This window comes from Canis lupus, chromosome 28, assembly GCF_003254725.2.
Source record: "Canis lupus dingo isolate Sandy chromosome 28, ASM325472v2, whole genome shotgun sequence".
Taxonomy (NCBI): Eukaryota; Metazoa; Chordata; class Mammalia; order Carnivora; family Canidae; genus Canis; species Canis lupus.
Window position 1 is genome coordinate 1271252 of NC_064270.1, and position 72089 is coordinate 1343340.

General features: G+C 48.0%; 1 protein-coding gene across 5 annotated transcripts; it reads left to right on the top strand.

Moving 5' to 3' along the window:
* The first annotated feature begins 17408 nt into the window (after positions 1 to 17408).
* C28H10orf71 (chromosome 28 C10orf71 homolog) lies at positions 17409 to 47505 on the top strand. 5 transcript variants are annotated; one of them, XM_025466340.3, is made up of 5 exons: positions 17658 to 17756; positions 17989 to 18093; positions 36328 to 36430; positions 36671 to 36835; positions 41238 to 47505. In XM_025466340.3, exon 5 carries the CDS (start codon positions 41377 to 41379, stop codon positions 45646 to 45648), a length of 4272 nt encoding a protein of 1423 aa, XP_025322125.3. In that variant the 5' UTR covers positions 17658 to 17756; positions 17989 to 18093; positions 36328 to 36430; positions 36671 to 36835; positions 41238 to 41376; the 3' UTR covers positions 45649 to 47505. The 5 variants fall into 5 exon arrangements, with proteins under 5 accessions (XP_048959107.1, XP_025322125.3, XP_025322121.3 ...); XM_049103150.1 differs by lacking the exon at positions 17989 to 18093 and having other exon boundaries at positions 17409 to 17756; XM_025466336.3 differs by lacking the exons at positions 17658 to 17756; positions 17989 to 18093 and adding an exon at positions 19817 to 20174.
* Positions 47506 to 72089: the final 24584 nt, after the last annotated feature.

Genomic DNA, 72089 nt, shown 5'->3' on the forward strand with positions numbered 1-72089 from the left:
CCAGGCTATTTAGCAGGATGGATCCAAATCCCAGATTGCAATGCTCTCCCTCCTAAAATTTTTGAAAAGATCAAATGAAATAGAACATGAAAAGTATACAACACAGCAAACGGTGTGACTTTCTCCCCCTTTCCCTCTCCTACTGGGCCATTGTACAGATGAAGAAACAGAACAGAATACTCCAAGACGGTGATTTGCCTGAGGTCTCAGCCAGGGTCTCAGCAGTATCTGTGTTGCAGACACATCAATATTTCTCATCTCTGGGTTTGACCTGTGTTAAATGGTCCAAGAAAATCGAGGTTGGGGCGGAGGTGGTGGTGCTAATTTCCCAGAAGCAATCTTACCTCTGCTCTTTGAAGTGTCACGAAATTGGCTGGAGACTGCTCCCATCAGCAGCACGGCACGAGGCTGCTGAAAACACTTTTAGCACCTGATTAAAAAGGAGCCTTCCCTTCCTGAGCAATTACCAGCCTGCATCTCCCGATTTCATCCCAAAGACAAGGAAGATGAAAGGCTGGCCTCCAGATGCTCACCCTGCAAAATACTGAATGCCCTGACCATGCCCGCCGTGAGGTATGCCAGGCCCAGCTTGGGCAGAGGTGGTTGGAGCTGCTGGACAGCAAGCAGGGCTTGCCATGGCGGTCACTTGTGTCCTTTCAAGCTCTGACACGGGCCCCCCACCTGGGCTGTAGCTGCTGTGGTCTCAGTCATAACCAAGGACATTTCTGTGAGTGGTACGCTCCATTTCCTACAGCTCATAGTAGCAAAAAGCCATAAAAAGGAAATACTCAATGTTGCCAGAGATGTGGTCAAACAGGCAGGCTTCCCATTGCTGGTGACAGCAGAAAACCATTTGGCAAGACGTGTGCAAAAATCTTTGCTCCAGTAATTACACATCTACAAATATATCTTAAAACAAGTCTAAATAAGATTAAGTCTTACCTAAAGACATCTTTACTGTGGCATTTTCCAAGGAGCCAAATACACTGAAATCCTAGAGTATGGAATATTAAGCCATTAAAAATAATGTTTCTGAAGAAACCAGAGTAACACAGAAATCTTTTTATTATAATGCTCAATGGCAAAAGAGCATTATGAAATTGTCCTGGTGAAATTGGCCACAACTATATAAAAAAATTAGTGACCTCAACTGTATAAAAAAATTAGGGGGGCACCTGGATGGCTCAGTCAGCTAAGCATCTGACTCTTGGTTTCGGCTCAGGTGATGATCTCATGGGTCATGAGATCAAGCCCCACGTCAGACTCCGGGCTCAGCGAGGAGTCCGCTTGAAAGATTCTTACTCCCTGCCCTCCTCATTCTCTCCCTCTCCCTCTCTCTGTCTCTCTCAAAATCAATAAATATTCAAAAAAAATTAGAGAACTTATGAGTGGAGGTTTCTATAATTAACAGACTTTCTTTTCTTTTTTTTTTTTTCAGACTTTATTTTCTGTAGCAGTTTTAGGTCCACAGCAAAATTGAAAAGAAGTATAGGCTCCCTATACTCCCTACAAGCATAGACTCCCCCACTGTCAACATCCTGGATGGGGTTTCTCTTCCTACTTTTTCCTACTCTTCCCAAAATTGTCTATTATGAGAAAACTACATTTTGTTAAGAAGGAAGTAGGAAAGAAGGGAGGGAGGAAGGGAAGGAAGAAAAGCAAGAAAAGGAACACCTCATACCAAATGAAGAACGCAGACAAGGTTATGGCTTTTCACTTTCCAACACTCTTTATTTCACCAGCCATTAGAATTCCTCACCATTAAAAAAAAAAAAAAAGAAAAAAAGAATTCCTCACCATTTTGACTTGTGACCTCATTCCCCCAGTCCACATGCTTCTTCCCAGGGAGGGGAGACCATGTTAATAAGGCTTTATCAGCAATGCAGCCCTCCTGAAAACTCCAAATTTCAGCAGGCCTCTAAGGGAAGCTTCCTGAGCTCACTCTCCCACTCTCTACACCTTAGGCTGTACACACATGCACACACACACATGCACACGCACCAAGGCCAAAGGGAGAACATAGCAGCAATGTCCACAATAGCCAAACTGTGGAAGGAGCCTCGGTGTCCATCGAAAGATGAATGGATAAAGAAGCTGTGTTCTATGTATACAATGGAATATTACTCAGCCATTAGAAACGACAAATACCCACCATTTGCTTCAACGTGGATGGAACTGGAGGGTATTATGCTGAGTGAAGTAAGTCAATCGGAGAAGGACAAACATTACATGATCTCATTCATTTGGGGAATATAAATCATAGTGAAAGGGAATAAAGGGGAAAAGAGAGAAAATGAGTGGGAAATATCAGAGAGGAGACAGAACATGAGAGACTCCCAACTCTGGGAAACGAACAAGGGGTGGTAGAAAGGGAGGTGGGTGGGAGGTGGAGGTGACTGGGTGACGGGCACTGAGGGGGCATTTGATGGGATGAGCACCGGGTGTTATGCTATATGCTGTTGGCAAATTGAACTCCAATAAAAACAAAACAAAACAGAACAAAACAAAACAAAACAAAACGGAGAACATGACCTGCAATGTCAGCGGCCCGCCAGCAGGGGCCGAGCGCTCCAGCTGGGTGGGGGCCAGGGCCGTGTCTGTATCTGAGCCTCCAGTACCCAGAACCAGGGACACAGGAATCTTAAATGAATGAGTGGATGCATCAACAGGCCCATTTCTGGCCCTCTCTTTGCAGCGTTAACTTGGGAAATGGGATGTTCTGGGCAGTGACGGTGGAATTTACATATATTAGATCCTGCCACAGGAAGAACATTTAATACCTGGCCCACTTTAATCTCTGATAGGTCATTCTAAGAGCCAATTCCCTCCAATTCTGTGCCACAGAAGAGAGAAGCCAGGACTGAGGTTTACCACCCACACACCACATAACCTTGGAGCCCATTCCTTCTCTCTCAGGGCCTGGCTCTCCCCAGATGTAGAATGAGGAGGTAGGATGACCTCTTTCCAAGATGCTATGATCCCATTAAAGATCACCTGAATATATGATGAATTCTCAGCATGGAAGCACTTACAAAATATGACACATTTTATTTCTTGTTTCATACATAATGATATGTACAAAGAATTCAGGGTAAGTTCCTTAGGAGATTTTCTAATTAGAAAATAAGATCCTTAGAAAGCCATGAGAGCTAAGAAGTGAGCTAACAGTGGAAATCCACTTCTTGTTATTTTTTTTGGTAAGATAATAGTGCAAATTCTGACCCCCAGGTGTGCCTGTGCCACACACATACACACACGCACACACTGTCGCACACTCACACATATGCCCATAGGCATTTCCCTTCACCACTCCCACTGCCCCCCTCAAATGACTGTATTGTAAGTGCACATGGAAAATGTTTAGGAATGAGGCCACCCAGTAGAATCTAAAAAGGGAAAGATGAAACATGGGTCTCAATGAGGAGAAACGATACCTGGGAAGTGGAGGCAACCAGCTCCTTGTGGGATTTAAAATAGATCAAACACTGGGCTGTTTTCGTCTTTCTGGGGAGGAAAGCATTCAGGGGTGACCTGCTGACTTTTTGCCCAGAACATGTACTAAGGGCAAAGAGGCATCCTGGCACTGCTTTCTGTTGCCTAAACAGGTGGCCCCAACCAGGCAGGGTCTGTCCAAAGAAGCTTCTTGCTTCAAAGACCACAAGTAACATACCACTCTCCTAATCTGAGCTGCTTCGCACGGAATGCCCATCTCAGGTTGAGCATGGAACAAAAGACCGAATACACATCGCTTATTTAACCTGTATCAAAACTGCCAGATCAATATTATTATGCCCATTTTATAGATCAGACCACTGAGGCAGAGAGTGGATTAACAATGTGCCAGTATGGTCAGTAAGAGGCCAAGCTGGACTATGTAGTCTGGTACCAGACCCTTTCTCTTGTCTGACTGCTTTGCAATCCCCTTTTATCTGGAAAGGTTGGGAGGGGCATGGAGAGGTGGCCAACATTTCTCAGGGGAAGTGGAGAACATTCCCTGAGGTCACAGCTCTGCCTTTTAAGTCTTGCTCTTCTTTCATCCCTTCCGTTCTTGCATCTCCACATCTCTGGCAATGGAGTTAGACCTGAGATAAGAAGCTGCTGAATACTCAAGCTCCACACCCATCTTCACAGACCCTCATGTCTGGGGAAAAAGTTCATGGGAGTTCTTGGGTCCAGAGTCAGGAACCATGGCTCTGAGTTCCAGCTCTGTGCCCCCTCTAGTGTCTGACTCTGGATGAGTCATGCTGCTCTCTGGGTCTTGGTTTCCCACCTATGAAACCTAAGGGATGGAAGAGGTCATGTGTGAAAATGCTTTGTTAAGGCCAGCAGTTGCAGGAGAATCTCCTGGAGGGCTTCAAAAACAGAACTCTCTGAGACAACCCACAGAGTCTGAACCAGTGGAGCCTGAAAAATCTTCATTTCTAACAAGCTTCAAGATACTGCTGCTGCCATTCCAGGGTCCGGCAAACATCCAGATAAGAGTGAAGGGACACGCGGTGAGAGGTGTGTTATGGAGCTGGAGGGCAGGGTCTACATCAAAGGGAAGTTGTTCCCCTTGCCACCACCCCTCACTTTAGGGCAGTGTTTCCTAATTCCACATAAAGATCATCTGTGGTGCTTATAACAAAACAAGACAGATTCTTCGACCCTGACCCAGATTTACCAAATCAGAAGCCCCAGGGAGAGGCCTGGTAATCAATATTGGAACAAGCTTCCTGGTCAGTCTTATCATCAAGGTGGTTGGGAAACACTGTAGCTTAACCACTAGTTCCAGATGGCAAAGATTTCCTGTGAAAGCAAATGGTCCATGTCCCTCCCCTCCAAGTGGGGACATGGTAATAAGTGACAGCCTCTTTTCCGCAAGGAAGAGGTATCCTCCCGCCTCCTAGTGAATACCTTATAAGTCCTGCAGGGCAGACTTCAGGGGTTTCAGCATTAGGACAAGTGTCAAAGAAGGAAGGGGACCTTAGTGGACTTCAGTGTGGCCCTCATCATCAGCACCAGGAGAAATCTAACCGGAGCAATGTAGTCATTCACTTGTATGTAGGCAGCTGTGTCCCATCTCTGGTCCCAAAAGATCCCCACACCAAGGAACCAACAGCACAGCTTGAAGCAATAGTTCCCATCCTGGCTGCACATCAGATTTGCCCTCCCCTGTATGTGTGGCTGAATGTGGCCCCAGACCGATTCTTTTTTAAAGATTTTATTTATTTATTCATGAGACACACACAGAGATAGAGAGAGAGGCAGAAGGAGAAGCAGGCTCCATGCAGGCAGCCCAATATGGGACCCAATCCCTGGACCCCAGGATCACGCCCTGAGCCAAAGGCAGACGCACAACCACTGAGCCAGCCTGGTGTCCCAGCCCCAGCAAAATTAAATCAGACACATGAGGGGAGCCAGCATCACAATATAATGCCCCACAGGTGATCACCATCTGTAGCTGGGCCTGCATTAAAGGGAAGAGGTGACACCCCAGCAGCTGCACACCTTCCCAGGCTCTCACCCTTGATCACCCATCAAGTGGTCAGCCCATCAAAAGTCAGTTACAAACCATATGGCATGTTCAATATAAAGACTCTAATTTAAAATAAAACCTCAAGGGACGCCTTGGGTGGCTTAGCGGTTAAGCCCCTGCCTTCGGCTCAGGGCGCGATCCTGGAATCCCAGGATGGAGTCCCACATCGGGCTCCCTGCAGGGAGCCTGCTTCCCCCTTTGCCTGTGTCTCTGCCTCTCTTCTCTCTGTGTCTCTCATGAAGAAATAAATAAAATCTTTAAAAAGATAGAATAAAACTTCATTAAGTGATGTTTACTTGCTTCTTTAAAAACGGATATTTTTGAAAAGATGCTCAACATCACTAACCCTTAGAGAAATGCAAATAAAAACCATCTCATACCCATTAGGATGGCCACTCTAAAACTGTTTTAAAAAGAAAGAAAAGAACACGTGTTGGTGAGGATATGGGGAAATGGGAGCCCTTGTACCCTGTTGGTCCCACCAACACTAAGCCACTAAGAAAAACCACATGGCAACTCCTCCAAAAGCTATAATTAGAATTACCCATAGGATCCAGCAATCCCATTTCTGGGTATATACCCAAAAGAAATGGAAACAAGATCTAGAACAGATATCTGTACACCCATGTTCATAGCAGCACTATTCATAATGGCCAAACCCTGGAAACAAACCAAGTATCCATGAATGGATGAGTGGATACACAAAATGTGGTCTATACACACAATGGAATATTATTCAGCCTTAAAAAGGAAGGAAATTCTGACACATGCTGCAACATGGATGAACCTTGAGGACATTATGTTAAGTGCAATAAGCCAGTCACAAAGAGACAAATACTGCATGGCTCCACTTATATGAGGTACTAGTGCAGTCACATTCATAGAGACAGAAAGTAGAATGGTGGTTTCCATGGGCCAGGGGAGGGAGGATGGGCAGTTAGTGTTTAGTGGGGACAGAGTCCCAGTTTGGGATGCTGAAATAGTTCTGGAGATAGATAGTGGTGATGGTTGCCCAACAGTATGGACATTCGTACTGCCAAAGAATTATACACTTAAAAATGCTTAAGATGATAAATCTTATGTCAAACGTATTTAGCCATGGTTTGTGTTTTTAATTTTAAAAAGCTTGATATTTTGTGGAATTGCCTGGGGTCTGCTCCATGATAAGGTGGATTTTATTTGAATCAAGTGCCTAAATCAGGACTAATGCTAAGGGAAGCGTGGCATGCATGTGTCAGTGTTCAAAACACCTTCTATCAAAGGCACAAGAGAACCCAGCCTCTTGCCAAACACAGAAACAATCCACCAGAGAAAAACTGTAAGGGAATAAAAGTTGGTCTCAGAGGGTCGGCCCGTATCAATGCCGGGCACGTGTTTACCAGTATGTTCTGTTCACTGACCCTTTCATGCTTTCATTCATTTATTTACTCTTTTGCTGTACAAACAATCGCCAGGCCCTGGGGCAGGAAGGAGCAAGAGGAGCCCAGAGTATAGGCTCTATGTCGGTGAGCTCACAGCCCAGCAGGTCCTTCTGGGGAGAAGTGGCCTAGTGTAGAGGAAGAAGGAAAATGACAAGTGAGGGAGAAACAGAGAGAGGAGAGGCCGTGGAATCTCTCACAGGCTGCTTTGGAGCAGTTGGAGGGGAACAGATAGAAGTTCCCTGTGGGGCTTTGTCCGGGAACAAGGTTTCCAGGAGGCCCAAGGCAGAAGGTCTGGTACCTTCTGCAAACCCTGGCACACAGGAGGGACCCAGCAAATGTTGGCTTGTGACATGTCAGAGCAAGGCCCATCGTATGAGAAGTACAAAAGTGCCACCCAATCTGGGCCTGGGAATGAGTTTCAAATGCAGACCAAGCTGCCCGTGCCTCTTGGCCTGGGTGGGCAGGTGAGGGAAAGAGAAATGGGGGAGGCTCTGACTCTGCCCACGGGTGCGTGCTAGGAGGCCTCGCTACTCATCAGAGATATTTTGGAGGGACAGCTCTTCTGCACGCCTATCTCTTTTCTAAGCCAGGGATGGATTGTTTTCATTTCATTCAGAATGAACAGCAACGCGAAACTGGATCCAATTTCTGATCAGTGTCATTTCTCAGGCTTGCTCAGAGAAGACAAAATCCATTAAACTACCCCCCCTGTTCCCCTATGAGAGGCACTGAGCTCCCCATAGCAGCAAGATGGGAGCTCTTGAGGGTAAAGACTCATTTTATGTGGATCAGTGACTGGCTTATTGTAGGTGCTTAATAAATATTCAATCATAACAATCTTAATTACTGGATTACATCATGTCTGTCTTAGGGTGGGATATAAATAAATAATGCCATAATAATAATGAGGCTCTAACGGAGGGCTGCTCAGTTTGAGCTCCTACTACTTCGCAGGCGGTTTTAATAAATTTGGGTGGATTTCATATTTCATAAAGACATATCTGCTCACAGCAGGTAAATGCTTCTGGAGATAAGCCTTATATAGTATTAATGCCTGCAGAACACGTCCTGGTTTATGTCCTGTTCAAGGTTTAATTCAACACAACATAGCTCCCAGTTCTCCAAGCGATTGATGGTATCCAGTGGTGAGGAGGGTGGCGGGGCTGGGCATTCAGGGCTCTGGCCCCACTGCTGGCTTTAGGGAAGACGTTGAGACAGGCCAGCTTTATTGTGTGAGCTACCAGTCTCCAACACTCTCTAGACCACTCCCTGCTTAGAAAGCAATTGAAAACACCAAAGTCTTCTCCTGACAGGTTCCGTAAATGAATGAAGTTATCTAAGGGCTAGCTGGAGGGTGCATGCCCGGCCCCTCCAAGGGGCAGCCCTAGCCCCTCCTCCCATGCATGAATGCCATCCAGTGGTGCCTAATCTTCCATTAAAAAGAGCCAAACAGGCCGCTACCCACAAAATCTCCTGGTCTTTAAATGCTGCTAACCAATCCAAATTATTTTAAAGCAAAACCCTCCTGCAGCCTTCTGGGCCACACCTGGCTTTATGAGAATCTGGGGTTTGAAGCTGAGAGCCAGGGATGTGTAAGCCATGGTATGTGCTGGTCCCTCCATGAAGGCCAGGAAAGAGCCCAAATCCCCTTCCTAATTGTTGGGCATCTGAGGTATGCACTAGCTTTGTTGTCTGCTGGACACACCGTGTGACTCCCATGAAATCCCCAATACCCTGCCCTCTCTGCTGGAAAGTGTGACAAGGTTGTTGAGACTTCCTCAGAGGACTGCACTAAGAACCAATGTTTCATAAAGTGATGGCGAGCCCTCTGTAGACCAGACGGCACCATCTGTGCCAAGAGAAGAGTGACTCATGGATGCCCAGGATATTGTGTGAAACCTCCCTGAAGTCCAGCCTCTGGAAACTTCTGGAAGCAGAGCTAGTCTTGGGGTAAGTGGAGATCTGAATGTCCCAGGTAAGGGAAATGGTGACCTGCAAAACTACTCATCCACGAGTGTAGACTGGTTCTGTCCTCACCTTGCAGGTTGCTTGAGCCAGCCCCTGTCCCACTGTGCGTGTCCGCTAACTACTCTGTGCCCTAAAACAGGACAGGAGAATGCAAATGAACCTCCCCCGGTGGAGCTGAGGTGCCTGGAGTAGGTCTTGGCATCCTCTATTCCCCAACAGGAAACTAAATTAAAGGTACATGAGCTGGGCGGCCCATCTGTGATTGGGAGCACCTTCCACTTCCCTCCTGGGACCCTCTGCAGCAGAGGCAATGCCTTAGGGACTTTGGGATATGCAAGGATCTGAGAAGCAGTATTTGCCCTAGACACGGTCATCACAGCACTGGCCACAGGGGCGTGACCTCCCCAGCCCTTGGGAGAAAGTAGACAGCTACGGACTTTCTAGAGAAACTCCTGCCCTGGGGTATTTTTAGTACCACCATCCCATATAGCCATTCCAGGGGTGTTAACATCATGGGTGAAATTAGCCACTCACCTTTGCCAGGGGAAGGTGGCTCCAGCAGGGCGAGCAGGTGGGGGAACTGAAAGTGCCCCACTAAAACGCTGCACTCAGGTTTCCTCAAGCTGGTGCAACTATGATCTCTTATCAAAAGTAGGAACAGGTTTTCTTCACCCTGCTACAAATCATCTCAATGAAAAATGCATTATCATTTTTTTAAAAAAGGAAAAAACACACACATTCTGTTTATAAAACAATATCTGTTAGTTGTATCCTTTTACCTCATGCTTAGTGATATGTTACTAGAGAACATCTCTTGATGTGACTACAGTTTTATAGGGTTTTTTTTTCTTTCCATGAATATGCACATTTTTGCTTGATTACTTAATCAACCACCATAAATATTTTCTTCTATTTTAAGTTTTTAATTTTTAAGCATAGCCTTACCCAACCAAACTCTAAAATTGGACATTAATTGTTTCTGGTGTTTTGTATAGCAGCCAGCATTTGTAGAGATGATGGCCTTCTTGAAGCCACTTAATATCAAATAACCCTAAGTGAGGTTACCAGACAGACTGGAGTCTACGGGTTGGGCCAGGCAGCCCCAGGTGCCATCTCCTTTGCCACGTGGCCTGAGGGACAGTCTCAGATCTCACCCTGGATCCCGCGGAGCCACCTGACCACAGTGTTCTCAGACTCCCTGCTGTGTCTCTCTCCTTCCCCAGAGCTTCCATCTCCCCCTCAGCTCACTCTGGCCCTCTTTCTCTCCTCCCTGCCCTAGGGAATTTTTTTAAATTATAGAACTTTTCAAATGTCTACAAAAGTTCAGAAGATAGTAAAGCAAATGCCCAAGGCCAAAAAATCATGGTTCATGTGCTCTAACCCATGTCCCCATACTGCATGACTTAGAAGTAAGTCCTAGACATAATTTCATCCCATTCATAAATATGAGTGTAGGTCTTGCTAGATAATAAAGCTTCTTTCTTTAACATAGTATTACCACGCCTAAAAATATGAGCCATGACCCCTGAACATTATCAAATACCCAGGCAGCACTCAGATTTTTCAAGTTGTCTTAGGTTTCCTATGTTTGTTGGAATCAGGATCCAAAAAGAGTGTATACGTGGCATTTCACTACTGTGTCTCTTTAGGGAAGCCTGGATGGCTCAGTGGTTGAGCACCGGCCTTTGGTTCAGGGTGTGATCCTGGGGCACCAGGATCGAGTCCCGCATGGGGCTTCTTGCATGGAGACTGCTTCTCCCTCTGCCTCTGCTTCCCCCCTCTCTCTCTCCCTGCCTCCCTCTCTGTGGGTGTGTGTGTGTCTCGTGAATAAATAAATAATATCTTTAAAAAAAATAATGTGTCTCTTCAGTGTCTTTTAATCAAGTGATCCCACCTACCTCAATTTCAATGGTTTATGTGCAAAAGAAATTGACCACTTGTCCTGTAGAGTTTTCCATACCCCGATTTTGCTCCTTGCTTCCTCACAGGGTCATTTAGAGATTTTCTCGGTCCCTGTTAATCCTTTAATCTGGTAGTTAAATCCAGGGTTAGGAACTTGTTATGATTCAGGCTTGATTTTTTTTTTGGCAAGAATACTTCATGGGCAATATGTATTTTCATAGGGGCCCCATGATGGTTGTCATTTTAACCCACCGTTTTGTCGGGGGGTTTGAAACTGATAATATTCCAATTCTATCCTTCCTTCTTTATTAGATAGACTGTTCTTCATCCATCATCCATAGCTCCTTGGACTATTCTATATGGTTCCTTCGGGGAAGTCAGGCAAGGTACTCAACACTATTCCACTTTTCAAAAGAAAGAAGCTGCTCCGTATATCTGCCCAGGGGGCCACGGAGGGTGGCTTGAGTTGTTATTTTTTTCAGTATTGTTATGAACTCGTGGGCTCAAGCAAATTCAACGTGTTTCAGTCCATATGGTGTTTTCTTACACTGTTCTACTTTCGCTGGTGGGAACCTCTTCATGTTGGCACCTTGTTTTTTTGGTATCCTCTCAGGGGGTTTTCTTAGCCTGTCTGCCTTACAATGTGACAAGGGGTTCCAGACTCTTTCTTATACATTTTCTGCTCAGGGAACTTTTGTTCTTTTTAATGAGAGATCATGTTTAGAGACAAAAATCTTGATCCGAAGGAGATTCATTGCTATTATGTTAGTTGTGCCTTTTTATTAAGCAAAGCTGTTCTTTTTTAAAAGAAAGTAGGGGATCCCTGGGTGGCGCAGAGGTTTGGCGCCTGCCTTTGGCCCAGGGCGCGATCCTGGAGACCCGGGATCGAATCCCATGTCGGGCTCCCGGTGCATGGAGCCTGCTTCTCCTTCTGCCTGGGCCTCTGCCTCTCTCACTCTCTCTCTCTCTCTGTGACTATCATAAATAAATAAAAATTAAAAAAAAAAGAAAGTATATTTTGATTTTACGCTTGATTTTTTTATGTTTGATTTTATATACTCTCTTTACTCTATATTGATATTCAATATAAATATAGCAGTACTGGGTTTTACTTACCATTTTGACTTTAATTTTTTTTTTAATTTATTTATTTATTTATTTATTTATGATAGTCACAGAGAGAGAGGCAGAGACACAGGCAGAGGGAGAAGCAGGCTCCATGCACGGGAGCCCGACGTGGGATTCGATCCCGGGTCTCCAGGATCGTGCCCTGGGCCAAAGGCAGGCGCCAAACCGCTGCACCACCCAGGGATCCCCACCATTTTGACTTTATATCTGCATCTGTTTTCTCTAACACTAAAAAACAAAAACAAAAACCTTGCTTTATAATGTCATTAACATACTTAATAATTTGTTTTATCTCTTTCCATCTATATTTCTGAGAACAGTTCAAAATTTTACGTAACAGTTAATTTTGTGTTAGGCTATGTCCTGATTATGGATGTTAAGTCAAATTAATGTATTCCCAAATAATTCTAAATCATTCCCCTCTGTGAAATTAGGCCACCTACACACTAAATTCATTTGTTTCATTTTACTCTAATTTTTAGGGATTGCCTTTTTTAAAGTTTTGGTTTAATCTAGCTTTATAATCTGGCAGGTACCTACATGGTTCCACATCAAATCCACCAAACACGGGACTCAGAGAAGCTCAGCTCCTATTCCCATTGTCGCACACACCTTTGCCTTCCCTTCCCTACAGGTAACCATTTATGGGTTTTTATTTATTCTATCGTTTTTCTATAATATAAGCAAAAATATATAAATACTCACAGATTTATATCCTCTTCTTTTTAAGTAAATGGCAGCATAGGGTCCTGAGAGTCTCCCTCTAGCCCTGGGAGCAATGGAGAAATGCTCCTCATTGCTTTCTACAGCTGTGCAGTGCTCTACCCTGTGGTGGAGCCCCACTCATGGTCCTCCATTCATCAGCTCCTCACCAAGCTCCCAGGTTTCTCAATCACTGCAAACTGGCTGTCACTCTCCTACCCAACTGAGATCCAGCTCAGGTGCTCAGAATTCCATCACAAGAGAGCCTTCATCAGCATGTCGCACTGTGAGTAGCTACCTGGGTCAACCATTTGCATCCTCTTGTTTACCATTAGCAATAGTCATGTGAAGGAATTATCAAACTGAAGTTTGGAGAAGCCAAATCACATGCCGGAGATGACACAGCTCTTGTTGGTAGGTCTGGGAATGGAATCTGTACATCTCTAAGGTCAAAATCTACAATCTTAGCCACTCAGCTATGCTCTCCTGGCCATGCCTCCCAAAGTTCTGCCAAGTTCTGCCAAGTATCATGAAGATTACAAGTGGAAATAGGTGGCTGGATCTACCTGGCACCTATGACCCACATCCAAAGGCTTCCAGGAGGCGAGACCACAGAGAGGCAGCAGGACAAGTGGGAGCCTACTGATGCTCAGTGCCGAACTCCTGAATTCAGGCCCCAGCCTCATCTTCTCCTATTTATTTAACTCATGTCCTCAGACCTCTTACCTATAAATTGACCTCAGAGATTCAGTGAGGATAAAGCTTCACCCCTGAGTGGGAAGCCATTCTGGAGCAGTAACTCCTGGAAAATCACCTGTCACAATAGTGGAGTTGGCTGTGCTTGCTTAGGAGCAGCTCCTTCTTCTCCAGGGGTAGGTAGTTCCTGGGCTAGCAGGGTGAGCCCCACCTGGGAACTTGTGAGACATACACACTCTGAGGGAGGGTCATGGCAATCTGTGTTCTCAGCAGCCCTCCAGCTGCTTTGAGAACAGCTGCCCTGAGATAAGGCCCACACTCTTAGTTGGTAATGGTGGGGTGAGATGCAAGGCGGTAAGGAGCCCCCTCACCTGCACTGCTTTCCCATTCATCCACTAGCATGTGTTAGGTGGGGACAAGAAGGCAGACAAAATTAAAATCCTCTTGGAGCTTGAATTCTGGAGAGAGCATAGACAAGGCATAAACCCATGACCGAAGAAGGAGATGGTCCCATTAGGGATTGGTGCCATGAAGGATATAAACAGGATGGAGGATGGACGGGAGCTGAGAGTGAGAGTCAAGAAAGGTCTCTCGAAGGAAGTGACACTTGAGCTGACACTTGAATGGGGAGAAAGAAGAAGCATTGTAAAGATCAGGGGCAGAGAGCTCCAAGCAGAGGATCAGCAGGTGCATTGGCCCTGAGGCAGGATGGAGCTGCATACATGAAAAGGAGCAAGAAGCCTGGAGCCAGGGTGAGAGAAGTGATTCTTATATTGGTCCATCTCTGAGGTCAAAACTATCATACTACTCCTGGACCAGAGGTGAGTATGGAACAGTTAAACAGTGGCTTTCCTCCCCAGCTACTGCTGGGGGACAGAGCAGGCAATGCCTGGGAGTACAGAACAGCAAGAGAACACATTTTGGCTTTGCACCCCAGGCCTACCTTTTTTTTTAAAGTTTTTAAAATTTATTTATTCATGACAGAGAGAGAGAGAGAGAGACCAGCCCTGCCTTATGATCCTCTTCCTCCACAGCCAGGCTGCTCTGTGAGTTCCCTCCATCACCTCTCTGCACTGTAAGGAGAAACAATTCTTCCAGGAGGCCCTGCTTCTACGGGCACTTTAGTGATTATATCCCCAAGAAAAAGATTCAGTCCAGGGATACAGAGTGACCTGGCTTTGAGACCAGCTCTGCCATCAATTACATAATTTGGGACGAGGGATTTTTCCTCGCTGACTTTGTTCTGCAACTGGAAATGGAGATAGGAATGGTCTGCCCATCCCCCTGAGTGATTGTGAAAATTAAAATATCCACTGGATAGGAGACAGGTAACCCAGTATCCAGTGGGTGCTTGGAAAATAGTAACTATCTCCCCTTTTCTTCATCGGCAAAAAGTTTAATTTCTTAAGGTTCAATATTTTACAGATAATGAAAGAACCAAATAGAAACAATGATACTAGTAATCTAGGAATACACAGTTCCTGCTTAACTTCCAAACTCAGAGTGGTTGGTGATGGACACTTTGGGACATTTTTACCATAACCACATCAGCTCTGATCCCAGGAACAGACTGGCCTCATGGAAGCAGTGGGTAATGAGGGTCAGGGTCACAGCCAGGAGAAGAGCAGCCTAGCTCCGCCCACTAGAAATACATGGTATGAGCCACATGTGTTATTTTAAATTTGCCAGTAGCCACATTAAAAGAATAAAAGGAAATACGTGAAAACAATCTTAATAATATATTTTATTGGGATGCCTGTGTGGCTCAGCAGTTGAGCATCTGCCTTCGGCTCAGGGGGTGATCCCAGGGTCCCGGGATCCAGTCCCGCATTAGGCTCCCCTCAAGGAGCCCGCTTCTCCCTCTGCCTGTGTCTCTGCCTCTCTTGAATAAATAAATAAAATCTTTTTTAAAAAAATAATAATATATTTTATTAAAGCCAATATCAACACAAGACCCAACACACTATTCTATACAGAACACGACTAGGGAGATCTTTCACATTCTGTTTTGTTTCAGGGGGGACTTTTTTTTTTTTTTTGCACTATCTTGGAAATCCAGTGTGCATAGTTTTACCCCCTTCAGCATGTCCCAGTTAAGACTGGCCAGGTTTCAAGTGCCAATAAGCCACACATGCTTGGCGGTGGCCAAAGGGGATTCAGTGGCACAGTAGTCAACACCTAAGACCCATGAGCCAATCTGTCCTGCCCCTGATTCTGTATAGTCTCATAAGCTAAAAATGACTTTTACATATTTAAGTGGAAAAATCAAAACAAGAGTATTCTGTGATATGTGAAAATGATATAAAAGTCAAATCTGTGTGTCCATAAATAAAGTTTTATTGGAACCCAGCTATGCCCATTTGTTTACAGATCATCTCTGACCACTTTGCACAGCCAAGCTGAGCAGTTGTAACAAAGACCTTCTGGCCTGCAAAGCTGACAACCTTTGACTACCACAGGAAAAGTTTATGGACCCCATGTTAAAGAGTAGAGCACACCTCTTCACCCCCTGCTCCTTTTGACTCCAGACTCTCAGATCCCTCCATATAGGAGAGATGACTTATATAAACTCCACATGCATTGTGGCTGACCTCTCAGCTGGCCACCAGGATTTCATTGGTGTTTGATAACATTTAATAAACTGGATTTTACTTCATTTCATAGCACAGGTTCTATTTCTTGCATTGAAATCATTCATTGGAAAGTCCTAAGCAAAGAATTCTCAAGGAGAGAATTCTTAAGGAGAACCCCCCAGCCCAGGTGACTCTCAATGGACTATGACACTACCACCTGGCACCGGGCTAGTTAGGCTAGAAGAGCGACAACCCTGGGGAAGGGGTACCAGCAATCTGAGCCAGTGGTCTGTTTTCCAGCTGTGAGCTGCAAACAGGATGCCCCCCTCCCACCTCCATAAATCCAGCCTCCCTGAGCTAGGCACGCAGTATCATGTAACATCCCTTCCCAAAGGAGCCAACTCAGGGTTCCTGGTAAGAAAATCCATCTGAAGGGAGGGGTCTGATTGCTCCAAGCCCTCAGCAGGTGAGTAACCCAGCAAGGCTTGAGCTCCAGAAGTATCCTCCTACAGTGACGTCTCATCCTGCCATCAGCCCTGAGGATATACTTTCACTGTGGTGACACTGAGGTACAGAATCCCCTCAGTTCCCATAACAAATCAGTAGCTAAAGAGGTGCCCTGGCAAGACTTTGCTCTCTTGCCAGAGACAGGCAAGGAAACCAGGTGGATGGAAGACAGCCATGCTCCCTGGATGTGGGCTGGGACAGTGTCGGGGGTAGGGGGGCACAACAGAGGTAGACACACCGGACAGGCAGACAGAGGGACCCTCATCTGCATCCTCAGTTCACTGAATGACATCCAGGACCACTGCAAGCCTCAGTTTGCTCAGAAGTGGAGGTGTGAACAGACATCAACACTGGGATATCATGAGGATTCAGTGAAAGAACACACAGGCAGTGCCCGCACATAATGCACACTCGGGAAATTACTGGTTTCCTTATCGTGTCTTAGCTTAGCTCCCTGACAGGTAGCAGTGTGTGGGCTAGAACAACATGGCGCCAGGCCCTAAGAGAAAGAGCGTACAGCGTCTAGGTTAATTTAGGTCAAGGCTCAGGATAGTGCAGGGCCTGGAGTAAAGGTTTTGTAAGTGCTAGCTGGCATTATTATTGTGTTGCTATTATTAGGCCCAGGAAATGCTCCACCCTCCTGAAGAACTTTTTGCAAATAAGTCCTAAAGAAGGCTGGGGCCTCCTGATGAGCAGGCCAGTGTAACCACAATAGTGGAAGAGCTGGGGAAAATGCCTCCTGTCATTCGCAGGGGACATGTGCTTCAAACACCCTGCCCTGGAAATTCTGCATGGCTCTCGCTACCAACTTTTGAACATTCCTGAATAACACAGATGCAAAGCAGAGCTGATTTGCTGCAGAATTAGGTTAGTAAGCACCATGTACATGGAGGCCAGAGCAAGGCCATTTTCACACTTGCTGTCAGGCAGGAGGGCCCTTCCCACAATGTTCCCGGGGTTCTGCTGCGAGCTGGGGCCAGGGACATCACTGCCAGGTCGGGATGCCGTAGCCCGCCGCCTGAGGACAGCTTTATTTATGCTCCTGCAGAATATACATGCAGGTCTTGTTTTTCTGGATGACTAGGGAGCCAGCTCACATAGCGTCCATGGTTCTACATTTAGAATAGTGTCTTCATTCACATTCTTTCCACGCAGCTCACGGCTCCTGGACTGGGAGAGAGTGGTCACTTTGCCTGGGCCTGGGCCCTGGAAGCCTGCCAGCTCCTCTCGAGCTCCCAGTCTCAAGCTGGGGCTGAGGTCTCTGGCGGTGCTCTGTGCTGGGGTGATCCACACCGGTTGTGCCCACCGAGACGGAACCAGATGCAGAGTCCATGGCATGGGGTAGGTAGGGCACATTCTGGGATATGTCAGGTTCTACAGCGGTCAGCTGTGGTCAGGCGAACCAGACAGGGCCGCTGGCCAAGCTCTGAGGGCTCCTGCTTCCAGGAGCAGGTCAACTGTGTTTTATTGTTCTCTCCCGACCCCTCCTGCTGACGCTGACAGAGCTGCCAGCCACGGTCCTGCCCCCTGAAAGTCCCCTGGGTCATCCTACTGCTTTTCTTTCCTCAAACAGCCCCTTCAAGCAAACGCCGCCAGCTCCTGCTGCACTTCAAAGCTCACGGCTTCTAGGACCCAAACCAGACATGTGGTCAGGCTCTCTACCTGTGAAGAATTAAAAGTAAGCTGGGGAAGAAATGTGCTAAGGAGCGGGAGGAAAGCAAGTTAGGAAGACCAGGGCCCTGCTAAATGGTTTCACACTCCAAAGCAAACTCCCCCATAAAATGGGGTTTAATGATGGAGCCTTCCCTAAAATCTGGAACAAAATGATTTGGGTCATACACGGATAACATGTGAACTGGCTATGAATTTGTTTCAATGCGTAATAGAGGGAAAAAATGAACCAGGACATCAAGCCTATGTTTTTGCAGGGATTGCTATTTACCGCAAAGCTGTATTTTTAAAAAAGTCAATCTACATTCTTCTTAGAAAAACATAGTAAGTGATGGTATGGGTGGGTGAAGGTGTGGCAAAAATCATTTTAAAAAACCAAATGACTAGCATTTGAGAAGCTTTGCAATATGCGAGTATATCTGTGTACATGAATTTATTTGATCCTCGACCCAGCAGAGCTGAGGCAGTCTGTCCATCCTAAAGATGAATAAACTGAGGCACAGAGAGGTTAAGTGATTTGGCTGGTGTCAGATAGCTCGGAAATCTAAGAGTTCAGGGTTCCGAGTCTTTGGTGTTGTGTTGTGTTGTGTTGTGTTGTTTTAACAGTGGCTCACCTCTCAGGTTGATTCCTTTCATTGGCCAAGTTGGCTAGTGTTGGTTTTGATAAGCAAAGGAAGTGGGTGGTGGGATGGGGTAAAATCCAGGGGTTCATTTTGAGCCTCCCTCAAACTGTCTCTGAGTCCTGATGAGTGAGTAGGTGTTCCCGGAGTCAGGTCCTAAGTGCTCAGGGGCAAAAAGCAAGTTTCAAGGGTCCAGGGAAGAAAAGGGGCCGGATAATCCTGCTGGTTGGGGTCTGGCCCCTCCGTCTGCAGGGAACAAGGAACTGTTCTTTCTGAGTTGGTTCAAACTGAAGCGCATGGACCCGGGTCCCTGTGACCCTGGCTACCAGCTGATTCAAGGCTGGAGGTGGTGCCAGGCCCTGAGTTAGGGCTGAGACACAGGTTGCTGGCCATGAGGAGCCCACAAGGCCGGGGAGTGGAGGAGGAGCAGTTCACAAATAGATACAGAGATACTGTGCAGTGCAGACTTTCAGGGGCTTTGAGCACCTCATATGGCAGGGCACCTGGCAGGGACCAGCACCCCCGCTTTGCCAGGCTACCAGGGAGGGGGAACACGAGAAAGGGCTCTTGGACATAAAGACAAAAACTCTTGCCTTAAATCCTGGCAGTGAGTGGACTGTCACAGGGCCGATTTGGGGAGGGGGAGGGGGAGGTGGGGGGCTCCCAGGGGTCGGAACAGCATGAGCAAAGGCAGAGGCAGGAAGATGTCTGGGGGTCTGCAGGCAGTACGGAGAGCAGGTGAGCCCCAGCCAAGTCAGAGAAGGCCGCGGGGAGCTGGGAGGGGCTCTCTGGGCTGCGGGACAAGACCTGGCCCCTAGGACGGGGCTCGCCCACAGCGGGGTGCGCTGCAGCCGGGCTCCCGAGTGGGCACTTACCTTGCCTCTTCCCTGATCACTTCCCATCTTTCTGGAACTCTGCCCCTGACGTCCCAGCCTGTGGCTGGGCCTGTTATCTAGCTGCAAGGGCCCAGGGCCCAGCGAGGCAGTGTCTTCCTCGAGGAATGCGGCCGGGCCTCGGCGGGGATGATGAAACCGGCTATTTCTGCCGGGACGTCCGCAGGGCCCCCGCCCCGCCCCGCCGCGCCCCGGCCCGGCCCGGCCCGCACGCACCGCGCTCTCCACGGTCCCTGAACAAACGTCGCCCTCGCACCTCGGGGCCTGTGGGGCCAAGTGCTGACACGGCTTGCGGAGCCGGAGCCTCGGCGGAGGCTGGCCTCTCGGTCAGGGCCGGCTCCGCGCAGGCCGTTGCTCACTCCCCAAGTTATCTATGACCCGCGGCCGGTCTGGGTGTAAAAATAGCTGCTGAGGCTGCTTGTTTAATCTGACTGTTACTCGACACCGCGCGGGGGCTGCGGGCGCCGCTCGCCTCTTCCCCGCGGAGCGCGGCACTGGGCGGCTGCTCGGGACGCTCGCTTCACCGCCTCGCCGCGGCCGGACCAGCCCGGGGCTGCCCAGGGGCCCAGGTGCAGGTGCGCAGGGGCCCAGGGGCGCAGGGGCCCAGGGGCGCAGGGGCCCAGGGGCGCGGGGCGCGGGGCGCGGGCCGAGCGGGAGGCGCCGGGTCCGTCCCGCCCGCGCCCTGCCCGGGAGGCGGAGGAGCCGCAGCGGGACGCGCGGAGGTAGGCGGCGGCCGCGGGGGGGAGGGCTCGGGTCCCGGGTCCCGGGGCGCGGGGCGCGGTCCTGGGGGCCCCGCCGGGGTGGCGTGGGGCGCGGGGGCCCGGGCGCCCGGAGCCGCGGCGCAGACGTGGGGCTCGGTCCTCGCGCGCCGGGCTCCTCGCTCCCACACGTGGCCCGCGGACGAGCCGAGGTCTCAGGGCGCCGAATGGGGACCGGCCCACGGCCACGGGCGGACCGGAGGCTCCGGTGCGAGGCCAGGACCCAGGGGACAGCGGGTCGCGGGGCGCTCGGGCCGCGAGCTCCGAGAGAACGGGCCTCGACCCGATTCACACTGGGCCAGACCTAAAACCGTCTCTCTCCTTTCTCGTGGAGAGGAACGGATCCCCCGAGAACAGTACTGAATAGGTGTGGGACACTAGAGAGCCCTAAAAAATTATGATTTAGGACTTGGAAACTCTCCCATGAACGTCGGTCATGGAGGAGGCCAGGCGTAGAAGGGGGCGGCAAGGTCGACGTGGGGAATCTCTGTACCTTTCACCAAATCGCTCGGTTTCACTGCAGACCTAAGACTCTCTAGAAAATAAAAGCTATTTTCTAAAACTAAATTATAGACCACTTCTTTCAACGCATCTAACCCAATTATAACAAACTGTATTTGAAGTAATATTTTCTAAGACCCGTAAGTATAGGAATCCTAGAGAGTAGGTTAAACAAAGGTTTTTGTTATATGAGGTCCAACTTGCCAGCATTTGAGTTCCCTCTGCAACAGCGGCTGGTAAACCACAGCTGCGGGCTGGGCACCTGGTTTTGTAAATAAAGTTTTATTGGCACACAGCCACATGTGTTCATTTGCATTTTGCCCATGGCTACAAAGGCTGAGGCCTTCCGGCCAGCTAGAACGGAAACATTTACTATGAGGCCCTTTACAGAAAAAGTGTGTGACCCCTGCTGTACAGGAACACTCCTTGAGGTGGGTCATCTGGTACCCACACAAAAAAGGCAGGGAAATTTCCAGCTGTTAAAACAGCTAGACCCTTCAGTACCAGTGACCGGCTCAGGAACCCCAGTCTGGGCTGGTTCTTCCAGTCTGGCTGGTACAGGAAATGTTCCGTTTGCCCCTGGGATGTCAGCTTTGCTGTGGAGTGTGGCCTGGGCTGAGCAGAGCAGATTGTGCTTATCGGGATGGTTTATAAATAGACATCTCTGGGTGACCCAAGTCCAGCATGTTTCTGCCCCTGGGTCTTTGAGAGGAGAACAATCGTGCCTGCTATTTGGTGGCCAGAAGCTGGTTGGGATGGGAGCAACTGTGACTACTGGGAGGCAAGAAAAGAAAGGGGGGTGATGAGACGCTGGGTCCTGGAAACAGGGGCTTGGATCTCCTGGAAACCTGGGGAGACAGGTGTGTGTGGAGGAGACTGGGAACGCTACAGAGGGCCATCAGTCCTCAGAGGATGAATGCATTCACCAGTATGCAGGCAAGTGTCTTGGCCTCTTCCTCTTCTTTGCTCCTGACCCTAAGAAGCCCTAGATAGAGACCCTTACAGAGAGGGGAAGCCCCATGTCTAGAAATAGCCCTTTCCTCCAACCTATGCCAGAAATCTCAGTAACCAACACCTGCCAGCCACCAGAGACAGGGCTAGGCCATCTTCTTCATTGTCTCTTGGGATTTCGCTCCGTCCGCCAAGGGTTACTGGAGAGATGCAAAGGGCTTTAAGAGAAGGTGGCCCTCGTGGAGACATCAGAGCTGACATTTCCCAATGAGCTACAGAGGATCTTGGTTTTATTTCCATTTGACGGTTTAAAGCCACCTTTCACCAAATCCAGCCAATCTGTAACCCTACAAACTCAACTGTATGTTTCATTTAGTTACTTGAGAACACTGCTTGTCAAAATACCTCTTAGTTTCTGCTTGGTTCCCAGGGGTTGCAAGAGACAAATTGGTGAGGACAGACAGGGTTGGGGGGAACAAGGGATCTGTCAAGGCACATGGATCAAGTCCCAAAAATGGAGAGCATGGAGCACTGCTGAGCCGTGTGTCACCCCCAGCGTAAGTCATCGGTATCCTTATGGAACATCCCCTGGAGGGGTGCGTGTGGGAGCAATACATGTTTCTGATTTAAGGTGGAGGCAGAGCAGGTTCTCAGCTGACCTAGGTTCTCAGGTGGAAGCCTGCAGACCGCTTGGCGCAAAGTGCATTCCCTTCTAAGCCTGTGTCTGTCAGCCTTGGAGAGCTTGACCACGGAGTCAGAGCGTTCGGGAATCTGACAGCAGCAAGAGGATCTGAGGAGACCATCAAGCAATGATAGCTTTCTCCCCAGGACTTGACGGACAGACCTCCCTTTCCTGGTAGGAGAGGGCAAGGGACCCTTCTGGGCCAGAGCATGTGAAAGCGGGGAGCTTCCCTGTCCTCCATTCTCTACATGGCAGGCCCTCAAAGGTCTGGCCCAGAAGGGCTTCCAAATCCCACTGAGACACCTGTACATGGTGGCGGCAGCAGCCCAGGGGCTCTGTCGCCTGGATGCTGTTTCCTGCCTCAGTTGGTCCCTTCGGTCCCTGAGGAGCCCCTTCCAGGGGTGGGGCTTGAGTTTCCGAGTGACTGCAAGGCTGAGCTAACAAGAATTTTATTTCAGCCATGTCTTCACCTGGAGCCTCGGGAAGGCCCGGGGCAGAGGAAACCTTGAGATCAAGTTGAACGACGCACTCCCTGCTGACTGCCAATGCAGAGGCCGGGTCATGCTGGAGTGGCCCCTTGGTCTGCCCTCTCCTGGGGCAGTCTGGCCACATGCAGCACCAGGTCCCCTCACCTGCCTGTTGGCTCCTCTCTGAGGCAGGTCAAGCCTAATGGCTGCAGAGGCCCCAGAGTCAGGATTCAAACCCACTGAACTAAACCCACCGGCTCAGAGCCGCTTCTCTCCCTTTTTCCACATCGTTTCCATCAGGGCTGGCCCCGGCTGCCTGATTCTCATGTGCAGAGCGCTTGCATAGATTGTCTGAGGTTTACTGCCGGGGTCGTCAAGCGTGGTAGGTCTTAGGATCCCCTTCGCAAAGGCAGGCACTGCAGTTCAGAGAGGTTTAGTAACTTGCCCTGGGAGGCACAGCTAATGAGATGCTAAGATGCAAACCCAGGACCGGAGTCCAAAGCCCATCCTCTTCTGCATCCAAAAGAGTCTCTACGAGGAGGCCAGTCCACTTACCAAAGGGTCAAAACTGTCCTCCAAAAAGCCGTGCATACTCAGACAGGCTGCTTCCCTTAGAGCCTCAGAGATTCCCTGATGCTCCCAAGAGGCCTGCTGGAGGAGCTTTGAGGGGCTTTAGGGCAGGGCAGATCTGGACCAGCTCCACCCTTCTTAGCCAGCCCCTGGGCCTCAACTTTCCTCCTCTGTCAAATGGGAATGCCAACCAATCAGAATCCATCTCAAGGGCTCCTTTATGCATTAACTGAGCAAACATATGAAAAGTACCAGGCACATAATAAACAGGATACCTGGTTTCTCACTGCCCTATTTGTCAGTTTTTTTCCTCTCCTGCTTAGACTCCAACTTGGATCTTTTCCTTCCAGAGGTCACTCAAGAGAAACCCCACTGCTGATTCATGTTCCTTGCTTAGCTGTAAAGTAGCTGGCGCCATGGAGGACTGACCCATCCTCACAGTGACTGCTGGACATTCACACATCATTGTTACCCTCCCTCGTATACCAAATAGCATTGTGGCCCTGTGCACCTTCACCACATACGGTGGAAGACTCTAGAGGGGAAGCGAGGTTCCCACCCACACAGCAACCTGGGCAGTATCTGGGCGACTCAGTGCACATCAACATCAGCCCCCTGCTCTGCCCCCCAACCCCTCCCAAGGGAGAGAAAGGAGATTAAAACTACTTAATTTTAGGTAATTTAAATTTACTTAACTTTAACTTAAATCTCAAGGGCAAGGGTAGGAGTCTAAATTTTAACTGGAGTAGAAGGCTTCCCCCAATTGCTTCTGGTGACTGCCTAGGAACTCCAGACTCACTGTTTATGGGGAACGCCCTACAAGCACCAATGCTGTGAAAGGTCAGCCAAGATCCAGTCTGAGAATGAGGGAGCTGAGTGGTTTGCTAAGGCAGAGAAACCAGGTGGAGAGGACACACTTGGCAGCGGATCCCCAGAGCAGGGAAGCCCGATTGGCACGCTGGTCAGTCACCACCTTGCTTAGGGCCCCCTTTTACATTGGCAAAAGGCAATGTCATCCTAGTGACCCTCGCGCTCCTGCCCTAAGTTGGGCATGATGCATGGTGGCAAAGATAGCAACATTTACAGATAGTTACCAGGGCCCGGCCACCTTGCACAATGCATTAGGTCCTCACAATGACCCCATGAGGTAAGTACTACTGTTAGTCTCACTTTACAGATGAGGAAACTGAAGCACAAATAGGGTGTGTAATTTGCAGAGGGTCACTCACAGCTAGCATAACCAGGAGCCCTGCCCAAAGGGATCTGGCATTGGTCCGTGCCATTCCCACTATGCTATACTTCCCCCTCTCTGGGGATTGGAAATGATGCCAGCTGGCATTTAGTGAGCACCTACCATGTGCTTTGCACATGTATACTGATTTAATGCACTCAGCAATCTTGTTGGTGGGTGTTAGTAATACCGTGGTCGATACGTGATTCCTTCCCTGCGCTGTCAGCTTCAAAAACCCAAGGTCACTGGACTGGTGGAAGCTTCCATTCATTGAGTCCTCATGCTCTGTAAGTCTCCTCTGGGCTCTTGATATTTTTTCTTTTACCCCCACCCTTCACAACCACCCAGTGAGGTGGGAACTGTTGCAGATGAAGCATCGGAAGCTCAGAGAGGGGAGATAACTTGTTGAGATCACCCAGGGCTAGGAAAGGGGAGCCTTGGTCTGACTCTAGATCTTGTGCTCTTCCACCACCCTCTGCTTTGTGCCCAGGCAGGACCAGGTGGATGCTCATGCACACACTGGCAGCCAAAGGTCTCCTGCAGCTGCCTTCACACAAGCCCTGCCCCGTGACACCTCTTTCCTTCCAACTTCTGGACCCACAGCTTGCATTCACCTCTGCTGCTCTCTCCTCCTAGGTGACGGTCCCTTTAAGAGGACAGCATCTCTGATCCACCTCTGTACTCCACACAGGCCCAGCTTGCCCAGAGTTGAGCCTTGAGTGAGGCAGACACAGCCCAAACCACAGTGGTTGATGACCATGGGGCCCAAGTGGCCCAAGAGCCCATGGCTTATCAGTACAACCTCCCAGAAAAAGGGATTGCAGCCTCCAACCTAGGGCAGCGGTGTTCCAAGTGCGGTCCCAGAACTGGCAGCACCAGCATCTTCTGTGCCCCACCCAGACCTCCTGAGTGGGCATCTCTGTGGTAGGGCCCAGCACTCTGACAGCCCTCTGGGGACTTCTGAGAAGGACCACTGCCTTGGGGAAAGAGGGGACGTTGTTCCCAAACATAGTTCAGTGTTTGGGAACATTGTTCCCTGCATTGTTCCCAAACATAGTAGGAGATGCTCCGAGAAGCTGATCTTTTCCCATCAACTTAAGCTGTAATCTTAAATAACTTTGCCTGTTGGAAGAGCATTGTTCAGTGTTAATTTTTAGAAGGATAACCTGGATGTCCACATCTGATTCTTTTCCAAGCTTCCCCTGAGGAATTCCACAAAGAAAGCAGGATGATTGTCTCTCCTTCCCTGGAAGAGCTGGGCTCTCTGCTGCCACTCCCCTTGGAGAAAGGACAGCTGTCATCTACCAAACAGACGTCTCCCATCTACTTCCAACTTCCAGCAGGAAGTGGGAAGGCCAGGGACAGCTGGGCTCTGACAAGTGTGTGTGTGTGTGTGTGTGTGTGTGTGTGTGTACACGCGCACACCCACATGGAGTTTAGAAATTCCTGGGTTTAGGACTTCCTTGACTCTCCATCCCAGAAAGTCATGCCCTCCTGGCTGTGCAGGGACAAGCAAGATGGCACCCTGCAGTATGCTCCCTGAAGGATAGCCAGATACGACAGATGCCATTTCTAGCTTTGCCAAAACCAATGCTCCCTGATGGGAAGAAGAGGAGAGCCACTGAAGGTAGAAGAGAAGGTACTAAGTGAGAAGTTGTTGTCCCTCCCCACCCCGTGTGGACACCATGGCAGATGGAGACACCCTCAGCAACTCAAGGCATCCCTCTGCCTTGGTTGCCTAGGAAGGGCAGAGCCATGTAGCACCTGAGTCTGACTCCCCACATGGGTACTCTCTGGCTATGTGACCTTGAGCAAGTTCCTCAACCTCTCTGACCTTCAATTTTCCTGCCTCAAATTCCTTTGGCACCAGCCCTACCTAACTTGCCTCTGGTTGTGACCTCTGAGCAAGACCTTGTAGCAGGTAGTAGGAGCTGGATAAATGGCATGGACACCCAGAATTGTCCAGCAGAGTGCTGGCACTCAGCAGTGCCTCTTCTAGCTCAGCTTCTGCCCCTTTGCTGCCCAGCCTCATGGTATCAGTTTACAGATGGGGAAATTGGGCACATGGTGAAAGCTGTAGCACCCCTGACCCTGTGGTCTGGATGCCCTGCCCAGAATCTCCCCTCATCGCCCAAACCTGGGACACTCCAGGGCTCCTCTTAGGGGGTACTCTTCCCCAAATTTCTTGGCTATCCTTCCAGGGGTTGGAGAGAGGATGGGTGCTGAGAGACCTCCACTCTCAACAAAGCCAAGTGTCTCTTCCCCTGGGACACCCTGAAGGGGCCTCCTCTTTGGACAAGGCTCTCCAAGATGGAGTTCAGGCCATTGGCTACAACCCTTTCTCCCTGCAAGACTGCTTCATCAGTCATAGAGATGTCGTGAGTCCTGGGCTGCTGGGTTCCCCTACCCATAAGCTCCAGCCTACAAAAAGGAGATGGAGGCTCAGAAACACAAAGAGATTTGCCCCAAGTCTGTCTGACTACAAAGCTCATAACCAGAGAGACCCACTTTCCAATGAGACACAGGGTAGGCTTTCATGGCGTCTGCACCCCTTATGCAGAATCTCAGGTGTGAAGGGGTGTGAGCAATAGGACAGCCTGTGACCAAGGGTCTTAAGATGAGCTCCAAAGAGAACCAGGAATGGAGGCTACAGGAAGCCAGGGGTGGGGTAGTACTGAGCAGAGGTTCTCAGCCTGCAGGAGGCATTTCAGAAGCTCCTGGAGGAACCCTTTGAAATGCAGGTTGCAGGCACCCTCTCCCTCTCAGCAGTCCCAGGGAGTGGGACTCAAACCCACTCAAACCCCATGCCCTCAGGGAGTAAACTTCTCTGGACTCCAGGTTCCTCCTCTGTAAAGAACAAGGCTAATTTCCACCTCTCAAAGCTGTTGCAAATATTAATTGCATAGTAATAAACATGAACAATAATATTAGAGTATATAAAGGGCTTGTCTTATGCCAGACATACTTAGTACATGGGGATTTCTCTTATTCATTCATTTGCTCCTTTGACAAAAGCACAGGCACTGAGCAGGGCCAGGAGACACAGCAAAGGCAAGGCCCAGCCTGTAAACCCACCACCCGAGGTGGTCTCCTCCCCTGCCCAACAAGAATCTGATCAGACCCTGCCAGTCACAGCGGCTATGTCTGGGGTCCCCATTTCTCCATCCATATGAAAACCCAGCATCGCTATAAACAGAGCAGCGGCAATGGAACCGAAGCAGGAATGCCTGGTGTTACTGGTCCAGAGAAGTTCATAAAAAAACACTGTAGATCATAATTCATTATTAGGTCTGAAATCACCTACCTACCAAATTGCAAATAGGTTTTTTTTTTTTAATGAAAGAATAGAATAGAACAGAAGATATCAGAGTAGTACAGATAAGTAGGGTGAATTTTGCTTCATGGACTTTCCTTGATGTCTAGTTGATCCTTAAACAATGGGGCGGAGGGAGTTAGGGGCACCAACACCCAGCCCAAGCGGTAAAAAATCTGAGTATTTTGACTTGCCAACAATGTAACTACTGATAACATAAACAGTCAATGAACACATATTTTGTGTGTTATATGTATTATACGCTGCATTCTTACAAAGAAAATATTTTTAAGAAAATCATAAGGAAGAGAAAGCCCACTTACAGTACTGTACTGCATTTATTGAGAAAGTCTGTGCATAAGTGGACCCACGCAGTTCAAAGCCATATCGTTCAAAGGTCAACTGTATGTCTCTGAGAATTTTCCATGCCGTTAATGTAAATATATTTCCTACTACATGTTGAGGGAAAAACAAGCAAGTATGAAACATCTGCTCCTGAGAGATGTGTAGCAAAGGGCATGCACATAATTCCCTTGGTGCCTGTGACCAGAAGGTAAAACACAGACCTGTGGTGCCTGGGGCTCCCTGGGCCTCCTTCTGGGACAGGCATCCCCCCCGCCCAGGGAGAGAACCCAGGACCTAGTGAGTCAGGGGGCTCCAATCATCTGGGGACTCAGGCAGTGGCTGCTGCAGGGACCAGTTTCATGACCATTCCTTTCTCCATTCTCTCCAGCACGGGGAGCAGCCCTGAAGGGGTGGGCAGAGCCAGAGCCAAGGTGGGTCTTTACTATTCCTATTTTACAGGTATATGTAGAAGTAAAGTGACTTGCCCAAGACCACCTTGGCTTGGCACCAAGTCCCCCACTCTTTCTACTCCCTGAAAGTGCTTATTTGATTACCATCTCACTTCAGCTACTACCGTTTCCACAATTCAGGGCAAGATGTTCTTGGGAAATATGAAGGGATGACCAGCTGGACTGACTGACTGACTGATGTTCCAGGGGTGGGTCTATGCTTTCTCCTTGATTCCATAACAGCAGTTCTCAACCAGGGGTGATTTTGCCCCAGAGGACTTCAGCAAAGTCAATACTGCCAAGGTTGAGAACCCATTTTTTATACACAAGGTAGGTAGCGTTGGCTCCATTTTACAGATGAGAAAGCTGAGGCTCACGGACTTGCTGTAATTTGCCAAGACCATCCCCAGTGACTGTGTCAGACCCCCAGGACCTGGCTCACACCCAAGTAGACCCACCATTTTGGTGGTCCCCACGTTTCTGAAAGAGCTGTGTGTCCCCCTTCCAGAGGCTGCTCAGCCCCAGGTCATGCAATCAGGGAATGGGAACAGAAGCCAGGATGCGCAGCTCACTGCATCTTGGAACTCAGCATTATCCACCTCTTTCATGTACCTCCCCTGGCCTCCAGATCTTGCTTCTCCCCTCTCCTCCTGCAACTGGGCCACCCACTGGGTGTACAATGCCAGGTGCTGTCACTCTTCTGTTGTGGTGAGCTTGGCGAGAGCAGGCCAGGCATTCCCTATGCCAGGCTCCCTGACCTCTACCTGCAGACATGGGTGATGCTCAGAGGCTCCTAAGGAAATGTCCCCTCCAGTCACAGCACACTGATAACCCAGGTGGGAAGGGGATGCAGGCTGGCTGAGCTCATGGGAGAAAGACTCTCTCTTCCTGAGCTGTCTATCGCGGGCAGCAAAATGCCCACAGTAGCTATGATTGCCTGCCCACAATGGGCTCTATGAGCCCAGCAAGTTCAGACATGCTGGTTCCTTCAGCCACATTCCTTTTGACCACTGGACCCCATGCAGCAGGGCTTTGAAGTTCCTTGTGCATGTGATGTGATTCAGGGAGGATCCAGACAATGCCAGGCCAGTGCCACAATCAGGGCTCCCCAGTGCCAACCACACTGTATTCCCAGGGCTGGAGGAAGCTGGCCCTGTCATCTCCCAGGGCACAGGGGTCTGGGGATCAGCCTAAGAGCCCTTGGCTTCCCCAGTCCAGTTCCTAGGTTGGGGCCGTTCAACCAGGCCAGGATGCAGGTCAACACTCATCCCCTGCTCACAAGTTTCAGACCAGAGGAGCCAAAATGGCCAAAGCAGATGCACGATGACCCATGAGCAAATCAAAGCTGTGCTTTCCGTGCATGAGAGACACCATCCAGTGGAAGCCAATCAGAGGCCATCTGAGGTAGATGTGGCCCAGTACCCTCAGCGACTCACCACAGCTCCACAAGGTGAGGTCCAGGTCAGTCCCGGCAGGGCCACATCTCCAGCACCAGGACAGGTCTGGCACACGGTGATGCTCTGTGGGAGGTGGCCAAGGGAAGGAGTGCATGTGTGACAGACCTTCAAGTTTGCCTTATGAGAGCCCATGTGTTCTTCCAGCAGAATGTAATGACCTTGAAATTTCTGATTTCCAAAAGTTAAAAGGATAGAGCAATCATCACACTAGGATAGCTGAGGAGGAATCATCATGGGGCCAGGAAGCAGGACCCTGGAGCCAAAAGCAGGCAACCCCAGCTCCAGCACTCGGCACGACACAGCAAGGAACCCAGGTGGTAGCCTCAGTTCCTGTCCCTGTAAGGTAGGGAGAGGCGCTTACCCTGAAGTGTTTTCATGAGGAATGGGTGAACACAGGCACACATAGTAGCGGGCCTGAGGCCTGCCACACTGTAGACACTCGACAGGCATCTGCTCCCCCTTCTGGAGGACCCCGACTGTAGAAGCCAATTTTGCCATCATTGTTCACCATTGTCTACAAAATGTAGACAAGGGCATTGTCTCTGAAACTGCAAGGTGGGAGGGCTATTGGCAATTGCACAGAGGGGTCAAGAGCTTGGCCCAAGATTGATCAGCAGGGCAGTGTTCCAGAGCAAGGCACCTGCCTGGTTTGGGGTAGGGTGGTGAAGGCTGCATGTGGGATGTCTGGGTATTCATGAGCTGGACCAGGACCCATCGGCACACAGACAGGGGACTGTCATGATTCACTACACTCAGCTGTTCCTCAAGGCATACCCGCCTCAACATCTCAAAAAAACCACCTAGATAGAAGACCAAGAGGCATCAATTCCAATTTGTTAGGGCTTTCTGGGTGTGGTAAAGCCACCCCCTGTCATCTCCACCAGCTTCCTGCTTCCCCTTACTGAGAAGTGAAAACACCATTCAATTAAGGTAATTAAATCCACCCAAAGAGCTCAGGTTCAGAAACCACACTACAGGCAAGTGGTCAAACCCAGCAGCAAAGCAAACCCCAATAGCTTCCTGTGCAAAGACAGGCAGGGACCAGAGGGGAGTGAAACGACCTCCTTAGCAGGTCGAGAGCATCCCTGCTGGCTCTACAAGGCCCACCTGAACCTTCCTGCCGTCTGCTTTCCCCAGCAGGAGGGCCCTCTGCTTACCCCCCCTGAGCCCGTGGACCAGAGGGTCAGGGCTGCCTGTCAGAGGAAGCGTGGGGTAACCAAGTTGCAAGCCTGAACTGAATCCCAGCCTGCGTTCTCTTCTCTACACGCTGTCTGCACCTCTCTGTGTCTTTCCTTCTCTACCCGGAAAATGGTGACAATAAGGCCTGCTCGCCCCACTTCATAGGGACTGCAAGGTTCAAACAAGATAATGTCCACTGAATGTGTCCTGAACTGCAGGGTGATATGCAAACATGAGTCATCCCATACTGACTCATGGTGTTGGCCTCCTCTGATGGTGATCCACTTTGGGTCCCAAAAGCTGGTGAGGACCCCAGATTGTGAGATAAAAAAACAGGATGTCCAGTGAAACTTAAATTTCAGATAAACAATGGACACCTATTTTTTAGAAGTATGTGATGATTAATTTTAGGGAGAACTCTAATACAAAGTATATTCCACTATTAGACAAGACACACTCATACTAGGTTGGTTGTTTATCTGGAATTCAAATTTCACTGGATGTCCTGTATTTTTAATTTGTTCAATCTGGCAACCAAGCCAGGACAAACCACCAATGGCTCTCTCCCTTGCTATGTCCAACTCCAGAACCACAACAGGCCCGGATCCCAAGCCCAGCTCTGCCACTCATCAGCTGTGTGACATGGAATATTCGCTTCACGTCTCTGAGGGTCCACAGTCTCATGCCAGAAAGGAAGCTGATAGTGCACAGCCACGCAGGCAATTATGGGGCTGGATCTGGGGCCTTGGAGCAGGGCTCTGGTTCTGTGGGCCCCTCACACTTCAGCTTTGGATCTTGGATGAGTAGCTGTAGGTGGAGCATCTGAAGAAGGGCCTGTAGAGGGTGACCAGAATGAGTCCCTCCTCCAGCCACCTCCTGTCCTCACTGTCTGGGACCGACCAGCAGAAGCCGAGCTGCATGCTCTCTCAGGCCTGGGCCAGCCCCAGCCAGGAGCCCCGTGGGAGGAAAGGAGAACGTGGGGTGGCAGTGCTTTAAGCTGTCCTGCACCACACTGCATGCTCACCGCAAAGCTCTGTCCTCCAGACCTGGCATCCAGGAGGCTCACTCAGGATCAGCAGCTGGAAACCCTGGTATGACCACCACTCGCTAGCAATCCTGTCAGTCAAAGACAAACCAGGTCGGGGCCCTCTCTCCCAGGAGTTCAAAGCCTTGTTGGAAAGCTGGATTTACAGCAGATAAAGTGGAATACAGCAGTGCAAGTGGTTAAAAAACCCAACAGGGAAGAGGAGAGCTGAGGATAAGCAGTCAGCCATTGGTGGCCAAGAGACAGAAAGAGACACAGCAGGCAGGTAGCACTCCCAGGAGCCAAGCCGGGACCCACCTGGGCCTGTAGCTGCTTCCCCAGTGCATGCACCACAGGCCTGCAGGGAGGGAGTGTGAGGAGAGCTGGCACTTCGTGAGGGTCACCCAGAGGCATTTGTAAGGGACCAGGAGAGAGAACACTGTACCTGCAAAGAGCAATGTATTCCAGTTCAACCACGTGACATGGGAAAAAGCATCAGGTGAGGAAACATTTCAGAAGAGGTGGAATTCAGTAAGGACCATGCAAAGGATATTTTGTTGCTCGTCGGGAGAAAAAGCTGATTCACGAGGATGTACGCTCAGATCTGGTTTATTTGATATATTCTGATTCAAAAAGATGACCCTAGTTGGGCACCTGGGTGGCTCAGTTAGTTAAGCATCTGCCTTCAGCTCAGGTCATGATCTCAGGGTCCTGGGATCAAGCCCCATATGAGGCTCCCTGCTCAGCAGGGCGTCTGCTTCTCCTTCTGCCCCTCCCCCTGTTCATACGTGCCTGCTCTCTCTCTCAAATAATACAATCTTAAAAAAAAAAAAAAAAAAAGATGATCCTGGCAATAAGGGAAAACAAAACACATCCTCATGTATAATTCTCCTTGTCTCAAGGCCACAGGAGCACATACAGGCCCCCAGTTCCCCACCGAGCAACTATAGGATGGGGTGTCACCAAACCCTCCTTACCTCTCCCCAAGGGCTGAACTGGAAAGTCCAGTCCACTAACTTCTGCATTCTGATGCTTTACAGAGCCTGCTTTACCTGATGCAAGCTTGACCAACATTTAGCATCAGTGGATGAAGTGCTGGAGAACCTGATAACCAAGCCAAGGCTGTGGGTGTTCTCCAGGGTTGCGTGTACAACACAGGGCAGATGCCAACAGTCATCTGCTGACACCTGCAATTTAGATAATGTATCAGTTAATGACCATTTGCAATGCGGTTGTAAACAACACCCCAGTTAATGTACTCAACAAATATTTGCTGGATGCTGGCCCTCCAGAAGTAATCAAATTATCCCCGACTGGAGTCCTGAGTGCAATTCAAATGACAACCAGGAAAATGGAGAAGTCACGAAGTCACTTCTTACTTCTCCCTGATTATCCTGAAACTCAATCCTGACTTAAATGGTCTGTGCCATGGTACAAATGAATACCTTTCACTGTGCCAACCTGGGAGCCTGTCTCTAAAACTGATCTGTTCCACCCGCTTCCATCTCTTACCACAGGCAGATTTTATAAATTTTAGGGCTTGGAATCAAAAAGTAAGTTAAATGCACTTGAATCCAAATTAACTGATTTGAAATTTGTGATAATTCTGGAATTATCCAATTACAATTGACTTTCAATAAAATTAGTCCTGCTAAGCAGTCAATAGTGTAAATAGATGACTGAAGTGGAATGATTTGCCCACTCATTTAACAGATTTCTCTTGTGCTATGCACTATGCTCCCTAAGGATAGACTGGAGAGCCAGACGGACACAGACGGACCCAGACTCCTTGAAACTCCCAGGTTATCAGGAAAGATACACATTAAGTAATAATCACCCAGTTAACCATTTCAGTACTTGACTACGTTACAGTAAGTATTGCAAGGGAGAGGGAATAGCAAGCTACAAAAGCATATAACAGGAAGACTTAAAATAGCCTAAAGAAGCTGCCTTACTGAAGGATCATGTGAACTGGGTTCTGAAGCATAGGTAAGACCCAAGCAGGTAACAGTGGAAAATAAAAGTAAAGAATTCCAGGGAGCAGGAGCAATGTGTGCAAAGGCCCTGAGGCATGCTCTGAAAGCCAAGCATGAGGAGGGAGACAGCCCAAGAGGAGGATGGAAACGGAGGCTCTTTTTAAGGAAGCTCATTTTCATTCTTTAAAACTGGGAGACCGAGCAGCCCTGGTGGCTCAGTGGTTTAACACTGCCTTCAGCCCAGGGTGTGATCCTGGGGTCCTGGGATCGAGTCCCACATCAAGCTCCCTGCATGGAGCCTGCTTCTCTCTCTGCCTGTGTCTCTGCCTCTCTTTCTGTGTGTGTCTCTCATGAATGAATAAATAAAATCTTAAAAAAAATAAAAAATAAAAATAAAACTGGGAGGCCATGGAGGGATTCTAAGCAAGAGCCTGACATGAACAGATTTGAGTTTTACAAGATGTTCTTGAATGCAGTGTTGAGAATGAATACAGAATAGCCCAAGGGAGTAGCCCAAAGCAGTGAGCAGGACAGATCCACACTGGCCTCTAAAAAGTGTGCTTCAGCGGCAATGACAGAGATCCTGTGAGACAGTTTCCCTAACTGTTCACAGAACAAATGCTACCACATCCTTCTGCGCCCACATCTTAGCCAGGTGCAAGTCGGATTGGTTCCATCCTTAGCCCTAAGCTCTATACTTCGGGGGAGCAGCAGGCAGTGGAATGGGCCCACTATTCCGTGACACAGAAGGGTCAGTCCGAATTTTTCTGATGGCCTTAATACCCAAGGGCTGTGGTTCTTCTCAAGAGAATGTGTCCTTCAGTCTCACTCCTTCTTTTCTCTGTTTCAGTTTGCCCTCCAGAAAAATTGAGCATAAGGATACCCAGCTCAGAACATTACCACATTTATTCAGTTTCTATGTTGACAAGCTGACTCCACAAAAGCAAATCAGACTTCTCTTCTGAGTCAAGCAATTTTCTTTGTAGTTGAGGAGAAAACAAAACAACCACCCATTCCCAAGACATATGGATTTTTATGTGTGACCTGTGACAATACAGCATGAGCTATGGAAACAGGACGCCCAGCATGGTGTGAGGACAAATGACAGTCTGGGAGTCAGGGACGAGGCCGGCCCCACAGTGGTAGACACAAGGCCCTCTGTGGGCCTCCAAAGAAATGTCCTCCACAAATCTGAGTGACTGTGATTATTAATATTATTAATAAAATACCATGGACTAGGTTAACATCCAGGAGCTGAGAAGAGGAAGGTCCTTCAGGAAGCCCCAGTGGTCTGCATTGAAAATTTGCATAATGGATTTATTTTAATTAGTTTACACTTCATTCTGAGTACTCTTAAAATTCTCCTGGGCAGCTTTTTGGTTCTTTAAGCTGTCAAAATAGATACTCAAGCCTCCTGCCAACAATAAATCGAACACTGTGCTACTGCTTGCTGAGTGGATTCAAGTTCTGCCACTTGAGTTCTCTTTATTGCAAAACCTGAGTTATTAATCCACATGGGAAAAGGCCTTTGGTCAGATTCGACTAGCAAAAAATAGTCCACAACTGTGCCAACCATATTAGAAATCCCAAAGGCTTAAAACAGGTTCCTAAAGATTTAATGAATATTGAAAGCAATAGATATGGGCTCTATATTGTTTTCACCAAAAATGCCTATGTCTGGAATTTTGTTGAGGTCAAGTGTGGATTTAAAAATATATATTTGAAACCCAACTGTATTATTGACATTTAAAGACATGTTTTGCACCTGATGCATCTTGACCAGTTGGTCAGTTGGGGTCACTGACACTATTTTTCTTCTTTCTAGATGGGCTATGATGATAGCAAATGTAAGCATGAGAAGAAGTTTTAAAACTACAGATCCTAAATCCCAGCAAAGCAGGCACATGCAGCCCCCACTGCTGTAACAGGTATGGAACCAACCCAAAGAAACACCTTCCATTGTCAGCTACTGTGCTGAAGGGCTCCACTGGGCGTTGGGAGAAGAGGGAGTGGGACCAGGCTTGGAGACTACTTTATGAGTGTCCCATCCCAACCCAGGCAAATCAAATCAGAATTGACAAAGCTATCTGAATAAAGGTCTCCTTCCTGAGCCAGAAGAAATGTGGTTACAGCAGTTCTTTCTTATCCATGGTTTTGATATTTTGCAGTTTCAGCTATCTACGGTCAACCACGGTCCAGAAGCACATGATCCTCCCTCTGACATATGGTCAGAAGTCAATAGTAACCTAATCCTACATCACAGTGCCCAAGTCATTCGTCCCACATCATCTTGTCACGTAGACATTTTATCGTCTCACATCATCACAGGAAGGGTGAGTATAATACAATAAGATTTGAAAGAGAGAGAGAGACCACATTCACATAACTGTTATTATAGTATATTGTTACAGTTGTTCTATTTACTATTGAGCATTGGTAATCTTGTACTGTGTCTAATTTGTCAATTAAATTTTATCATAGGGAAATCGTAGTATGTATAGGATTCAATACTACTATTCGTAGTTTCAGCCACCCACTGGGGGTCTTGGAATGTATCCCCCATGGATAAGGGGGAGACTACTATATTTTCCGAATACTCCAATATCAGTGAACATCTTTTATTACTGTTTGGAATTATGACACAAACCTCAGACCAGTTAGGGTTCTTTGACTATGCACAAAAGAAACAGAAACTGGACAAATTCAATTGAAATAGGTGGTAAAAGGAAATTGGAGCCCTTGCAGACTCAAGGTGAAGGCTGAAGTTCCAGGCTGGGAAAAGATGAGCAGACAGACAGCCACTGGAGAGAACATCCAAGCGTATTTCCATCCTGGTGTCATCCCAGGAGAAACAGGACAGGGGCATGGCCTGGGTCTCACATCTGCGCTTGGCCCAGGGAGGTCTCAGCAAGCACCTTGACTTTCAGCCCCACCAACACTAAACACAGTGGGGAGAAGAAATTGCCCCCCAAACCATCAAATGTTTTTACTCAGGGGAGAAAGATGGAAGCTGAGTGTTCAAAAAAATAACAAGTATCTGCTAATAGTGAGGCGGGGGCGGGGGTGGATTTCATTGCCTGGAGGTTTTTTACTTAACTCCAAGATTCTAAATTTAAATCTCCAACTATTTTATTTTCCTCTAAAATGTGGAAGTATGGAAACCCCAGTATCACCATTAACAAGTACAGCCATTGCTAAGATTAAGATCCCAGCATTCAGGACACCTGAAGCCTCCCCTAACTATATACGTAGAACCTCAAGGTCCAGAAAACTTGACTCACAGTGGTCGAAGCCATTAAGATCCCCCACCCTACCCCAATAACACAACTTCCAGAAGAGGTAGTCCTGGCACATGCTCACAGCTCAGCAATGCTGTCAGGGACCCAGGGCTACTCTGCTCACCAGGCAAGTTGCCTTTTAATTGTCATTGCAAAGTCAATGCCTTGGTGTTATGAGTTGAGTTGTATCCCCCAGACTTTTATATGTTGAAGCCCTAACTCCCGGGGACCTCAGAATGTGCTTTTATTTGGGAAATGGGGTGATTGCAGATGTAATTAGTTAAGATCAGATCATAGGGTGGGCTCTACTCCAACAGGACTGGTGCTTTCATAAAAAGGGGAAATTTGGACACAGAGACACAGACACAGGAAAGACAATATGAAGAGAGAGAAGGTGGTCATGTAAAAGCCAAGGAGAATAGCCTGGAACAGAACCTTCCCTCACAGCCCAGAGAAGGAACAAACCCCACTGACAGCTGATTTGGGACTTCTAGCCTCCAGAATTGTGAGATACTAAATTTCTGTTGTGCAAGCCAGCACTCTGTGGTTCATCGTTGGCCATAGCAAACAAACACACTCTGTCTCTGGCTTTGTGTCTGCATTAGAAGCAGGAGGAAACAGCACCAACAGAATGGAAACAACAGGGACTATTCCTTTGATCAGAAAGGCCAGGAAAAAAAAAAAAAAAAGAAAGGCCAGGGACTCCTTGGGGGCTTAATGGCTGAGGGTCTGCCTTCGGCTCAGGTCGTGACCCCAGGGTCCTGGGATCGAGTCCCACATCGGGCTCCTCTTGGGGAGCCTGCTTCTTCCTCTGCTTATGTCTCTACCTCTCTCTGTGTGTCTCTCACGAATAAATAAATAAAATCCTTAAAAAAGAAGGAAAAAAGAAAGGCCAGAACTTCCCCAACATCAGAATGCTTCCATCCCTGTGACAGGCGCTGTGCCACCCAGAAGGAGAAGCCAGTGGGAAAGGGAGTGAGGTTGGCCAGCCAGCAGGGTCTGAAAGCTGAAGCAGAAGTCCTTGGCCTTCTAAAAGGCCTGGACTCTCCTCTCTGGGGAGACACAGCCCTGATTTTCAAGGCAGGGCTAAGGAACATGTAAATAGAAGCTTTCACAGAGCTGGCTCATCCAGTTCACTAGAACTCAGGGTCCCTCCTTCCTCCAGCACAGCCAGCTCAGTTTTCTCATTCACAAAACCAGGTCAGCCTGCCAACAAGTCAGCACTGGAAACTCACCATCAGGCTGTGGTCAAGATACAGTAAAACAAGCAAACAAAAAGCCCAAAGAAGGCTGGCCTTCAGGACCGAAACACAATGCCACTGGCACAGCAGCAACAGACCTGGGTGGGACATCTCATGCACTATCCCCCATGGGGGACCAGGAGAGGACACGGGATGCCTGATGTGCAGGCCCTACCTCCCCCTTGGGAGCATCTTCATCTTCCATCCCCTAAAGCCCTGGTGGTGTCATCACTCTGACCAGCCAGGCAAGAAGGGAAGCATGCAGCCTTGCCGGCTTCTGCTGCTGATGTGAACGGAGCTACCATGTGACAATGTCATCTGTCAGCTGAGGACTCAGAGCACCCTGCCAGATGTTCACTGTCCCAAATGCCCACCACTTGGGCCCACTCTAGGGTCTATACCTGCTATTTTATCTAACTTTTAATGTATTCATTGACTTGTTCCCTGTCTGGGCCAGAACTGTTCCAGGCAGTGGAAGGATGTACCCCAGCAGTAGTGGTCAGGGTCCCAGCAGAAGCAGCTTCCTCAGACAGGACCCAGAAGGAAAAGCAACATACCACCTCACACCTATTAGGATGGCTACCATGAAAAAAAAAAAACAAAAACATAAAATAACAAGTGCTGGCAAGGCTGTGGACAAGCTAGAACTCTGTGCACTGCTGGTGAGAATGCAAAGTGATAGAACCACCATGAAAACAGTAAGGAACTTCCTCAAAAGATTTAAAATGGAATTACCATATGATCCAGCAATTCCATGTCTAGGCAATTCCACGTGCCCAAAAGAATTGGAAGCAGAATCTTGAACAGGTAATTTGTATACCCACGTTCATAGCAGAATTGTTCACAGTACCCAAAAGTGGAAACAGCCTAAATATTCATTGAGAGATGAATGGATAAACAAAAGAGAATAAACATACAGTGGACTATTATTCAGCCTTAAAAAGGAAAGAAATTGAATGGAAGTGGATGATCCTTGAGGACATCATGCTAAGTGAATTAGCCAGTCACAAAAAGACAAATACTGTGTGATTCCACTCATATGAAGGACCTAGAATAATAAAATTCATGGAGACAGAAAGTAGACAGTGGCTGCCAGGGGCTGCATCGGCAGCAGGTGGAGGGTAGAGTGGAATTGATATCTGACGGATACAGAGTCTCAGTGGGGAATGCTGTCAAAGTTCTAGAGTTGGATGGTGGTGATGGCTGCACCAATATGAATGCATTTAACACCACTGAACTGTATACTTAGAATGGTTAAGTTGGTAACTTTTATTTCATGTGTATTTCACCACATTTTTTTTTAAAAGAAGAAAATCTAATGAAGAGACCATAACAGAGGTATAAGAATTAGGGAGAGCCCAGCATGTGGAGCCACTCAGGAAGTGAGGAAGCCATCCTCCCCACATCCCCAGGGGGCAAGGGGAGCAGTGAGAGTCTGAGCCCAGGGGAGGGGGCCGTAGTTAGAGAAGACTGCAGCATTGCCAGGACCCCATGCCACAGCCAGGAACAGGGATGGAGGGAAAATGCTGGGGAATCTGGCTCCCTCCAGGCTCCCCCCAGCATCTTCCACTGGTCACCCAACTCTCTAACTGGTAAGTTAGAGAGTTCAGGAGCCCAGGTGCTACAGGCTCTTGGGGACTGTACCCTCTTGGGCACAGTGAGAGAATGTGGGGAGGGGACACCCCCTGGAATGTCAGGGAAGACCTCTCCACAAAAATGGCACATCTGAACCACAGGCACTGTACCAGGCAGGGTTCTCCAGAGGAACAGGACCAATAGCATGTGTAGATATAAAAAGAGATTTGTTTTAAGGAACTGGCTCATGTAGTCATGGTTGCTGGCGGGTGTGACATCTGCAGAGCAGACTGGAGACCCAGGCGGATTGGTGTTGCAGCTCCAGTCCGGAGACCTGAGGCAGAATTCTCCCGTGCTCTGGGGAGCTCAGTCTTTGAGATGTGGCCCACCCACATTACAGAAGGTGGGAATCTGCTTTACTCGTAGTCCATTGATTTAAATGTTAATTACATCTAAAAAATACTTTCATAGCAACATCTAGATATATTTGCCCAAAAACTGGCCACTGGGGCCTGACCAGGTTTTGACACATAAAATTAACCATCAAAGGTACGATTACCCATCTAGACCAGCATGTAGTTCTCATATGGAGCCACTAAGTTGGATATCCTATTCATACCCTACACGTCTTTCTTTTACAGAGAAAAAAAAACCACACTGTGCAATTGATTGCATCTGGTCAATAGGAAGCTCTAGTTTTGTGGGAAGAGGGCTGCTCTTCCAGAATCGTCACACAGAGGCACCCTCTGGCTGACCAGGGACAGTCTTCCCAGCTGGTGGATGATGCAGGGGAATAAGAAGTGCACGGACGGGTTCAGCGACTCCTCAAGCATCGGCAGTGTGCTGGACGATGCGGACAGGGAAGTGAGCAGCCTCACAGACCGGGCGTTCCGGAGCTTGTGCATCTCAGAGGACACATCTTTTAACGACTCTGACCTGACCCTGTCCCCGGATATCAGCCGCCAGGTGTTTGGAAATTTTCACCAGGGAACGGTGAGCCACACCCACAGGAAGAGCAGCATTTGGAGCCAGTTACCATCACAAGGCACCGAGCATGCAGGCTGGGCGGCCACATTCCAACAGCTACCCAAGTATGTTCAAGGAGAGGAAAAGTATCCCAAAAGCAGCCCCCCACTGACACCAGCCCAGAGGAGACTGGAGGTGCCAGTTTCTGGCCTGAGGAGCAGCAACAAGCCTGTTTCTAAAGTGTCATCGCTAATCAAATCTTTTGACAGGACCGAGAGCCAACATTGTGACAGCCGGCCTCCTACCAGTAAGCCCCCAGCTCTCAAAAATCCCCCCAAATTTGCTCCTCTTCCAGAAAGTGGCATCAACTTCTGCTTCGATTCTGCCTTTCTGACTGTCAGGAGGGTGCCTGCTGAAGTCTCTAGTGCCCATCAGAATAGCCATCAGCCTGGCAGGAAGCACGGAGAGCAGGAGTCCCCCAAGAATCCTGAAATGGCCAGTCACAACTCCAGCAGCTTCCTCCCAACACCCGAAAATGTGGCCAACTCGTTTGAGCCAAAGTTCCCTTCTTCGCCCCACAAGCCAGCCAAGGGCGAGCCTGGAAGGGGTAAGGACTGGCCTCGCAAAGGGACCTTTCTTCATAGTGAAAACAGTGCTTTTGAGTCATGGAATGCCCACCAACCGAGGCTGCCTGAGAGAAAGGAGGCTGCTGACCCTGTCCCAGAAAGCAAGGCTCCCAAGCACTATGAGGACACACCCCTGTTAAGAGAGCCCCTGGCCCCTGAACACCATGTTTCCCCCTGCCAAGCCCAGGCCAGCTGTAGTCAGGATGAGAACAGGCTGACAGCAGGGGCTCTCACCACATCTGGATCCTGGGGAGCTAGAGATCCAGGAGCCCAGATATTCCCTGTGGAGGGAGAAGCTTCTAGCTCACAGCCTGACCCTCAGGTGAAGCCGACCCAGGCCCCATGGAGGAAACCAAAGCCTAGCAAGGGAAGGAAAGAAAGTCTACCAGATGCTTCGGAAGAGAAGAAGCAGGCCACCAGAAGAGGCCCAGCCTTGTATACAAAGCACAATCCCCAGGGACAATTTCCAGAAAACGAGGCTCTTGACATGCCCATGGACCCCAATGAGCATTACAGTCCTCCTTTTAACATCAGTAAGCTTCTGACCCCTGTCATACCCACCAAGCATGTCCTGGATCCACCTGACAGTCAGCTGGTGGAGATAACCCCATCTCCCTCAGGACAGCTCAACGGGTACCAAGAGAAGGAGCCCAGTGAATGTCAATCTTGGGACACCTACAAATCCAAAGCCCCTAGCCTGTTGTTCAACCTTAAGGATGTGCGGAAGCGTGTTAAGAGCACATACAGTCCGTCACCTCTCTTGAAAGGCCTTGAGGAGAAAACCAGAGGCAAGCAAGAACCCATGAGCAATGGCGTCATCCTTCCCAATGGGCTTGAGGAGAGCTCTCCAAACGAGCTCTCTAAGGAGAGGCCAGCTGACGGCCCTTCTGGGTCACACATCAGTACCCAGAAGGACCCTAAGGCTGACCCTGGTGCTGCCTCTGAAGACAGCTATCTAACTCTTAGCTCACCTCCAGCTACCACCCAAGCCCCCTTCTGTGTCAACGGGGAGGGAGATGACAGAAACAGCTACGAGAAGGATGACGGAGAACCAGAGATGGGCACTGCCAAGTCCGCCGAGTGTCCAGACTCTGGGGAACGCTGCCCCAGGAAGCACCTGTCCCTGAGGCTTTGCAGCAGAGAGCCTGAAGCAGGGAAGGCTGCAGAGAAATCAGGGACCCCCAGCCTAGAGAAGGGGTTCTTGAGATCCGTGTCTCAAGAAACAGAATCCGAGAGAGAGGCAGGATTCCAGAATCCGAACTTTAACCAGAAATTCTCCCCAGGGCCCCTCTCTCCCGAGGAAGAAGATGTGTTTTACAGTGACACACAATCTGATTTCATGCCAGGCTTCAAAAGTAAGGCCAAATTCAGCACCAGCTCTTCAGACCAGTCCTTTGCCTCATTTGAGGATCAGCAGAAAACGTGGTTCAGCGAGAGCCAGCAGGAAGACAGGAGGAATGATGGAAATGCAGGAGACAGTCAGAAGGATGAGAAGGAGAAGACGATGGGGAAAGATGAGCTGCCGCACTGTGCCCTACGTAACGGGCCGGTGTGCATACAGGAGCACAGCAAGGGGGGACTGCTGCAAGGAGAAGGGGAAGGTTTGTCTGGATGTAGGCCCAGGAAGACGTCGAGAGAGGAAGCTAACTTCAGAGGCACTTGGATGGGGGGAAGTAAGGATACAAGCAAAGACCTTACCCCCTCACCATCTTCCACTTCAAACAAGCACATACTGTTTGCAATTAAAGACAACACCCTCAGGGCCACCCCCGTGATAAAACCCATCATGCTGCCCCTTCTGAGGACCCTGTCATCAGAGGACCCACTGGGCAGTAGCCACAAAGAGGAGGACTTGCCAAAGCCAGGCTGGGGAGAAGAGGCTGGTGGTCTCTGTGGCCCTGAGAGCCAGGAAATGGCCAATACCCCGACACCCGCTAGCACGCAGGGCACACACTTGAAGCACACAGCCTGGGAGGGCATGGACCATGGGCAGGTGCCCAGCATGGTGGGCTGGATGGAGACTCCTCAGCCAGTCCCAACAAGAAATGTCCCATCTCCTCCACTCATGGGAGAGGATAAAGGGCTGAAGCCACGACAGGTTGCGGCAAAGGAAGGCAAGAACAGTTCCATGGACCAGGGGAAGCCGGATGCTCCAAGGCGCATCCCCACCATCGCTTTGCCCCAAGGCGACCCAGAAGACCAGCCACCCCCACAGCAGCTGGGGATGTGCTGGGAAGAGCACACACAAGATTTCAAAAGTCACTTATTGTCTACACCTAGAGCAGGGCCCCCAGGGAGAAGATTGGTTCCTGGTGAGATGGCAACTTCCCCTAATGCCAGCTCCCTGGATGAGAGCAGCGCGTGCTCCCCTGCCACCAGCAGCATTTGGGACGATGCTTCCCAGGCCCCCACCAAGCCAGGCCTGCTGCCAGGGGAGCCTCCTCACCCCAGCCCCTGGGCCAGCCCCTACTCTGCTGGGGTTGCCCGCAGGGAGGACCTGACACATGCCCTCACATGGGAAGCTGGCTCAGACCCCCAACTTGAGCCAAGCACAGAAGACCTCCGGACACTTTCTCCAAGAGGTTTGGTGCTGGACACGGCCACCAGCTCTGTGGGCCTCCCTGAGAAACCAGAGCCTCCGGCTCAGCTGGAGAGAGCGGCCGGCAAGCCACCTGCGGTGCCCCCCAAAACAGAGAAGGCCCTACGGCGGGCGAAAAAGCTGGCCAGCAAGAGGAGAAAGACCGACCAACTGCAAGAAAAACATGGTGAAACCGGAGAAGAAAAGCCCTGCCTGGAGGACTGGGAGCAGAGGCCACCGTCCCCTGGAGAGAGACCCCGACCCAGGTTCCCCACGGTCCGCTCCCTGCCGCCTCCCATCCACCGCCACTCAGTGTCTGCCTTCTCAGAGCCACTCAGGAGGCAGCCTGGGGGACCCCAGTCCCTTACACCTCTGCCCCCTTACCCTGCCACCCAGAAGGTCCTCCAAGATCCCCAATCTGGAGAGTACTTTGTCTTCGATCTGCCACTCCAGGTGAAAATCAAGACCTTCTATGACCCAGAGACGGGCAAATATGTCAAGGTCCCCATCCCATCCTCTGAGGGAGGTTCCCCCGAGCTGCCCCCACCCAACACACCTGCTGCTCGCTACATGCTGTACCCCCACTTCCGGCCCCTGCCCGTGACAGCCTTGATGCCCCTGCGCTGCTCCTCTCAGCTCTCTGCCCCCACCTTCTTAAGGCAGGGCCTTCACCCCACCGAGGCGGCCAGCCCTGGGTCCCAGAGAGCCTGTGAGGCCGGCCTGCAGCTGGCCCCAAAGCCTCGAGGCGACCCCACCCAGCACCCCGCAGGCCAGTGCCCTGAAGCACCTCCGCGGTGCCTGGGGGAGGAGGGAGATGCTTCACACCTGGGCATCATCTCCACCAACGACCTAGAGGACTTTGCCACAGAAGGCGTTTCTTGAGAACCACAGCAGACTAACCCCCCTCAAATAAACCCAGAAGAACTTACTTCCCCTTTCCCCAAAACAGTCACTTACATACACACACACAGACACACACACACAGACACACACACACACACACACACACACACACATACACAAATCAACACATACTTAGCCATGTGGGATCCCTAAAGTCTCAAAGGAAGTGGGGATTCTGAGAAAACCCCAGCTGAAAGGCTTCCTGGGCCTCCCCTCCCTGGGAGGGCACAGTTTGCATGACCGGGTCCCTCCTAAGCTCCTTCCCTGATCCTGGATCTGGCCTCCTTCCCTCTTCCTTCTCCCCTCCCTTACTCTGTCCCCCTCTGGCCATGCCACTGCGGTGGGTCCAGCCTATTCCTAATGACCGTAACTGCTCTGCTCCGGCATCCCACCTAATTCTTCTCAAGGGCCAGCTCACGCAGTGAGAAAGCTCCCAAGACCCCCAGAAACAGCACACTGCACTGTGCCCAGCCCTGCCCAGCGAGCAGACCACCCAGCCCAGCCCCTCCAGGTCCAGTGGGCCCAGAGAAGGGCCTCCATCCCTCCCCACTGCAGGAGCCATTTCCAGCTCACCAGGCAGAAATGGCTCAGGACTGGCCCCAGGCAACCCTGCAGAAATGTTTATTTGGATAGAATGGGTTTTCTTTACTGAGGAAGCTTTCCTCTGAAAGCTATTTTCTGATAAAGAAAAGGCTACCTTTTAAAAAGTGAAACAAGCTTGTGGATATGGTTCTGTCCCACTCCCACCTTCCATCTCTGGGCAGTGGCGGGTCTCCACTGGTAGGTTAAGTGCCTTGTGCTCTCCCAGCCTTCCCCCACCGCCAGCCACGCGGGGGCTTCACATTTGAGCAGAGCAGCCTTAGCACCTAATGTCATTCTGATGCTCCTCCTCGAGCTCCCAGCATCATCCCTGCCTTCCCAGGGCTGGGCTCCCCATCAAGGCCTGAGTCAGGCCCCAGGTATCCCAATTTCATGACTGTTATCTGTGCCCTGTGCTCAAAAGGAAATTGTATTTTCCCAACTCCCTGGCCTTCGAGGAAGTGGAGGGAAGTCTCTGATCCAGGTCAAGGGAGCAAAATGCAATAACCATCTCTGCACCTCTGAGAACAGGGACGGTCTGTGAGCACAAGCCCACTGTGGGCAACTGTGCTGAGAAGGAAAGCAGGCTGGTCCTCATGGGCTTCCACCCAGGGCATTCGCTGAAGCAACTTCATTCTTGTGCTATGGGAAAGACAGGGGCAAACACATCTTCCCTCCTTGTTTAGCAAGGGCAGCTGTCATGGCAGCTGTCGGGACTGTGCTGCCCATGTCCCATGGGACCCCACTAAATGCATCATCCTTGTTCTTTTGGCAAAGATGCTATTCCCAGGCTAGAAAAAATGGCACAGAACTCACCAAGTCCCAGATTCGCACAAATACAAGGGCTCTAGCTTATTCTTGGTCATGAATTGGATTCAGGAATTTCTACCTATTTGTTTTCCCAACAAGTACAGCCACACCTTAATTTCATTGTGAAAATACTACACCAACCCCCTGGCTCAATGCCGTGATGAGTCAACCAGATGATTAGCCAGGAACACAGGCAGGCTGCCGTCCGAGAAGTCTGGTTCCCAGGAGTCACTCATCGGGGTGCAAGTGAGACAAACAAGCTACGATCTTGGCTCTGCCACTGTGGCTTAAGCATCCTCCCACCTTGGTTTCATCTTATTCAAATAGGAAATGTGATATCTCATTTTTAAATTCTCAGGGCCCCAGGGAAAAGAATAGCCTAACAAAAGTAGAATCCTTCTGTTAAATAAATAAATAAATAAATAAATAAATAAATAAATAAATAAAAATTTTTTTAAAACCATAGTAATGGTAACTGTGTCCCCACAAGGAAAAATATATTTTCACTAAGGGTAGCTCATGTTTGCGGAAGCAGTCATCATCTGTCTTAGAAACAACAGAAGCAGAGCTACGGTAGAGCTGAAAGCATAAAGGCAGATATTTGGAGATGAAGGCCAACTTCCCTGTGAATGTGCCAGAGGAACGGCGAGAACTGCGTCTGGCAGAAAGCAACATCCACTCAGGGTGCAGGGATTCCTGGGACACCTGGCTCTGCAGCAGGTCAGCCGGAGGGAAGACCTCCACCTGACAGCAAGGTGCCTATGTTCCTAGGAAGCAGGTAATGCTTCCAGGGGACAAAAGCAATGAACACCAACTCATTTGGAAATCATGTTCTCTTCCCTCCTTCCTCTTTCCCTCTCTTCCTCCCCTCCTCTCCTTTTCCCTAACTCTCTGTTTTACTCTCTCCCTCCTATTACAAACATTTTCAGAGTCCCTACTCGCTGCCAAGCACTTCACTGGGCACCTAAAGATATACCATGATAATAAGATCTGGTCTTCACACCCAGAGAATTAAAATCTAACAAAGAAGAAAGACAGTTATAGTCCTGCATGGTAAGCAATTTAACAGTGGTCTGAGGAGAATCTTTTTTTTTTTTTTTTTTTTTTTTTTTTTTATTTATGATAGTCACACAGAGAGAGAGAGAGAGGCAGAGACACAGGCAGAGGGAGAAGCAGGCTCCATGCACTGGGAGCCTGACGTGGGATTCGATCCTAGGTCTCCAGGATCGCGCCCTGGGCCCAAGGCAGGCGCCAAACCGCTGCGCCACCCAGGGATCCCGGTCTGAGGAGAATCTAACTCAGCCTGGAAGGATAAGGGGCTTCCTACAGGAGATGGCACCCAAGCTGAGTCAGCAAATACCAAATAGTACATGAGCTTCTGAAGAAACCAGAATTTCCCCAGCTTTAATCTATCCATCAAACAAAGATGACATTTGTTAAATACTAATAGATTTGCCTTACGATGTCAAAGTATAATGGCTTAGCTAATTGTTAATTTTTTTTAGCATTTTTAATCAGCACAAGAATGAAACCAGGGTAGCCTCACAAGATAGACCTTTGTTGATATATTCCTTCAGCTTCTGAATTAATATTTCACTCTTCTGAGTTACCTGGAAAAAAAAAACATTATTTCTACTATTGTGTTTAATAGAACAGTGGCAAGAACTGTGAAAACAGTTATTTGTGGAAATTATAGGTCAAGGCCATGCTTGCATCTTCTATTTAGTGCACGGCCCTCCTGTGAGTTATGACTCCTCTAAGTATTTCCTGAGGAAGGTACATAAATGTACTTCAAGGGAACAATCAAAAGTCCTGGGGCTATTCAGTAGAAAGTGACCAGGAATTCACACTGTCCATCACATGCTATGTGCCAGCCCTGGAGCCGGGAGCTTTGAGACTGGCCTCCATCCTCGCAACAAACCTCTGAGAGGTATCCTTGTTTGCAAAAGCACTGATCTGCTGAGTAACTTCTCACAGTCACACAGTCACTGAGTGAGGGGGCCACACCAGGAACTCGGGCGGCTCTCACTCTCAGCAGGTGGACACTCTTAACACCCCTTATGCTTCTCGAAGTGTGGTCAATGGATAAGGAAGCTTCCACATTACCAGGGAGTTTGTTAGAAATCCAGAATCTCAGTCTGCATTTTCACAAGAGTCCCCACTGATACATTTGCACATTAAACTTTGAGAAGTGCGAGGAGACTCTTTTTGGCCTGGAAGGGTAAAGATTCCAGGAGATGCGTCCATGCCTTCATGTCTATAGCTTCTCCAGGGGCATGGAAAGAGAGTTACACATTGCGGGGGAGAGCTGCAGGGAAGCCGATTCACATCCCCTATACGAAGGGTGTGTCTAGTAATACAGCCCTCTCTACCTGGCTACAGGGGCTTGAGGTGCACTAAGCTCCCCAACACTGCAAATGTGCCATAGAAGCTAGTGACCCCTTTTCCAAGACACGGATAGATTCAATGCCAAATATGTCCTAACTACATCTTTTGAGTCCCCAGGCTGCATGTGGGACTCGGGTATGACAATGTCATGAGTCCAAAGTCAAAACAGGGCATGGCCACAGGAGTGAAATATAGAAGTGAAACATTTGCAATTTGAAAGAGGAGCTCTAGGGATGCCTGGGTGGCTCAGTGGTTGAGCGTCTACCTTCGGCTCCAAGGCATGATCCTAGGGACCTAGGATCGAGTTCCACATCGGGCTTCCTGCAGGGAACCTGCTTCTCCCTCTGCCTGTGTCTCTGCCTCTCTCTGTGTGTCTCTCATGAATAAAAAAATAAATATTTTTTAAAAAAGAGCTCTAGGCAAAACCCAAATTCTATGCAGGCGAAAAGCATTTTGGCCCAAATAACATTGTAACATTGCACATGATTGTCTTATGTGGGCCATCTATATCATTCAGATATAAAGTCCAAGGTAAGCAGAGCCCCGGGCCATATCACTAGAGCCTGTCACCACCTGCTTACATGTCCTTAGTATCACCCTAGCAGAGCCATCCAAGCAGAGGCCTCCTTCTTGCACTCCTCTGTGTAGATCCAGAACTGCAGCTGATTCTGGTGGGGTTTCTCTCCTTCACCTGCCAGCTCTCAGACAGGAAGCTCAAGCCTTTCTGGGCTTTACCATTACCTGGGCACTTGTTAAGGACAGCACCAGCTCCACTTCCAATTCACCTCATCAGCCTATGTGGGAAGTGTAAGTGGAAAAGCTCCCCCAGAGACTCTGGTACATTCAGATTCATAAACACCATCCTAAGAAGTGTTCCCACACAAAGGGCCCTGCACTGCCCAGGCCTAGAGTTCTAGCCAGTGGAGGGATATGAGGAGGAAGGGCACATCTGGGTTTGCCTATGGGCAGGGAGAACACACAGGCACTCCCTCTCCGGGTGGAAAGCTGTGGATGGGCAAAGGCACAGCCAGGGTCTGGGACTGTCCAGCATAGCCACCAGCCCTGCCAGAGCCAGGTATTCCTTGAAGTTCTGAAAGGAGGCATGGCCTGATCTCAGAGGAGAGGAAGGGGTCATTGTGAGGAACAGGGCTCCCTTCCAAGGTATTCCAGGGTGGTTCTCTCAAATGGCTGCTACAGACAGTTTCTTCTCAGTTCGTGAGCAGAGATGACCTGCAGGTTTTACTATGGGATTTGGAGCTGCAGATCCTGAAGAACATTAGGCACTACATTTCTGTGACAAAGCAGGTCCCAGATTCTGAAACTGTAGTATCTGCAGCAAACGAGGCAGGGATTTCCGGAATTACAGAAGCGCAAGCTCATGTCCTTGAAGCTCTGAAAGGAGGCCATGGCCTGATCTCAGAGGAGAGGAAGGGGGCATTGTGAGGAACGGGGCTCCCTTCCAAGGTGGTAGAGCCAGCACTCCTGGCACACAAGGAGATAGTGGGGGGTTAAGGAGCCACACACATCATCATTGCCAAGCAAAGTCAGTCTTGCTGTTTGCATCATTTGTCCAAATGCAGTCTAGATTTTAAGTCCTTTCACTGTTCTAGCACTGTTCTCAAGCTCAGTTTATTTTGGGCACTGCCACACAAACACCATCCTCCAGGTACTCCCTGCCATCGGTTCTCCTCCTGGGTCCCAGCCCTGACTTCCATCTCTCATTCCCATCCTTCTTCCCAAGTTCTGAAGTGTTCCTTGCTCTCTTTAGAGCCCTCCCTTTCCCCTTTGTAAAAAGGTGTTGAGTGATGTTGTTGGTGCCTATCATCCTGTCTTCGATGGCTAGTCCTATATTTTCTTCTGAGTTTGGAAAATTTTAGGCTGATGTGCTCTTCTTTCACATTTACAAACTCTAGATGACATTATCAGTCTCACTCTGCATTCCTGTGCTTCCAGCAGCCCATTCTTCTCCGCTGATGGAAAGTCCCAGCAAGCCAAGTCAAGAACTGACCAAGCGGTCTGCTTTTAGCAGAGACTCTCAGCCAACACTGCCATAAGTGGAGCCCCACCTTTGCTCTTCCTTGCAGGGGTCACCTATTGTGTACCCATGTGTGCAGAGTATATGGAGGGCCCTCTGTCCAGCCAAGGGATCCACTACACTGGGCAATGTGATTTCAATGGCCTCTTCACCAGTCCTGACCCATACACATTCACCATATCTCTTCTGCCAAGTTTGCTGACTTCCCAGAAGATGGATATCTCCTGATGGAGACTTTTTTGACACATGTTCAACATCACAATTCATTGGGAAAATGCAAGTCAAAACCACAAAGAGGTATCACCTCACAGCCATTAAGATAGCTAGTATTTAAGAAGAGAGAGAGAAAGAGAAAGAAAACAACTGTTGGTGAGGATGTGGAGAACTTGGAATCCTTATGCACTGCTGGCAGGAGTAGAAGATGGTGCAGCTACTGTAAAACACAGTATGGCAATTACTCAAAAAGCTAAACAAAATTACTATATGATCTAGAAACTTCATTCCAAGGTAGATACACAAAAGAATTGAAAGCAGGAACTCAAACAGATATTTGCACACTTGTGTTCATAGCAGCATTATTCCCACAACAGCCAAAGGTTGGAGGCCACCCAAATGTCATTTATAGATGAACAAACAAAATGTTGTCTATCCATACAATGGAATATTATTCAGCCTTGAAAAGGAAGGAAATTCTGACACACGCTTTACGGATGAACTTTGAGGACACTTTGTCTGTACAGTAAACCAGTCACAGAAAGACAAATACTGCATGATTCCACTTTTATGAGGTGCCTGAGGAGTCAAATTCAGAGACAAAAGGTAGAACGGTGCTTGCCAGGGGCAGGGGAGGGAGGATGAGGAGTTGCTGTTTAATGGCTGCAGAGTTCCAGCTGGGGAGATCACAAGGGTCTGGAGATGGTTGGTGGGGAATGTACTTAAATGCACACTTAAGGATGGTTAAAATGGTCAATTTTATGATGTGCATATTTTGTCATGATTTAAAAAACAGAACAGAAACATAAATAAAGCCTTTGTCCAGCACAAACAGCCCATTCACCTCGCGGCCTTAGAGCAGGGTTGGAGTTCAAAGAAAACCATGCCCCTCGTGGGGATGAGAACAGACTGGGCTCCGCCTTCTCCTGGAGACAAAGCTGCAGGGGCCAGAGGAAGGCAGGATTCAGGACTGTGGGCCAAACCAAGGGTGGGGGGCCTGTTCAGACCCACATTCTGGTGATGGCAGAGCAACTATATCTAACTCCAAAGAGAGAAAAGGGGAAAGAAAAAGCTCCGGGGCTCTCCTATCAAACAAGGTCCTCCCCTTCCTGACTTCCCAGATCAGCGCCACAATGGCCATTCCCTGGTGGCCAAGCCACAGTCCCCATCCCCACTGCTCCCAATCTCTTGCCCCCATTTCAGTCAGACCCCAAAGCGGTCAATTCTATCTCCAGGCATCTATCAATATGCACCATTCATCTGCACCCCATCAACCCTCATCCTGACTGCTCTTAGAGCCTCCTCACTGCTCCCACTCCCGATATCACCCCTTTCCAAACCACTCTCCCTACAAGGAATCCAAAGCCCTGAATAATGCCCCACCCTGGGGATCCAATCTGAAGATGGCAGAGGAGTAGGGTCCCCAAGTCACCTGTCCCCGCCAACTTACCTAGATAACTTTCAAATCATCCTGAAAACCTAAAATTCGGCCTGAGATTTAAAGAGAGACCAGCTGGAATGCTACAGTGAGAAGAGTTGCGCTTCTATCAAGGTAGGAAGACAGAAAAATAAAGAAATAAAAAAGCATCCAAGGGGGAGGGGCCCCCGAGGAGCCAGGCTAAGGCCCTGAGGCTAGTGCCCCCAGGACAGGAAGGCCCAGTCCCGGAGAAGCAGGAGCTTTACCAGTCTTACTGGACGGAAAGGCGCTCACAGGAAGCTCAGGCAGGATCCCAGGAGGGGCAGGGGGGCCTCCAGTCCCCCGGGGTCCCTAACAGAGGAGGGGCGCCCGGGGAGAGCGCGCCGCACACCGCGGGGCCCAGCTCGGTAAAGGGCTGGAGCGCCCGGCGGGGCCCCGGGAGCAGCTCGGCGGCGGCTCCGGGCGGAGGGGGCTGCGCCCTGCTGCCTTGGGGAGCTGCGCCCCGGGAGTGCGATCCAGCAGCGCAGGCCCCGGATCCCAGGGCGCCGGGGGACACCGCCCACGATACTGGGCTCCCCCCTGGGACAGGCGGAGCAGGGGAGGGCACAGGACAGCGAGGGCGCTCCTGCCCCGGGCGCCCCCCAAGCTGTGCAGATCAGCGCCCCCCGCCCCTGGGAGCATCCAGACCATTGTGGACTGGGAGTTGTGGGTGGTTACTAGGGGAGCTGACTCCAGGGCTGGAGCGCTGACCACCACCAGTGTTGCTGTTCCTCCTGGTGTCACCCTGTGCCTGGGACGGAGCGGGATTGGGGGGGGGGTGTTGCCAGGGAACAGGGGCCTCACAGGATAAACAGCTCCCACTGAGCCGTGCACACACCTGAGAATCAGCACAGCAGGCCCCTCCCCCAGAAGACCAGCGGGAAGGACAGGGGAAGAGCAAGTTCTTGACCGAGCAGTGCTGGAAAGCTCCAGGGAGAGGTCGAGGGATTTCCACCCCCTCCTTGTTTTTGTTTTTGTTTTCTTTTCTTTTTTTACTTCCTTTTTCCAGTACAACTCGTTTTTAGCCACTCTGCACTGAGCAAAATGACTAGAAAGAACTCACCACAAAGGAAAGAATCAGAAACAGTACTCTCTGCCACAGAGTTACAGAATTCGATATCAGAAAGCCAGTTCAGAAGCACAATTATAAAGCTACCGGTGGCTCTGGAAAAAAACAAAAGGATTCAAGAGAATTCATGACTGCAGAATTTATATCTAATCAGGCTGAAATTAAAAATCAATTAAATAAGATGCAATCCAAACTGGAGGTCCTAACAACGAGGGTTAATGAGGTAGAAGAAAGACTGAGTGACATAGAAGACAAGTTGATGGCAAGGAAGGAAGCTGAGGAAAAAAGAGAAAAACAATTAAAAGACCATGAGGAAAGGTTAAGGGAAATAAATGACAGCCTCAGAAGGAAAAATCTACATTTAATTGGGGTTCCAGAGGGTGCCAAAATGGACAGAGGACCAGAAAGTGTATTTGAACAAATCATAGCTGAGAACTTCCCTAATCTGGGAAGGGAAACAGGCATTCAGATCCAGGAGATAAAGAGATTCCCCCACTAAAATCAATAAAAACTGTTCAACACCTCAACATTTAATAGGGAAACTTGCAAATTCCAAAGATAAAGAGAAAATCCTTAAAATAGCAAGAGACAAGAGATCCCTATCTAATATGGGAAGAACTATTAGATTAACAGCAGACCTCTCCACAGAGACCTGGCAGGCCAGAAAGGGCCAGCAGGATATATTCAGGGTCCTAAATGAGAAGAACATGCAGCCAAGAATACTCTATCCAGCAAGGCTCTCACTCAGAATAGAAGGAGAGATAAAGAGCTTCCAAGATAGGCAGAAACTGAAAGAATATGTGACCACCAAACCAGCTCTGCAAGAAATATTAAGGGGGACTCTGTAAAAGAAAGAGGAAGCCCAAAGAAATAATCCACAAAAAGAGGGACTGAATACGTATTATGATGATACTAAATTCATATCTTTCAATACTAACTCTGAACGTGAATGGGCTTAATGATCCCATCAAAAGACACAGGGTTTCAGACTGGATAAAAAAGCAAGACCCATCTGTTTGCTGTCTACAAGAGACTCATGTGAGACCTAAGGAAACCTACAGCTTGAAAATGAAAGGTTGGAGAACCATTTATCCTTAAAATGCTCCTCAAAAGAAAGCAGGGGTAGCAATCCTCATACCAAATAAATTAAAGTTTATCCAAAAGACAGTAGTAAGAGATGAAGAGGGACACTATATCATACTTAAAGGATCTATTCAACAAGAGGACCTAGCAATCATGAATATTTATGCCCCTAATGTGGGAGCTGCCAAGTATATCAATCAATTAATAACCAAAGAAAAGACATACTTAGATAATAATACACTAACACTGGGAGACTTCAACACGGCACTTTCTGCAAATGACAGATTTTCTAAGCACAACATCTCCAAAGAAACAAGAGCTTTAAATGATACACTGGACCAGATAGATTTCACAGATATCTACAGAACTTTACATCCAAACGCAATTGAATACACATTCTTCTCAAGTGCACATGGAACTTTCTCCAGAATAGACCACATACTGGGTCACAAATCAGGTCTTAACCGATTCCAAAGGATTGGGATTGTCCCCTGCATATTTTCAGACCATAATGCTTTGAAACTTGAACTCAATCACAAGAAGAAACTTGGAAGAAATTCAAACACGTGGAGATTAAAGACCATCCTGCTAAAAGATGAAAGGGTCAACCAGGAAATTATAGAAGAATTAAAAAGATTCACGGAAACTAAGGAGAATGAAGATACAACTGTTTAAAATCTTTGGGATACAGCAAAAGCAGTCCTGACAGGGAAATACATCCCAATACAATCATTCCTCAAAAAATTGGAAAAAAACTCAAAACACAAGCTAACTTCACACCTAGAGGAACTGGAGAAATAACAGCAAATAAAACCTACACCAAGGAGAAGAAGAGGGTTAATAAAGATTTGAGCAGAACTCAATGAAATAGAGACCACAAGAACTGTGGAACAGATCAACAAAACCAGGAGTTGGTTCTTTGAAAGAATTCATAAGATAGATAAACCATTAGCCAGCCTTATTAAAAAGAAAAGGGAAAAAAGACTCAAATTAATAAAATCATGAATGAAAAAGGAGAGATCACCACCAATACTAAGGAAATACAAATGATTTTAAAAACATATTTATGAGCAGCTATACGCCAATAAATTAGGCAATCTAGAAGAAATGGATGCATTTCTGGAAAACCACAAACTACCAAAACTAGAACAGGAAGAAATAGAAAAGCTGAACAGGCCAACAACCAGGGAGGAAATGGAAGCAATCATCAAAAAGCTCCCAAGACACTAAAGTCCAGGGCCAGATGGCTTCCCAGGGGAATTCTATCAAACGTTTAAAGAAGAAACAATACCTATTCTACTAAAGCTTTTCTGAAAGATAGAAAGGGATGGAGTACTTCCAAACTTGTTCTATGAGGCCAGCATCACCTTAATTCCAAAACCAGACAAAGAGCCCACCAAAAAGGAGAATTATAGATCTATATCCCTGATGAACATGGATGCAAAAATTCTCAACAAGATACTACCCAATAGGATCCAACAGTACATTAAGAAGATTATTCACCACGATCAAGTGGGATTTATCCCCAGGATGCAAGGCTGGTTCAACACTTGTAAAGCAATCAACGTGATAGATCATGTCAGCAAGAGAAAAAACAAGAACCATATGATCCTCTCAATAGATGCAGAAAAAGCATTTGACACAATACAGCATCCATTCCTGATCAAAACTCTTCAGAGTGTAGGGATAGAGGGAACATTCCTCAGCATCTTAAAAGCAATCTATGAAAAGCCCACAGCAAATATCATTCTCAATGGGGAGACACTGGGAGCCTTTCCCCAAAGATCAGGAACAAGACAGGGATGTCCACTCTCACCACTGCTATTCAATATAGTACTAGAAATCCTAGCCTCAGCAATCAGGCAACAAAAAGAAATAAAAGGCATTCAAATTGGCAAAGAAGAAGTCAAACTCTTCCTCTCTGCAGATGACATGATACTGTACATAGAAAACCCAAAAGACATATATTGATCTCTGTACAGGGAAAAAAAAAAGAAAGAAAACCCAAAAGACTCCACCCCAAAATTGCTAGAACTCATGCAGCTATTTGGCAGTGTGGCAGGATGCAAAATCAATGTCCAGAAATCAGTGACATTTCTATACACTAACAATGAAACTGAAGAAAGAGAAATTAAGGAGTCAATCCCATTTACAATTGCACCCAAAAGCATAAGATACCTAGGAATAAACCTAACCAAAGAGGTAAAGGATCTATACCCTCAAAACTACAGAACACTTCTGAAAGAAACTGAGGAAGACACAAAGAGATGGAAAAATATTCCATACTCATGGATTGGAAGAATTAATATTGTGAAAATGTCAATGTTACCCAGGGCAATTTACACGTTTAATGCAATCCCTATCAAAATACCATGGACTTTCTTCAGAGAGTTGGAACAAATCTTCTTAAGATGTGTGTGGAATCAGAAAAGACCCCGAATAGCCAGGGGAATATTGAAAAAGAAAGCCAGAGCCGGGGGCATCACAATGCCAGATTTCAGGTTGTACTACAAAGCTGTGATCATCAAGACAGTGTGGTACTGGCAGAGAAACAGACACATAGATCAATGGAACAGAATAGAGAACCCAGAAATGGGCCCTCAACGCTATGGTCAACTAATATTCAACAAAGCAGGAAAGACTATCCACTGGAAAAAGGACAGTCTCTTTAATAAATGGTGCTGGGAAAATTGGACAGCCACGTGCAGAAGAATGAAACTGGACCATTCTCTTACACTAGACACAAAGATAAACTCAATATGGATGAAAGATCTAAATGTGAGACAAGATTCCATCAAAATCCTAGAGGAGAACACAGGCAACACCCTTTTTGAACTTGGCCACAGCAACTTCTTGCAAGATATATCTATGAAGGCAAGGGAAACAAAAGCAAAAATGAATTATTGGGACTTCATCAAGATAAAAATCTTCTGCACAGCAAAATAAACAGTCAACAAAACTAAAAGACAACCTACAAAATGGGAGAAGACATTTGCAAATGGCATATCAGAGAAGATATTTGCAAATGGCTAGTATCCAAGATCTATGAAGAACTTATTAAACTCAACACCAAAGAAACAAACAATCCTATCATGAAATGGGCAAAAGACATGAACAGAAATCTCACAGAGGAAGACATAAACATGGCCAACACGCACATGAGAAAATGCTCCGCATCACTTGCCATCAGGGAATACAAATCAAAACCACAATGAGATACCACCTCACACCAGTGAGAATGGGGAAAATTAACAAGACAGGAAACCACAAATGTTGGAGAAGATGGGGAAGAAAGGGGAACCCTCATGCACTGTTGGTGGGAATGTGAACTGGTGCAGCCACTCTGGAAAACTGTGTGGAGGTTCCTCAAAGAGTTAAAAATAGACCTGCCCTATGACCCAGCAATTGCACTGTTGGGGATTTACCCCAAAGATACAGATGCAGTGAAATGGCAGGACACTTGCACCCCGATGTTTCTAGCAGCAATGGCCACAATAGCCAAACTGTGGAAGGAGCCTCGGTGTCCATCGAAAGATGAATGGATAAAGAAGATGTGGTTTATGTATACAATGGGATATTACTCAGCCATTAGAAACGACAAATACCCACCATTTGCTTTGATGTGGATAGAACTGAGGGTATTATGCTGAGTGAAGTAAGTCAATCAGAGAAAGACAAACATTATATGGTCTCATTCATTTGGGGAATATAAGAAATAGTGAAAGGGAATAAAGGGGAAAGGAGAGAAAATGAGTGGGAAATATCAGTGAGGGTGACAGAACATGAGAGACTCCTAACTCTGGAAAACAAACAAGGGGTGGTGAAAAGGGAGGTGGGGGAGGTTGGGGTGACTGGGTGACAGACACTGAGAGGGGCACTTGACGGGATGAGCGCTGGGTGTTATGCTATATGTTGGCATATCAAAGTCCAATAAAAAAAATACATACAAAAAAATAAAATTAAAAATGCCCCACCCTGATCCAGAGTGTTCCAGGATTTCCTGATCACCTCAGCAGAGCTGGCTCTAAAGGAAGACATGCAAGACTGTCACATACTGGGACCTCAGTTCTAAATGGCCTCATGACTTGTCTCCTTGGACTCCAGTTATACTGGGCTTCTCTGAGTAGATCAAATGGGCCATTTCTAACCCTTTGCACATTCTTTGACCCCTCCACAGGGTGTTGGATCTGTGTCTCCTTGCCTGCTGGTCCATGCCCAACAGGATAGAGTTGGTGTGCAATCCCAAGCCCAGATAAAAAAAAAAACACCACACCAACTTCACCAGTGCCCTGGAACACATACTCCTTAAGTCTCCAGCTGCCATGGAGCAGTCCATATAGCCTGGCTCACTCCTCTGTAAAGAAGCCAACACTGACCATGTTAAAATGGTCTGGAGAGGCCCTGAGACCACATGGAAAGAAAGGGAGAGACCCCAGCTCTCCTGTTCCAGCTCCTACTTCTGGCTGCCTGAGCCAGAACCATTTCACCAAGCCATTGCCAGATTGATTCCTCACCCACAAGACCATGAGAGATAATAAAGTGATTGCTGCTGTTACTTTAAGCCACTAAGCTTCAGAGTAGTTTGTGACAGAGCAAGAGATGACTGGAACTCTCTCTTTCCGCCAACTTCCATTCCCTGTCCACTCTCGCCCTCTCCCTGCCAGCTTCCTCTTGTCTAACTTCTGTGTACCCTGGGGCCCTCCAACTTAGACTGCATCTTCTTGGAGGCTGTGACCACCGCCCTCGCTCCTTCCTGACCAGGCACCTCACTTTCCATGGCTGCTGGTCTGTGTGCTTCCCCCATTACAGCATAGATTATAATTGCCTGTTTAACTGTCTCCCTCACCTACTCAACGGTCAGTTTTGGAGAGAGGGATTTTGCCTACATCATCATCTGCATCATTGATGCCTAGCACCACTCTACCCTTGGTGCGAGATCCAAGGTAGGCAACAGGTGAACATCACTTAATTCAGTGGTATTCTTATTTTATTTTATTTATTTTATTTTATTTTAATATTTTATTTATTCAAGTAATCTCTACACCCACCATGGGGCTTGAGCTCACGACCTCAAGATCAAGAGTCCCATGGTCCTCCAACTGAGCCAGCCAGGTGCCCCAGGGATTCTTATTTTAAATAGAAGTGTTGAAGCCAGTGAAAAGGATCTTTTGGGAAAGCAACTCATGCCATCTTGATCTTATTTCCTTACCTTCCCAACTAGTTGTTGACACCATGTGGATGAGTCAACCCACTCCCAAACCAGAGCAGGCACTCTGCTCTCCTGACCCTGTAGGAGGAGCAGCTGGGCAGGCTGTGCCCCACAAATGGGGTCTCAGGGACCTGAGGCCCAAGAACAGATGTCCCACAATGTATCCCATAAGTCAGCATTCACATTTAACTAATTTTCTTTGATGAGAAATTCACACCTGCCAACAAAAGGAGGCCAACGGCTTGCCTGGTGCTCACATCAACATCCAAAACTCAAATTAGAAACCAACTATTATTTGGTTTGGTGATGATGAAATGATGAGGATATTAGACAAATTGCATTAAATGAAAGCAATGAGTGGACCTGAACTCTGTGTTTATTGACATGGGAGGACTCAGCACCAGACCCCAGTCTTCTGAAGTATTTCACCATGTTTGGCTGCCAAGTGGGAAGGCCAGGCTGGTTTAGATGGGGTTTAACTCTTAAGGAACTGAAGGAAAGTCAAGGTTGTCCTCCTTCAGGACAAGGAGGATAAATTCACTTGGTTCTCCTCTTCTCATTTCCCCTCAATCCAATGAAACTGTCTCGTTTTAGTTCCATAGATGGAGCAATAAGTATTATGACAGGGAAAAAAATGACTCTAAAAGACAAATAACATCACGACCTAAAATACCTACACATCCAGTTTAACTCTGTAGATAGGATTTTAATATATTTTTTTAAAATTTTATTTATTTAGTCATGAGAAACAGAGAGGAGAGAGAGAGAGAGGCAGAGACATAGGCAGAGGGAGAAGCAGGCTCCATGCATGGAGGCTGACGTGGGACTCGATACCGGGACGCCAGGATCACGCCCTGGGCTGAAGGCAGCGCTAAGCCGCTGAGCCACCTGGGCTCCCCCTAGGATTTTAATATTATCAAGCTTGGAAGAGCTTTAGAAATCCTAGAGGAGACACTGCTTGACATCTTCACATCTCAATTTCTCTAAGAGGTTTTGAAGTAAGGTGACTCCAAAGTTTCTTGGGAAGTCAGATCAGCGACTAAGAAGGCCCTAAAAGTCTCAACAGCTGCCTTTGGGTGCATTCTTGAGGCTTTAAGAAGTTAAAATTAGAAGACCCCAGCTAAGAACATTAGTTAAAGGCCCCCCTTACCACACCATCTCCCCAGAGCATGTTATTATGCTGATAGGTCCAGTCCAGGGAGAGACCTTTCCCTGTCTGCACTCTGCAGGAGAGATAGAGAAGGCAAGGCAGAAGCCACCAGAAGCAGAGGGAAGGAAGAGAGAAGCTGTATGCTATTCCCCCCCACAATTCCCACAACATATTTGAATATAATCTGAATCTTCCAAAAGATATAATCTTTTGGCAAATCTTCTATCTTTTGGCAAAAGATGCTAAGAAAAAGAATTTTTCTATATAAATCTGAGTGCCCTTATTGCTGGCCCTGGGGGAGATTTGCTAAGTCCAAAAGGACTTTCAGTATAGCTCCCTTTTCTGTGCCACCTGAGCAGGGACTTCTGTCTGCCACTTGAGCAGGAACCCCAGCAAGCCAGAAGAGATGTGTCCCTCTAAGGTATGTCAGTAGGCCCATCCAACTTGGCCATCTTTATTTAAATCAAGAATCTTTGGGATTTTTTTAATGAAAACTTGGTATTAACAGAAATCTTCTTAAAAATAATTTTATCATATTTCATGAATGACCTCCTAACTGAATTTACCAAACATTGAAATGAAGCATTACCACTACTAAGCTACATGTTGTGAAAGCATGCCTCATCTGCCTCTCCTGTGGCAGCAGGGATTCCTCTACATTAAGCAGCAATTTTAGACACTGGACAGCAAGAAGCATAGGACTGTGATCCTGAAGAGAAGGGAAACAGATAAGGTGAACCCCAAGATTTCACCAGTTTATTGTCCAAAGGCAATTCCCAGGCTGGATTTCAGGAACGGCAGTCTGGCTTTTGGGTACAGAGATCAAAGTTTCAAGAGACCAAGAAAGCCAGAATTTTTAGGGTAGAGTACTAGAGAGGAGGGGCCTGTACAGAAGGAAAGCTCTGGAAATCTGCAAAAGGGATCCCCTCAAGTCTTTGGCCAAGTATAAATACACATATGTTTGAGAGAAAACTACCAATGCCAGGAAAAGAATCACCAGAAATTCATAGATGGAACACTTCTCAGAGCTCATACAAAGTAGAGACAGTTCATCTCCCACTAATTAGAGTGGAAATGCCTCCCACGACACAGGGCATTATATGGAATTTTCGGGGGAACATCACCTTAATAGTGGAGTGAAATGACTCTTAGAATAAAGACTTACTAGACCTGCCCTTAAAAAGCTGGTAGGTGGGGTGCCTGGATGGCTCAGTCAGTTAAGTAGCCAACTCTTGATTTTGGCTCAGGTCATGATCTCAGGATCCTGGGATTGAGCCTCAAATCAGGCTCCACACTCAGTGAGAGTCTGCTTGAGGATTCTCTCTCCTCCCTCGCCCCTTCTGCTGCACTCTCTGTCTCTCTCTGTCTCTCTCTCTCTCTTTTTCTCTTGCACGTGCGTGCTCCCCCTCTAAGATAAATGAATCTTAAAAAAAAAAAAAAAGCTAGACAGCAAGCCTCTAAAGCTACCATGACCAATATGATAGCCACTAGCCAAACATGGCTATTTAATACTATTCACTAGCCATATAGGAAGTGCCTATCATTTTGAACAACAGAGATTATAGAATGTTTTCTCATCAAAGTAAGTTCCAAAGGATCCAATGGATTCCAAGTAACTTAGCTACTTACCAGACAAAACCTAATTCCATTTAAAGGGATGCAGTAAAATCCAGGCAACCAACAATACGAAAATCACAATATTCACTATTCAATCAAATATTACCAGGCATGCAAAAAAGTAGAAAAATATGATTCATAACAGGGGTGGGGTGATCATTCAATAGAAACAGACTCTGAAATGAAAGGAATAGTGGATGAGCAGATAAGGACACTAAGCAGCTATTCTAAATATATTATATATATTCTAGTATGCAGAGAAAAACGTGAGGGTAATGAGGAAAGAGATGTAAGATATACAAAATTACCCAATGGAGCTTCTAAAGTTGAAAAATACAATAGCAGGACACCTGGGTGGCTCAGCGGTTGAGCATCTGCCTTTGGCTCAGGGCATGATCCTGGGGTCCTGGGACTGAGTCCCACATCGGGGTCCCTCTGGGGAGCCTGCTTCTCCCTCCGCCTGTGTCTCTGCCTCTTTCTCTGTGTCTCTCATGAATAAATAAATAAAATCTTTAAAAAAAAATACAAGCGCTTAAGTGAAAAATACACTGGATGAGTGAAAATCAGATTATATAATCAGAAGAAAATATTAGTGAACTAGAAGATATAGCAATGGAAACTGTGCCAAATACACTACAGAAAAAGACTTTAAAAAATTAACAGAGCATCAGCAATTTGTGGGACAATATCAAGAAGTTTAACATACATTTATTTGAAATGCTTTTTTTTAAAGAGAGAAGACAAACATTGAAGGAATAATGATTGCTTTTTCCCAAATTTGGTAATAAATATCAACCCAAAGATCCAAGAAATTCAACAAACCCCAAGCAGAATAAATCTAAAGAAAACCATGCCAATCAATGGGATTTTTAAAAATTTTAATTCCAGTTAGTTAACATACAGTGTAATATTAGTTTCAGGTGTACAATATAGTGATCCAACATCTCCATACATCCCCCAAGGCTCATCACAAGTACGCTTCTTAATCCCTATCACCTATTTCATCCAACTCTCCCCACCCCCCTTCTGGTAGCCATCAGTGTGTTCTCTGTAGTTAAGAGTTTGTTTCTTGGTTTATCTCTCTCTCTTTTTCCTTTGTTCCTTTTTTGTTGTTGTTTCTTAAATTCCACATATGAGTGAAATCCTATGATATTTGTCTGTTTCTAACTGATTTATTTCAGTAAGATAATACTTTCTAGCTGGCAAAGTTTCACTCTTTCTAACGTCTGCATAATATTCCATTATATATACCATATCTTCTTTATCCATTCACAATCAATGGACATTTGGGCTGCTTTCATAGTTTGGCTATTGCAAATAATGCTGTTATAAACATAGGGGTGCATGTATCCCTTCTGTTTAGTGTTTTTGTATTTTTGTGTAAATACCCAGCAGTGGGATTGCTGGATCATAGGGTAGCTCTAAAGAATTATAATTTGTGGGTAAATAGGTGGGTAAATTTAAAAGACTTTTATCTTATATTTACTATAGTTAAGGGGTACCTGGGTGGCTTAAGTGGCCAACTCTGATTTCAGCTCAGGTCATGATCTCAGGGTCATGAGATCCAGCCCTGCACCAGGCTCTGTGCTCAGCACAGTCAGCCTGGGATTCTCTCTCTCCCTCTGCCCCTCCCCCCACTCATGCAAGTATGTGTGCATGCGCGTGCACTCTCTCTCTCTCAAATAAGTAAATAAAATCTTTAAAAAAAAAAAAGATAGCTGTTTAAAACAAAAATAATGGCAGTGCGGTGTTGGGTGCACAGCATGAGCAGAAGTAAAATATATGTCCACAGTAGCACAAAGGATGAAAGAAGGCAAAAGGAAGAATGCTGCTGTCAGGTTCTTATGCTATAGGAGAGGCAAGATAATCTCTTTTTTGAGAAAGAGAGAGAGAGATAGAGAGAGAGATTATGCTCATGTGCATGAGCAGGGGAAAGCGCAGAGGGAGAGACAGAATCTTAAGCAGGCTCCACGCCCAATGTGGAGTCCAATGCAGGGCTCAATCTCACAGCCCTGAGATCATGAACTGAGCCAAAATCAACAGTTGGACACTTAACCAGCTGAGCCACCCAGGCGCCCCAGGATAACCTTATTATTATAAGTTAAAGATCATATTGCAAACCTTCAAGCAACCATTAAAAAATAAAATGAGATGGAACTAATAAGCCAATAGTAGAGTAAAATGAATGGATATCATTCAGCAAGAAGCATGAATAAACTTAAGTTACACATAGAAACACAGATAACTTACTGATTTAATGTTCACAGGAATAAAATCAACTGGCAAAAGAATAAAAAATTTAAAAAAAACTGAAGTGGACATAGTCATATCAATCAGAGTAGATTTTACAATAAGGAATAACTAGAAATCTTTCATAATAATAAAGGGGCCAATTAATCAAGAGGACATAACAATCCCAAATGTGTATGCATCTAATAACAGAACTCTAAAGTAAATGAATCAAATTAAAGTCACAATGAAATAGCACGACCTACCCATCAGATTGGCAGAATAAGAAATCCCAACGATTCCAAGCCTTGGCAAGGACACAGAGTGATGGGAATTCTCATACACTGCTTGTGAGAATACAAATTCATACAAACACTGTATTATCTATATGTTGATGTGTAAGAAAATAACACAAAACTTAGTGGCTTAAAACAAATGTTTATTTTCTCACTGAATATCACAGGTCACAAATGCAGGAGCGAAGACATGGTTTAGCTGCATTTCTCTCATGAAATTGAGTCAAGATGTCCATTAGGGCTACATTCCCATGACTTTCCTCAGTCAAGGAGTCTGAGAGGATGTAGAGGACCCTCCTCACCCCATCCTCCAGAAGGGAGCCCCTGAAGACTTGCAATGAAAGCATGCCAGGGTAGTAAAAACACAACTTATCCCCATCCCACAAAGACTCACCACAGGCATTACTGACAAGAGACCCCACTTGTGAGGAGCTCGGGCAGGGCCTGGAATCAGGATGCCTGGACTTACATCCCCACTGGACCACGTACTCAGTGATTGAGCAGGTAACTGTAACTCTGACCCTCAGTATCTTTGTCTATAAAATGGAGATCATTCTAATCCCAGTCTCATATGATGATAATGAGGATTAGGTGAGTTACTACCTGTAAAGCACTTAGCCCATTACCTAAAACCAAGTGCTCATCCATCTGGTTCCCTCCACCACAACCCCACACTGCTCAACAGAAGCCGCACAGCCTGGCTGGGCCCTCCAAGGACTGGGTCCTCCCCTGCACACCCACAGCTCCCATTCCTGGATGCTGAGCTCATTCGTTGGCTGCTTCCCCCCACCAAGCAGGCCTGAAAAAGCTGCAAGAGGAAAGCCTCCAGGAGTGCAGGGCCACACAGCACCAGGGGGGACTGCTCCTGATTCTGCTGTAGCTGCACTTCCAGCCTTGCACACACAGGAACGGCTCGGGTTTAATAAAGGATAATTCCTAGACTGCGAGACTGAAGGGGAATTGGATTCAGATGACAAAGCAAATGCAGCTTAATTGGAAAAAAGTTACTCCCTCCTTCCTCAACCCCCACCCCCCCAGTGCAGCCCTGCTCCTGAGGCAGAACCAGAGATACTGCCAGATGGGCGGCCCAGCCAGAGCTCTGCTTCTGGGATGGTGTCCTGGGCTCGAGCTCTGGCCCTAGGCAGAGAATTTCCTTGAGCTCCCTGTGAGAAGTGGTCACTGAGGAAAGGAGGCTGATGCTCTGCCCAAAGCTCCTGGGACAGGCCCTGATCTTTACAGTGCCTGTGTCGGAAAAGCCAGATGTCGGAAGGATTCAGGCTCCTATCAGCTCCCCAACCCCCCATCAGGGCTCCTCAGCCTGTCTCTTTCCACTCCTCCATCCTCCCTAGGCATGGGGACTTCTTACTGCTCTTCTAATGCTGCAGCCCCAGGGCCTTTGCACTGGCTACCCTGGCAGTTTCCTTTGCTATGAATGTTCTTCTCCAGATGATCACCTGGCTCCTTCATTCCCCTCCTTTAAGTCTTCACCTTCTGGATCAGCCTGCTCTGACTATCTTGCTGTCTGCCAAAACCTACCCAGTGCCCACCTCATGCCAAGCCCCCCTCCCTTATTCCTCTTTGCTACTTTTCTCACATGTGTATCACCCACTAACATTCCATGTAATTTAGGATTAAACCATGTCTATTATTTATTGTCTCTTTCCCTTCTGTGATAATAGAAACCACGGAACAGGGGTCTCTATCTATTTTGTTCTTGGCTCTTTCCAAAGCACCTAGAACATAGTAGATGCAGAGATGCACAGTAGATGTGAATATGTGTTGAAGAGAGAAGAGAGGAAAGAAGAAAGGAATAGAGAAAAGGGAGAGACAGTTATCTGTGACGGGATTAAAGGAGACGCAACTCTTAGAGTCAGCATGGAGGAAGCAGCTGGTGAGCTCTAGAACAAGGGAAGTCTCTGCAGGGGCAGGTGTTAAGGCTATGAGTTCTGGCCTTGAGGAGCTGGGCTCACTCTTGAGGAGCCTGGTGAGCCACTTACAGGTTAGTTGTTATTCTCTCCGTTGTGAGGAAGAAAAATCTAAGGTCCGAACAGCTCAGTGCATACACAGAATGGAGCTGGGATCCAAACACCAGGCTTGTCCAGCTTCAAGACCAGAGCTGCTCCGCCAACACCATGGATCTGCAAACAAGAGCCCAGCCATGCCATGCAGGCTGCACCAGTACAGGAGCAGGTAGGGAGGAACCCTGAAAGGGCATCCAGACACCCTCTGGGGACCAGCCTTGAATGGGGAGTCAGCTCTGAACAGACATCTGAGGTCGGTGTGCTACACAGCAGCTGGAGCCTCTTCCTGCCCCGCCCTCTACCTTCCCCACAAGCAGACATAACTACATCCATCCACAGAAATATATTCCTCCCCACAAACCTCTCACTTTCAACCTGCTTCACCTCTGCAGCTCTCTGTCTTCTCCATAAAAGCAGAAGAGGTTCACTTGATAGCCCATTTAGCTCTCAGAAATCACACAGGGAACAAGTGTGTCTGGAAAGATGCATCATGCTGAGGCAGGTCATACCAGGGATCAGAACCCCACCTCGGACCCCAGCCTCGAGTCCTGTAGGTCTCAGGACATGCCTGGAGGCAGGCTGTCATCAAGGGCATTGCAACAGAAGGTCAGATTCAAAGTTAGAAAGCTCTAACCCTGGGACATGGGTTGGTTAGGCCACAGGGAATCTCACCCTGTGTGGTATCAGTGCAAGTAGCCCAGACCTCCAGGTCTGCAACAGGGACATCTCCTCAGCTTGTAAAGTCCCCTTAAGAATGTGATGTTAAAGATAGGGCTGGGGAGGGAGAGAGAGGGGAGGGACCCCAGGGATATTTTGACTGTAGATACTCCTAAATGTGGGCAGGGGTAGAGACAAGACTCGTCCCTCCAGATTCATCCCATTAGTAAACAGAGATGAATATTTCCCATAAAGAAGAACTCCAACTGCTGCCATTACTAATCACTGGCAATAAAACTACCAAATAAAGAAAAGACAGAATGATAAATCTACAGGCGGGATGCCCGACAGAACAATTAGATGTGGGAGACAAACATTCATTCACAGACATCACCACCAGGCATGTATTATTAATAAAATAGGCATTGAGCTCTGTCAATAATAAAAGGAAAGAGACCTCAGCCTTCTCCCTCCCCCAATAAAGTCATCCACTGTCCCTCAGCCTTGACATTGCGCTCTAGCTAATATCAGCTCCAAGATAGGTGAGGCTGTCACATGACGCCACAGCCATGGAGACACCCCTGGCTCCCTTTATCCCACTCCTGAAGGCAGGCAGGACTCGTACTATCCCACCACCAACTTACACCGAGGGTCAGCCCCTCCTTTCTATGCTTTAATGAACCTCCCTGACTACTTCTGCATAACAAATTATCTCAAAACTTAGCAGCTCAAACAACATCTGTCTCACCGTTCTGTAAGGCAGGAAGTGGGCACAATGGTGTCTGGTTCAAGGTATCTCATGACATTACCATCAAGCTGTTGTCCCGGACTGTGGTCTTATCTGAAGACTGCAGGGGAAGTTGTTTGTGCAAGGTGACTACATGGGTCTCCAATCCTCGTAGATTGGCTTGAGGCCCCCTCAATTTCTCACCATGTGGCCTCTCCACAGGATGGCTTCACGACTTGTCAGCTGGCTTCCTCACATACACGCGCACCCTGAGTGAGCAGTCCCAAGGTGGAAGCCACCATCCTTTCATAGCCTAATCTGAGAAGCCACATTCCAGCCCAAGTGTCCATGGATGGATGAATGGATAAAGATGTGATACACACACACACACACACACACACACACACGCATGCACACACAGGATTATTATTCAGCCATAAGAAAGAATGAAATCTTGTCATTTGCAACAACATGGATGGATCTAGAAAGTATTATGCTAGCAAAAAAGCTAGTCAGAGAAAAACAAATAACATAAGATTTCACTCATATGTGGGATTCGAGAAACAAAACAAATGAATCATGGGGGAAAAAAGAGACAGACCAAAACACATCCCATTACTTCTATTCATTAGAAACGAGTTACAAAATCTAGACCTACCCAAGAAGGGGATTAAGTGGGAGGTGGGGTCACTGGGGGTCTATTTAGAAGCTGCCTTCCAAAGTCATTACATGTGGGTGAGTGGGGTGACAAGATGGGGCTGACAGGCCGAGGAGCCTTCTGGCTGAGAGGGAGCCACAGCCAAAGAAGGTAAGGAGGTGGGGGGAGGGTGGGAGGGAGAAACAGAAGGGGTGGTGAAAGAAGTTTATTAACAAGATGCAATATTGTCTCCCAAGTTGTGTTCCATTTCCCCCAGCAGTTACAAAATGCTCAGAAAGTAACAAGGAATTCGGGAAATCATGTCAACCCCACATCTGCTCCTTAATTCCCCCATAAACATGGCAACACAGATTCTAAAAAACAGAGAATGAAGAAGATCCTTGGAGAAAATGGGGCAGTGGCCATGGCCTGCTATCACATGCCCGCTCTCTTCTCTCCCAGGACTCCTCCAGCCACACCCACAACCCCTGCACCCATGAGAGGGGTTGGCCCATGGAGAAACAGGAACCAAGAAACAAACCACCTTTTCAGGACAAGAACAAGCCACCGAACTCGTGTGGCAGTTGGGGTCCCCCTCCATCCTCAGGGCTCCCTCTCACGGGCTCCACACAGGCTCATCCCAGAGCAGCTGTTGCTCTACCTGGCTCCTGGGAGGACGGAGCTCAGAGGAACACGGGCCTCTGGGCCAGGACTGGCAATGGGGAGTCAGCTCTGAACAGACATCTGGAGAAAGAGATATAGACATTAATGAAAGCGTAAGAGTAGCCATGCCATCGTTTCCATGAGTAATCAATGACTACTGAAACTGTAAGGGAAGGGCAAGGCAGAGCAAGAGTAGCGGACAGCCTCAGTGCTCCCCAAAGATAGGACAGGGGGGCCCCAAAGGCCCTTATAACTCTGCTCAGGACCTCCAAGAACTCTCACACTGTCTTCCACTTCTTGTCCTCTATTTGCTACCTACCCATGCCTGTCAGGAAGTCAGGGAAATGTTGACGAGGGTCAAGTGTTCCTTGCTATGGAGGTGAAAAGAACAGGAGGCCCAGCCAGGGCAGTGGAAGACTGCACCAGAAGGCAATGGAAAACTGGCAGGAATGTGGGCCAGGAATATTTATTCCCCTGGCTCTCTTGCTGGGAAGCTGAGGGCTGGCAGTGTCTGGATTCCTCTCCCCAGGCCCCATCTCCTACCCAGCAGCCTTCTCCAAGTGACACAGCCCACTTGTTCCAGTACCATCCTATTGTGCTGGGTCTGCGGGTGGGAATGGCTCTCCACCGTTGCCAATCCCTCAGGGTTTTGCCACCTCTTGTTGGCTTCCCTTGACCCCACCTATGTGCTTGAAAACAGGCCCTCTCTTCAGCTCTTCTCCATCATCCACGGGAGGAGAACTGCTGGACCCTGACTGCTAGAGATGGACTGGAATCTGTCAAGAGCTGGGAGCTGGTAGAGTAGGGCAGGAGTGATAACTGGACAGAGGGGAGTGAGGCCCTGGTGACCAAAGGCTGAGCCAGCCAGGCATAATCCATGGCTGTGCAGGAGTGTCCTGCTGCTTCACAGACTGGGGTCAGACTGAGGTCCCACTTCCCACACTCTGGGAAGCTCCTCCAGCTCCATGCTTAGGACACCTAATCTGCTCATAGGGAGGGGCATGAACCCCACAGTAACCTTGGAGGGATGGAAAGTGGGGCACCTGGTTTGCCCATCAGCAGACAGGGAATCAGGCTATCTGGTTGGACTGGGAAGGGCTGAGGGCCTGCCTCTGCTTGGAAGCCCACGGAAAGTGCACCAACCAATACACTGACCAACACTGCAGCCAGCAGGATGCTTTCCTCCCTCCAACCAGAAGGGCTTATAGTAGTTTGGTGCTCACCACAGAACCTGCCACCACTTTGAGGCAGCAATAGTAGAGAAGGAAGTACTGCAAAAGGCAAAGAACTATGGCTTTGGTGTCAGATGGCCCCAAGTGAAAATGCTGACTCCACTAATCACTAGCTGTTTGTCTCTGGAGAAGTCACTTAAACCCTCTTAGCCTTGCTTTTTTCAGATGTAATGTGAGAAAAACAAATAAACCTTGTAAATTCATGTGAGCATTAGAAATAATACATGGAAAGCATCTTGTCGAACTCCTGGCACATAGATGGTATCCATCAGTGATCATTACCTTTACAATAAAAGACAACAACCCAACAACGCTTCAGACACCAAGACTTCCTGCACCACCTCCAGGG

Excerpts from the sequence above, each read along its gene's own strand:
- C28H10orf71 (XM_049103150.1), top strand. The coding sequence starts at position 41,377 with ATGATGCAGGGGAATAAGAAGTGCACGGACGGGTTCAGCGACTCCTCA.